The sequence below is a fragment of the Cynocephalus volans genome, chromosome 5 (genome assembly GCF_027409185.1).
Source record: "Cynocephalus volans isolate mCynVol1 chromosome 5, mCynVol1.pri, whole genome shotgun sequence".
In the NCBI taxonomy this organism is placed as follows: Eukaryota; Metazoa; Chordata; class Mammalia; order Dermoptera; family Cynocephalidae; genus Cynocephalus; species Cynocephalus volans.
This window is the reverse complement of record NC_084464.1, coordinates 102,507,808-102,579,896: the sequence shown is the minus strand read 5'-3', so window position 1 is coordinate 102,579,896 and position 72,089 is coordinate 102,507,808. Positions and strand designations below refer to the sequence as shown.

General features: G+C 36.4%; 2 protein-coding genes and 1 non-coding gene across 3 annotated transcripts in view; 1 reads left to right on the top strand and 2 right to left on the bottom strand.

The window, feature by feature from the left end:
• TSTD3 (thiosulfate sulfurtransferase like domain containing 3) overlaps positions 1-8,597 on the bottom strand; it is a 10,315-nt gene extending 1,718 nt beyond the window's left edge. Inside the window, exons 1-2 of the mRNA XM_063097405.1 lie at positions 8,486-8,597; positions 1-18 (exon numbers count right to left, since the gene is read on the bottom strand). The exon at positions 1-18 is cut by the window's left edge and continues 156 nt beyond it. Of these exons, the coding sequence (XP_062953475.1) occupies positions 1-18; positions 8,486-8,558 (91 nt within the window). The 5' untranslated portion in view covers positions 8,559-8,597. The remainder of the gene's footprint in view (positions 19-8,485) is intronic.
• On the bottom strand, positions 1,898-1,970 carry TRNAV-GAC (transfer RNA valine (anticodon GAC)). Its single transcript has one exon. It is a non-coding gene; the product is annotated as a tRNA-Val (tRNA).
• A 10,784-nt stretch (positions 8,598-19,381) lies between the features above and the next one.
• LOC134377884 (ubiquitin carboxyl-terminal hydrolase 45-like) lies at positions 19,382-58,519 on the top strand. The gene is made up of 7 exons (XM_063096675.1): positions 19,382-19,481; positions 24,078-24,250; positions 25,905-26,008; positions 30,412-30,512; positions 51,338-51,480; positions 51,877-51,969; positions 57,513-58,519. The coding sequence occupies exons 1-7, from the start codon at positions 19,382-19,384 to the stop codon at positions 57,663-57,665; spliced, it is 867 nt and encodes a 288-aa protein (XP_062952745.1). The 3' UTR covers positions 57,666-58,519.
• The last annotated feature ends 13,570 nt before the right edge of the window (positions 58,520-72,089 follow it).

Here is a 72,089-nt window from a genome sequence, read left to right as displayed (position 1 = left end):
CCTTTATCAACTTCAAACCTGGAAGAAATAAAATAATTTAGGAAACCTCAAAGTGACATTGCTATTAATAGCTGGGAAGAGTAGGTTAAAAGGATTTTCCCCTTGGTTCCAGTCAGCTAACTATAGTTGATTTTCTTACTTTAATAAAAAAAACCATGAATTTTGTGCTTATTTTTCACTGTGACATAATAAGAAATATATTTCTGATACACATCTCCTAAAACCCTTATAATTTCCTGAGTGATGGGGTGCTAGGAGCATCTTTGCTTTAATATTTGATCTTTCATCCCAGTTCCTGACAGAGAGCTCCTGAATCCCTTGGAATTTCCTAGTTGATAAGAGATTCTTTTGTCCTAATGAGGTAACTCTTGGTGGGCTCCTGGATAGCTTCAGGATGAGGGCTGGTCATCAGAAAGACCAAGCCATGATTAGAAGCTTGGAATTCTCAGACCCATCCCTCACCCTCCAGGGAGGTGAGAAGAGCTGGAGATTGAGTTAATAACTGATAATGCCTACATGATGAAGCCTCCATAAAAATCCCTAAACTGAGGGGTTGGGGGGATTTAGAGAGCTTCTGGGTTGGTGAACACATCCATGTGCTGGAAGGATGGCACACCCCAACTCCATTGGGACAGAAGCTCCTTCACTTGGAACCCTTCCAGACCTCACACTATGTACTTCTTCATCTGGCTGTTCATCTGTATCCTTTATTATGTCCTTTAAAATAAAATGATAAATGTGTTTATCTGAGTTCTGTGAGCCATTCTAGCAAATTATTAAACCCGAGGAGGGGTTTGTGGGAACCCCTGATTTACAGCCAGTCAGTCAGAAGTATGGGAGTTCTGGACCTGCAACTGGTGTCCGAAGTGGGGGCCGTCTTGCAGGACTGCGCCATTAGCCTATCAGGATGCAGCCTATCCTGCTCTGAACGTTTGAGGCCTAGCCTTGAGCCAGGTCCATATTCTTCTCTCTCTAAGCCCTTTAATTGGCAGGAGCTTGTAAATACACATTCAATATTTGGTAACTGAATTATGGAAATAATTTGTAAATCTTCTTACATATTAAAAAAATTTTAATTTCATTTTCTTATGCAAGTGAAAATATTAAGCCATATGTTAGATGTGTGCACCTTAAATTTTAAGCTACACTAGAAAGTACTTATGGCACTATTTCTATCTACCTCTGTTAAATAATTGGTAACATAATATGGTACTGGATAATAACCCATAAAATAAAATAAATCCACAGGTCCATACTGATGTAAGAATATAATTAAATAAAGAAATAGGAGAAGGGATTATCTTCCTTATATCGGAATTCCAACTGATAAATGTAGAAGGAATGATGGAAACGGAATATCATTAAGCAAACACCCCAGCAATAATTGTTGCAGGTAAGAACCACTGATAGATACTAGATTTAGTAGGTGAACATATGATGAGAAATGGGATATCTCCCCACGAAATACTAATTACAAAGGGAGAAACTGAAAGATAACCATTTTAACTAATTATTCAAAAGATAATTTCCCTAGTAATGAGACATTTTGACAACATGTATTTCCTGATATGATGCTCTGAAAAGAGCGCAGCATCATTCTTACCAAAAATGCACGCCCTGAATTTAAACAGAAGAAAACCTCAGACAAGGCCAGTCTACAAAATAACTAGTACAAAAGAGTTAATGTCATAAAAGACAAAGACTGTGGAACTATCAAAGACTGAAGGAGACCAAGGAGACATGAAAACTTACTGAAATATAGAATCCTGGATTGGATCTGGGACTATAAAAAGACTATTAGTGGGAAAACTGGTACAATTTAAATAAGGTCTGTGGATTAGTTAATAGTATTTTATCAATATTAATTTCTTTTCTTTTTTTTTCTTTTTTTAAAAGATGACCGGTAAGGGGATCTTAACCCTTGACTTGGTGTTGTCAGCACCACGCTCTCCCAACTAAGCCAACCAGCCATCCCTGTATAGGGATCCGAACCTGTGGCCTGGGTGTTATCAGCACCACACTCTCCCAAGTGAGCCACTGGGCCGGCCCTTATCAATATTAATTTCTAATTTCAATAATTGTACTACGTAAGACGTTTACATTGGGGGAAGTTGGGTAAGAATAAAGGGAACTTTTGCAATTTTTCTAAAGGTCTAAAATTATTTTTTTAAAAATCCATAAATAGTAATAAGTTGAACTATTAAAAGGAGAGAGATGGCCAGTCACCAAAATATTTTTTTAAAAATCCATAAATAGTAATAAGTTGAACTATTAAAAGGAGAGAGATGGCCAGTCACCAAATTAAAAAAAAAAAAAAAGAAGAAGAGAGAAACTGTGCTTACTAGTGACTAGAAAGTTCAAGAAAAGTGAGAGGCTGCTTAATGCATACAAAATTACAGCTAGAAAGGAAAAATCAGTCCTACTGGTGTACGGTCAACACAGGAATCTATAACTAACAATGATTTACTGCATGTTATCAAATGACTAGAAGAGAGGAGACCAAATGTTCATATCACAAAGAAATGATTAAGCTCTGCAATGAAGAATATGCTAATTACTCTGATTAGATCATCACACATTCTATACAAGTATTGAAATATAATTCTGTACCACATAAATATGCAGTCAATATGTCTCAATAAAAATTACTTTAAAAAGATTTTAAAAAGTAAAAAAATCCAAAAGATGGCAAATAGCAAAAAAAGATATTTTCATATATCGCAACAAAATGACCACTATAAGAAAGGTAAATAGTAATGCTTAAAATCTTGTTTAAAGTATTGAACATATCATAAAGTTAAATTGACTTAAGTAGTATAGAATTGGCATAGGAAAACGTTTAAAGGTCTAAGTCCACAAAGAGACCCACAATACACCTTGTATGAGAATTCATTATCTGTGAAATTTCAAATAGGGAAATGACATTTTATTCAATATATATGTAGGGCAACTAGCTAGGAGAAAACTTTAAGCAAGCTGTTACCTCATTTCTTTCTTTCTTTTTTTTTTCTGTCCACTTGCCAGTACAGGGATCTGAAACCTTGACCTTGGTGTTACCGACACTACGCTCTCCCAAGTGAGCTAACAGGCCACACCTGTTACCTCATTCCTTACACTTAAATAAATTCCAAACTTAAATCTAAAAGCTAATATCTTAAAAGTCTCACAGAAAATATGAGAGAATTTAAATCTTGGGACAGGAAGACCATATTAAATAACACAAATCAGAAGTCATAAAGGTTTGACCTCATAAAAATGCTAAATTTATAATATGGAAAAAGAACAATGAACAATTCAAAGTGGCAGACAGTAAGAAAATATTTCTAACATAGGCAAAAAAAAGACAAAAGATTAGTATTAATAAAATAGAATTTACACAAATAGAAAAAGACAAAAAACCCATAGAAAAATGGTCAAAATATATGAACTGAATGAGAGAAATGCAAATGGCCAATAAAATGTGAAAAGATGCCCAATCTCACTATTAATTAAGGAAATACAAGATTTAAACAAAAATTTGTAATTTTGTTAGGTTTGTAAAAATCAAAGGATTGATGCTATGGTTTTAATGTTTGTCCCCTCCAAAGCTCATGTTTAAACTTAATCCCCAATATGGTATTTGAAAGGTGGGGCCTTTAAGAGGTGATTGGACCATGAGGGCCATGCCCTCATAAGTGGATTAATCCATTCACAGATTAATGGGTTAATGGATTAATGGGTTATCATAGGAGCAGGCTGGTGGCTCTATGAGAAGAAGAGAGCACATTAGAATGCTCAGCCCCCACGCCATGGGATACCCTACGCCACCTCAGGCTCTGCTGAGAGTCTCCACCAGGAAAAAGGTGCTGGCCACATGTGCCCCTCAACCTTGGACTTCCCAGCCTCCAAAATTGTAAGAAATAAATTACACTTCTTTATAAATTACTCAGTTTCAGGTATCCTATTATAAGCAACAGGAAACAGACTAAGACAACTGATAATATAAAATATTGGTGAAGGAATGAGAAAATGGGTACTCTTATCTATCCACAGTTGGTAGTGTATAAACTTTTGAAAGGAAATTTAGCAGTAATAACATTTTAAGTATGCACATCCTTTTTACCTCACAAGTTTACTTCTAAGAATCTATCCTAGATGAATATTAGTAAGAATAAATACAGACTATGATGTATAAATACTCGTACATTATTGGCATCTGTAGTGGATTGAATTATGTCCCCCCAAAACTCACTGAAGCTTGAATTGTGTCCCCCAAGTTTTATGTATTAGAAATTTAGCCTCCACTGTGACTGTTAAGAGGGTGGGAAATCCTATCATGGTAATTGAAAGATGGAGCCTTGAAGAGGTGATTGGATTATAGGACCAGGCAGTAGTGAATGGATTAAAAATGGTGGTCAGGGGCATGGTTCCGAGGGCTTTAAAAGAGAGGTGTCTGTCTCTCTCTCTCTGTGTGTGCTCTCTCAGCTTTCACCATCTTACAATATGAGACCCTTAGGTCACTGTCACCACCACCAGATGGACTTTGGACTTCTCAGCTTAAGAACTGTAAGCAGTAAATTTTGTTTTCTTTCTAAATTACCTAGTTCCATGTATTTTGTTATAAGCAGCAGAAATGGACTAATACAGCATCACTCTGTAATACTGAAAAACTAGAAGCTGGAAGCCCATCAATAAGGGAATGGTTATATTACAAATGGTACATTTATACAATGGAATATTATTCAATGTAAGTTGTCCAAAATATAGTATTAAGTGAACAACAACAACAAAAAAAACTAGTTGGAGAACACTGTGTATAAACCTAAGGTTCCCAAACTTTCTCAGTTGATAATGCTGTTAATATCTTAGTAATTTTTTGCAGTGCCCACAGGCCAAAAGAAATGCCTAGAAGTTTTATTAAGTAGTTAAGAAAAGCCAAAAGGAAGTTGCAAAAATAGGCATATCTTCTAAAAACCAGATACTTTTCTGTTTTTTTGGTGGCTGGCCAGTATGGGGATGTTAACCCTTGACCTTGGTGTTACAACACCTCACTAACCAAATGAACTAAGGACCACCCCATTTTATTTTTCTCATTCATAGCAAAGTAACAGAAAAATGTGAAAAATACATGTTTCCAGCAGTTCCACTCCTAGGCATATACTCAAAAGAATTGAAAATAGGGCCTCAAATGGATACTTGTAACTAATGTTCATAGCAGCATTATTCAAAAAGTGGAAGCAACCCATTGTTCATCAACAAGTAATGGATAAGCAAAATGTGTTTGCATACAGTAATAAGGGGCCACAAAAAATTACATTGTGTAATGTTGAATATACTAATTATCCTGATTTGAGCATTTTGCACACAGGTATTGATATTCAATGCTGTACCCCACAGACATGTACAATCAATTATGTTTCAATAAAAAAAGAGAAAGAAATGATGTCCTGACACATGCTACAACAATACAACATGGATGAACGCTGAAGACATGCTGAGTGAAATAAGCAAGAAACAAAAGATCAAATATTGTATGACTCCATTTATATGAAATATCTAGAATAGGCATATTCATACAGACAGAAAGTAGGTTAGAGGTCACCAGGAGTTGGAGGGAGGAGGGATGGGGAGTTATTGCTTAATGGCTACAGAGTTTCTGTTTGGCGTGATGAAAATTTTGGAAATAAAAAATGGTGATGGTCGCAAAACATTTTGAACGTAACTAATGTCACTCAAAAATGGTTAAAATGGCAAATTTTATATTATAAATATTTTACCAAAATACATAAATTAAAAAAACAAAAATACAGGTTTCCCCATCCCCTTCAGATTTTGAATAGTTCATTTTTGTCTCCAAGATTAGGTCTTTTTTTTTTTTTCTTAAACAGTATATTTAATCAGTATGATTACATCTTAAAATACCTAGAATCAAACTATTTCTCATCCAACTAGCAGTTTTGTGAATTCCGAGAATACAAAGAGCCAGCAGGCTGAATTCACACTCATTACTATTTCTCAAATTATTAGGAACTGGAAAACTACGGTAATTTTATAAATTATATTAAACTCAAGATTCTGGCACTTAGCCCTTAGGAAACATGATCACAGCAAGTAACTTGTGTAACTGGATCAGATCAACGATAGTTATGTTGTTCTTGCAGAGTCAGCAAACTCACATTTAATTTTCTATAATTCAGTGATAATGCAGGGTTGAGGGGAAAGGGGGAAATAATCAGTGAAGACTGGATTTCTTGTGTTTCCACTTGGTGAGTAAAAGCCTGAAGCAAGCATGTTCACTTGATGAGTCTCAGTTCCCTCAAGCCTCTCATGGCATGAGCTTCCTTCTACTCCTTGCTAATTAATTACTTAAAGCTATAGCGTGTGTTTTTTGTAGTGTCCTCTACTTGTAAATCAACCACTTGATCTGGTGCTCAACCAAAGAAACACTAACCTGTTCCTACACTGAAGAAAAACTGGCTATTTGGGATTTCCTGAGTGAAGATATGTGGTTCTCCTGAGGGATTTTCAAAATTAATACAGACTATACCTGATTTTCACCTTTTGAGCCTAATCTTTGAATAACCTCCAATTTCACTTTCCGCACTGGTAAATCTAACCTCACTTGGATACTCCCTACAGTATGTATTACAGGATACAGTCCAAGCTCCTTAGTATGTTTTATAATATCCTTCAACCCACCGTACCAGCATAGTTTACCAAACCTTCTATTCTCCATTCCTCCTCTGCCCTAATTGCCCTACCTTCCAGCTACATCAAAAGCATTCATGTGCTCTAAATATATTTTTATAACGGTAAAAAGAGGGATTTTAGAATTAGATTAACCTAGGTTCAAATCCTGGCTTGCCCGCTTAGCTCTGTGACCCTAGACAAATTACTTAAATTCTCTGGGTTTATTTTCTTATTATATATTATTAATATTATTTAACCTCTTAGAGTTGCTGTAAGGCTTAAATAAAGTAAATACAGTGCAACCAATAAGTGTCTATTTCTGCTTTTCCTTCATGATATATACACACAGTTTCTTCTGAAGGAAATATCTTTCTCATCTCTACATGGAACACTCTTACTGTCCTTTAAAACCTAGTTAAATGTCACTTGTCACCTTCCCTTTAACCTAACAATTCCACTTTTAAGTATCTATTCTAGTAAAATATTTGTACAATTACACAAAGTGGAATGTACAATGATAATTATTGGAGAATTATTTACAATGGCAAAAAATTGGACACAAAATGTTCATCAGGCGATCCCCTTACTAGTCACCAAAAAAGACAAAAAAATGTTCATCAGTAGGTGACTGGTTAAATAAACTGTGGTACATCCACACTATGGAACAGGTGCAGTGGTTAAGAGAGTTATATGTGCTGCCATAGAAAGCTTCTGAATACCTAAGTGAGAAAAAATTACAGAAGAGTATGCACAGATCACATATATAGATATATAGATATACATTATTTTTACATACTTTTACTTATGTATACTCACAGAAAAGTGTTTAGAAGGATGTGTACCAAACCATATCTAGAGAGAATGGGATGGGGGAGATGTATAAAGGGAGACTTATGCTGTGCTTTATTCTTAGTTTAGAATCACGTAATACTAGCATAATTTTTGAAATGAAAACGGCACCTTTCTCTAACACTTTCTCCAACTCAAGAGTCTGTTGTTCTTTGCACTGCAGTCTCAACTCGACTCGGTTGTATGTGAGGATTGTTTACTTGTGTCTGTCTGCCCCAGAAATGAACTGCGCTGCAGAGATTGTAGCCCCAGTAGAAGGCCCGGCGGATTAGGTGCTCCATAAATGATTGTTGAATAATAGTTAAAGGAACGAAAATTTGCATAGAAAAGAGTATCTTAAACTACAGAGGACGTACCAACAGTTAAGACGCAATGAGCGGAGAGAGAAGTGTTACGCTGGCCGCTGTAGCTGCACCCACGAGACAAGTTTATGCTAAAGTTGAGGCAGCATGTAAAGCAAAAAGCAGGGACTGGAGGCCTGCTCTGAGTTCTAGACCCAACGCCTCCACTTCTGCGTCCCTGTGTGTAAAATCAGGGGTGGTACTTTTATAGCACTAACACGATGTAATTCCAGGGGGCTGTTTCATCAAGCGACGAGCGCTGCTCTCCAGTGGGTCACGAGAGTCATTCTCAAGGCTGGATTCGTCATTACGCCTCTCCTGGGCAGGGACTGGCCATGTTGCCCGCTCCTCTGAGTCACGAACTGACCTCTATTTTCAATCAAGCACCACTACCATTATAAATGCCCTCCCACTCGAGCTCCCTGGAGCAATGTTTATCCCTCTCCCTGTGTCTGTCAGAGCAATCCCAGGCCTCGGTAGCCCGGGATCTGAGGGAACAAAGACTGCAAGCGGGAGCTACATCTCCTGGTACCAGAGAGTAATGGATCTGCACCCCACCAACGTCATCCCTTCCCTGAGGTCCGTGTTTAGGCTCCTTCCCTTTTCCCGGGGTCCACCAAGCTCACCTGAGAGCGCAGCCTCCACGGATCCGAGGACCGCCCTGCGCGCAGTCGGAAGTAGCGGCCGAGGCAGCACCATGGCCGGCTCGCGCCGCCGCGCTGCTGACCACTTCCTCCTCCTCCGGCCGCAGGCGCGCTGAGCCGGGCTCTCGAGCGCCCTCCAGCCCAGCGCCGGCAGAACCGGGTAGTGCCGCAAGGCGTAATCGCCGGCCGAAAGGTGCCAAGCTCTAAAACTTAAAATTGTTTGCAAAGCTAATATTTAAAGATTTAAAGTAAACTCCAATTTATAACATGGCTTTTGTACATTGGATTAAAGCAGACTACAATGGACGCTTTTCTAAGAATTGTTCTTAACCTCAATAGCTGGTGCAATTGATGTCAGTATTAAAATAATCTCGTACTGTCGTCTTTTCTCCACGAACCGATGATATGTGACTATATTGGAGCATAGCTTTGTTAGGGTTAGGTCCAACTATTTTGTAAAGTGTGTTAGTTTTCTATATTGCTACTTGTATTAGTCTTCACTGATTATTTCCCCTTTTCCCCTCAACCCTGAATTATCGCTAAATTATAGAAAATTAAATGTGAGTTTGCTGACTCTGCAAGAAAAACATAACTATCGTTGATCTGATCCAGTTACACAAGTTACTTGCTGTGAGATACAGAAGGAAATGTAACCATCAGGGAACACTTGTGAAAAGAGAAATATGCGGATGATATCTGTATTAGTCAGGGTTCTCCAGAGAGAATCAATAGGATATGTTATAATTATATGAGAGCGATTTATTAGGGGAATTAGCTCACGCGACTATGAAGAAAAGTCCCACGATAGGCCGTCTATAACTGGATGGCGGTAGCGTGGCTCAGTCCAAGTCCAAAGGCCTCAAAACCAGGGAAGCTGATGGTGTCCTGGGTGTAAATCCTTGTTGGGAAAATATAAGAAAATGATCAGGGCCCCTCAGATGTTCAGAATCTTGCAGGAGCATTTGCTGTGAATAGGTTGTGTGTGGGCGGAGTTAGTGCCTCTGCTCAGCGCTGCCAACTCGGCTGGAGTTTACTGCCTCCCCCTCCGCTGCTGCTCCGCGTAGCCCCGCTTTCCAACCTAAGGCTGCCAAGGACGTGTTTGCCGGTTACCTAGCTCAGAGACCTGCGTGTAAGGGGTCTGGGGGCCCAGCCTGGCGTGTGAAGTGTTTGTGACCCAGTCTGTGAATGGGCTTGAGAGGTCTGTGAGCTCCAGACCCAGCCTTAGCTGGACGATTGGCCCAGTCGGCAGGATTACGGGCAGGTAGAAGTAGCCAGACAGTCCCAGAATCCAAAAGCTGAAGAGTCTGGAGCTCTGATGTCCACAGACAAGAGAGAAGAGTGTATCCCAGCGCCAGCGGATGAGAGAGAGCTTCACCTCTTTCCTCTCTGTCTTTTGTTCTCTCCAGATCCCCAGCGGATTGGATGGTTCTCACCGGTATTAAGGGCGAGTCTTTCCCACGCAGTCCTCTCAGACTCATACTAATCTCTGCTGGAAATACTTTCACGAACACACCTAAAAAGATAGCTTTACCAGGTTTCTCAGCATTCCTTCATCTAACCAAGTTGATACCTAGAATTAACCTTCACACTACTGTTTAAAAAACTCCACAAATTTACTTGCTTAAAACAACATAAATTTGTTATCTACAATTCTGTAAGTCAGAAGTCTCACTTAGCTAAAATGGAGGTGTCAACAAGGCTATGTTCCTTCTGAAGACTCCAGGGGAGAATTTTTTTTTAATTTATTTTTTGAATTGAAACATAATTGATCAAACATATTTATGGGGTACAGAGTTGACTATCAATATTTGTGTACAGTATGTGATGATCAAATCAATATTATTAGTATGTTCATCATTACAAATCATAATTCTTTGTGTCTCTTACCCAATACACCCTAACCCCCGTCCGCTTCTGCGTTTCCCACCTCTGGTAAACTATAGGTCTGTTCTCTCCTTCTGAAAGTTCCACGTTTTACTGTTGTCGGTCTGTCTTCCTTCCTGCCTGCCTTCATTCCTGTCTTTCTTAGCTGCCACTTATCAGTGAGGACATGTGATTCTCTTTCTGTGCCTGTCTTATTTCACTTAACGTAATTTTCTCCAAGCTCATCCATGTTGCTGCAAATGGCAGAATTTCATCCTTTTTTGTGGCTGAGTAGTATTCCATTGTGTATACATAACAAATTTTTCCAGGAAAGAATTTTACTTGCCTTTTCTGTCTTCTAGTGGCTGCGTGCATTCCCCATCTTCAAAGCTAGTAGCTTAGCATCTTCAAATCTCTCTCTGGCTCTGACCCCTGCTTCTGTTGTCATATCACCCTACCTCTCTTTTATAAGGATGTTTACACTTAGACCACTGAGATAATCCAGGATAATCTCCCCATCTCAAGGCACTTAATTCAATGACATCCGCAAAGTTCCTTTTGCCAGGTAAGGTAACACATTCACAGGTTCTAGGGATTAGAACACTGACATCTTTGGGGTGGGGGAGGGCATTATTCAGCTTACCACACAAAGTTTCTCATTACCTTATTTTTAATTTATTCTCAACTTGGTTGCCAAACATAATGAAACCTATATTTAACTGCAAATTGATTCACAATTAAAAATTAAAATATTAATTTTTAAATGGCATTATTAAAGTGTATGTCCAACAAATTTCATTAAGCATAAACATAAATTATTCAGATTTCAATAATTTAATATTTAATAAACCTCTTCAGATTTCTATGCCAATGACATCATTTATAATTATGTTTTTCCAAATCATTTGGAGTTAAACCATAGTCTCTGTGTAATTCATTTTGCAGATTAACTTTGAACTCAGATGTCATCATATACTGTAGATTCATGTATTCTTTATGGCATCCCCAATCTGAATATGCATCATAAACTGCAGATAGTATGAATACAATATATGGAAACAATGTACATACCTGGCCTCAAGGATCACATTTAATCTGATTTATGCTTTTTGGAGAGAAATATTACTAAACAACTCTTTTTGCCAGGGTTCAAGACTCATTATTATTTGAGCAATATTTTTCTGTAGGACTTTTTTTTTCCTGAAAAGAGGAATATGTCCTGCCATATCTAGCACATTGCCAAACTTGGTTTAAGAGTCCTTAGAGCAAAAAGATCTTGTCAAAAGAGAGTCCTGATCATTGCTCCTAGGATACTAGCATCCAATTATTCCTTCAGGAGAGTTAGCAAGGCTTCAAGTGGAATGAAAAGGGAAGAAAACATTGAATTCTTCTGGAAAAGCACTGCTGAGTTGATATGAATTATTAATTCTCAAACACTTCATTTCCTTTTTTGTCATAACTTGTACAAGTGAAATGCTGTTGCAAAAAAGGGGATTTTTAAGAGACTTGGGACTTTCCCTATTTCTTTCTAAATCCACTTCAAGCCTGTATGTGATAGACAAATGAAATGATGAATTAAAAAATGTATGGCCTTTCATGTGACTCTTTTTTTCAAGATAATTTCGATCAAAATTTAAAATCAAAATATGTTGATAGCATTTTCACTTGAGAAATATTTTTCTGTAGGATTTTTTTCCTGAAAAGATGATTATGTCTTCCTAATAGTCCTTGCTAATAGTTTATCTACTGAAGATATTTGCGCAGGTAGGCGAAGAAAAATGTACACTAAAGGACTGATTAAAAACAAATAATACATCCATTACTTGGGAGAGTGTGTTGCTGATAACACCAGGGGCAAGGGTTCAGATCCCTGTATCGGCCAGATGTCAGAAGAGAAGAGAGAGAGAAGAGAAGAGAAAAGGAAAAAAAAGAAAGAAAGAGAAAGAATACATCCATCACTAGAATACTAAGCAATTAGTCAAAAGAATGAGGTTAATGTGGAAATATGTCCAACATATACTTTCCAGTGAAAAAAAATCAAGTTGAACAGAACGTAAACTATAATCTAGACTGTTTTTCTTTTAACAAAAGATAGTCATATAAAAATATGGTACAAATACATATTGTATGCACAAAGACAATTCCTGAAATGATACATAAGAAACAGTGAACAGAGAGGAATGGGAATGTGGGAAAGAGGAGAGATGAGGAACTTTATGCTGGGTTAAATTAGCATGAATTATAATAGTGTATCTTTAAAAAATACACTTGATAGAAATCTAAGAGATATACGTATTCCCTGTAGCTTATAAAAGTATTCCACACATTTCCAGACAGAACTGATGGTAAAATTAAGATGTTAAGCATTACTTGAAAAGTAATTAGCTGATTTTAGCTGATCTTAGTTGAATTTATATTTTTATTTGATGTTTTGTCCTGATGTCATTGTAATTGCACTGAACATATGCTTACTGGGTAGCATTTAAAAATGATTTCCTTTCTTTGAAGAATTTGTCAAATAGTAAATTTTACTTTCGATTAAGTACAAAAATAAATAATTTGAAAAACATTAGAAATAAAAACTTACTGTTAGATAATGTTCCCTAACTCATGCCAAGTTTTGCAATGGAGATTGCAATCTCTGCAGATTTTGGTTATGCTAAGAGTACAACTGCTGGAAATCAAGAGAGCTTTAGAATTTTGTCATTTTCAAGAAAAATTTAAGTATTGTATGGTGGTTTACATAATTCCTAAATTTCTTTTTTGAGGAAGAGAAACTAAATTTCCATATTCCAATTCAGCACACATACACACAACACACTTTTTTTTTTTTTTTTACCATAAACTGGGTTCCAATATATGATATATTTTTTTAAAAAACCCTTTTACCGAAACGCAATTTAGAATGCAGATTAGATTTGCTCAAGTTTGCATGCCTTTTTTTCTCTGTTCTATGTCAAATCCAATGTTAAGATCTATGAAAACTTTTGATTTATAAAGTAGACAATTTTGACTTCAAAATTACACCACAACAAGACCTATCCTTTTGGGGGGAATACTTTCTTTTTCTCTAGGGAAAAAAATTCCCCTACCCCAAAAGATGATTGTGTACCTCCATACCCAGTACAGGTGACTGGCATATTTGTACCCAATTATACTTTTTAAATGAATGGTTCGTAAATGTAAAATATAAAGGAATAGCAACCTCCTTTCCTCTGCTAAATTCTCCAGACGGAAATAATGTGAGAAATGAATTAGTTTTTAAGGTAAAATCTGTTATTGTTTTTTAAAATTTAACTCTGGTATCTTTCGATTTATAATCCAACGTTCTTATCCATAAAACCACATTGGTCCCTTGGGTGAAAAATTAGGAGACTTCTAGGGCCTGTTCATAACCAGTGTTGACGTTTGCAGTATCTATAATACAAACAAAATATTTTCAAAACAATTACTTTTACTAAACACACAATGTGCAGACCACTTTATTAGATAATCGGGCTTTGATTAGGTATAGGTGTTAGATCAAGAAATATACCGTCTAGTCAGGAAGCGAGAACGACAGGTTGGACAACAGTGATGAAAAAAAGCAAGATGATATATGATGTCAGAAAATATATGATGTCAGAGTTCAGATGAGGGTGACAGAGGGAAGTCGGATACTGTTCCAGAAGGCACCCAGCAACAAGTAGGACTTAAGCTTGCACCAGGAAGACTGGAGCTGCACACTCCGGGTCTGACCCCAATCCAATGTGGGAGACGATGGCTGCTATTCTAAGATTAGCAGGGGCCTTCCCGCTCTGCGGACGTGCGGACGTACAGACGCAGGCTCGTCGTGAGCCGCCCCGACGTGAGCCGCCTCCGCCCTTTCCACCCCGCCTCACGCCTCCCCCGCCACCCAGCGCCCGCGGCCCGACCCTGTCGGGCCTGAAGGAGAACCCAGCGCTCCGCCTCTGCCGGCTGGCTGGTCGGTCGCGCAGGCGCAGTGTCTTCTGGTTGTAGACGCGGCGGCCTGGCCGGGCGGGGTGAGTCCCGGACGCGGCGGTGGGTTCGCCGTAGTTTCTTGGTGTTGGCTTCTGCGACGCACGTTCCCTTGTGGGTGGGCGGTGCTGGGAGAGAGGCTCCCTGCACCCCATCTCCTCCCCTATCCCTGGGGGCGCCAGGCGGTCACCGAGGGCCGTGTGAGCCCAGCCTCGCCGGCTCAGTGTGCGGGCGGCGGCGGCGGGAGGAGCCGGGGGAGTCGCGGCGGGAGAGGGGCCGCCAGGGAAGGGTCCGAGTCCCAGCCTCGCGGTGGCCCGACACCCTTTGGTCTTTCCTTCCGCGCGCTCTGCTCAGCGCGCGTTCGCTCTTCGCAAACTAGGGGTGTGCTTGTCAGTGATGGGCGGAAGCGTGTCCGGCCACGGTTTCTGGCAGCGTCGTGCGTTTGGAGCTCTGGGGTCGGACTAGCTGGGTCCACGTTCCCATCCAACACTTACTTACTGGCTCCGGGACTTCTGCAAGTCACTTAACCTCTCTGTGTCTGTGTCAAGAGTAAAATGAGGGAAATAACAGTAACCTATTTCATAAGGTGGTTGTGAGGATTAAGTAGGTTAATTATCTGTGAAGCGCCTAGAACTGAACGTGATACAGAGTAAAACTACGAGTCTAACTTCTTGTCATCTTTTTAAGCCTGTTATCTAAGTATCTAAAAAGAGATTGTGTCCCTTTCCTTTTCTCTCCACACCCGAAAATACCTGCCCAAGAGTAGAAAAAAAGGGTTTGGTTTTTTTTTTTTTTTTTTTTTTTTGAGAATATGGCTTTCGTTTGCATAGCCTGTTTAAAAACAAATCTTTCTAACCCATTTAGTGGCATATCCTGCATTAGAGAAAAGATTGGTGTTAGGGGATGCCGAAGTTGAAAATTGTTAAGTTTGATGTTTGGGAAACCACATAAGAAAAGTGACCAGAATATATTTCTCCTGATAAGAGTTAACATTGCAAGCTTGAGGCTGTTCTCCTTAGGAAGGCCTGCTTGCAAAGTTGGCCCTTGTTTGGCATCTGGGAACTTGGATTTGGGGAATGTTCCCACATGAGAACAATATGGTTTATGCTGAACGATATATTTTAAGCTGAAATTACTATCTTCTATTGAAATCGTGGGCCCCACGTCTCTAATGGGCTTCTCTGGGCAGAAGCATTGCATACCTATTGTTGGGTAAGAGTGTTGTGCTCTGTTTAACCCTTTCTGGGAGGGAGAGAGCGTGAGAAAGTCTACACATGATTCCTCCAGACTTCACCTGTTTCTTTTTCTATTAAGATCAGGCTGTATATCCATACTACATTGCTGTAATAAATGTTAGCCATGAGTACAACTGTATGTTGAGTCCTGTGAATCCTTCTATAGAATCTCCAAATGTGGGAGGATGTCTTGGAGATCCCAGACACAATTTTGATAAAAGAAAGTATTTGAAACTCTAATAATTGGGCTTTAGGTTTGCCTTTTCTTGCCTTAAATGCAAATTGGAAAAGAAAACTGTACAGATATGTGATTGCTAAGTTGTAGGTTACTGTACCAAATGATTCTGTATGTTTAGATATATTACATACGAAGGCATTTCAAAAAGTTCACGAGTGCTGATAACACCAAGGTCCAGGGTTTGATCCCTGTACTGGCCAGCAGCCAAAAAAAAAAGTTCACAGAAAAATAAAATTAAAAGACAACACAAATCTTTCCATGAACTATTGAAGTACTTTTGTACATTAGAAAAACCATCAGAAATTGCCTTTACATCACTAAGTTTGTCACTGTTGAAAAAAGGCAGGTTGTATACAGATTCTAGGTCAAATACCTGGTTTTGTTTATTATTTTGCCAGTATTACTTGTGTGTTAGTGTTCATCTTTCAAGAGTTTATCTGTACCATAGGGGAAAAAATACAATCAGTTTCTCATGGGTCATTTTTCCTGGACTCTATTAATTATGCCTATCTCTTTTCAGGACATCAAATTAAAATTGATAGAGTTACATTTGTAAATTTGGGGGTAGAAAGATCAGATTTGCTATCTGATTGTGTATCTTTTCCCTCAGTAAAGTAGAAGACTGGATCATTTTTTGACAAGTGAGTGGGAAGGTGGAGGAGTTGGGGGTTTAAGGAGAGTGAAAAAGGTTTGAATGGCTGTGTGAAGAGTAGGTAAGTTCACCAGAAAATAAAGTGGATGGTGGCAGACCCAGTCTGCTTTCTTATGAGACTTTGTCCAGACATGGAGACAATGGTTAATTGTGTTCATCTAAGATTGGGTTCTGCCAGAGGGACCCTGTGACTTGCTTTGGCCAGTAAAATATGAGCAGATGTGACATGTGTTGCTTCCAGGTGAAGCTTTTTTTTTTTGACCGGTAAGGGGATCACAACCTTTGGCACGGTGTGGTCTGCACCACGCTCAGCCAGTGAGCTAACCGGCCATCCCTATATAGGATCTGAACCCGCGGCCTTGGCGCTACCAGCACTGCACTCTCCTGAGTGAGCCACGGGGCCAGCCCCCAGGTGAAGCTTTTTTTTTTTTTTTTTTTTTTTTTTTAAATTTTTAGGACAGTGCCATTTTATTTATTTTTTTTATTATTATTTTTTTTTTTTTGTGACCGGCCGCACCGAGTGCACCGGCTATCCCTACATAGGATCCGAACCCGTGGCGGGAGCGCTGCAGTGCTCCCAGCGCCGCACTCTCCCGAGTGTGCCACAGGGTCGGCCCCCAGGTGAAGCTTTAAGAAACAGCTTTCCATTTGCCACTTCCCTTTCTCCCTGCCCTGCTGTAGCGATCATGGAAACCTGTGTTGAGATGCAGCCTCTTGTCAGCCTGGGCACTAAAGGAGAATAGAAGTGGCTGACTAAGCAAGCTGGAAGAACTGAGAAGGCGTGATCAGAGAAGGAAATACTTGAATTAGTGGTTTTGTAAGGTGGAACTGAAGGGGTAAGTGAATGAGGTTTGGAGGGAGAAGGTAGTTAGAGATGAAGTGATCAAGGAACTCAGAGGCTTTGTACATCTCTGTAATCCTGAAGGCCTTAATTTGTTGTAACTCAGTTTGATAGTGATGACCTTTGGCTTTTAAAATGGATTGGCTAAATCAAGATTCAGAAATTAGTATTGAACTGAAAGGTTCATTACCTTGATCGTTAAAAAGTAAACCAACCATGAAAGTTGCAATGTAGCTTATCCACAGAGCAGGACAGTATTAGGTAAGGATTTAGGCTAAGCTATTCTAATAGAGACTCCAAAATACAGTGGTTTTTAAAAAGTGCTTAGTAGTTTATATCTAGAATCTTTAAAATTAAATGAGTTTTTAAGAAATAAAGAGGTAAATAACACCATGGAGAGAGATAAATTCAGTGTGAAATATTATACAACTTTGCTTGCAAGTATATTCTGTGGAATATACTTCCTCATAAGTGGCTTCAGTTAGGAGGATGTTAGACAGAATCTCAGGTTTTGTGCTAGACTTTTTGAATCAGATTCCACATTTTGACATGACACCCAAGGTAAACTCATATGCACTGGCCTGATCTCTTTAAAAAGCAAGTAAAAGATTGCAGTTCTGGCAGTAAAAGGTCAGAAGAACTGTTTTAGATTAAAAGATACTAAAGAGACATAACCAATATAAAGTACAAACCTTGAATGAATCCTTATAAAAAAAAATCAGCTAAAAAAGACACTTTTGGGTCAGCTAAGGAAATTAGAATATGATGGGTATAAGATGATATTAGGGAATTATTGTTAATTTTCTTAGATGTGATAATGATGTTATGTAGTTATATAGGAGAATCTCCTTAAGAGAACATGGTCAGGTATGTAGGGGTGAAGAGTCATAATCTCTACAATTTACTTTCAAGTAGTTAAGAACACACACACACACACACACCCACACACACACACACGCACACACACGAGGGTACTTCAAAAAGTTCATGGAAAGATTTATATTATCTTTCAATTCTATTTTTCCACAACTTTTTGAGGTGCTGTTGTGTGTATGTATATATATATATATATATATATATATATATATATATTCACATACATCTCATATATCTCTATACATACCTTTTGATATTTAGATAAAGCAGTTGGAGCAAAATGTTAATAAATGTGGAATCTAGATAGTACATGGGTCTTCAGTATATTGTTCTTTTAATTTTTGTAGATGTTTAAAATTTTTCATAATAAAAAGTTGAGAGGAAAAAAAATCAGTAACTTAAAAATACAGTCCAGTGCTAGGTAGTATGGCACAGGTAAGGTAACTTTACTCTGAATGACTTACAGCTTCCATCCCTCATCCAATTTGGCTCTTCTAGCTCTACTAGCTAGCGTCATGGGAGAAAGGACAAGGAGAATGCATTATCAAGAAGCAGCACCTATTCCATTTACCAAAACTTTAGATTTTTTATTCACCTGGATATCATATATTTGAGGGTATGTCTTATTTAGTTCAGGCCTCTGTAACAAATTACCATAGACTGGGTGGCTTAAACACCAGACATGTATTTCTCACAGTATTGGAGGATGGGAAGTCCAAGATCAAGGTGCTAGCAGATCTGTTGTCTAGTGAGGGTCCTGTTCCTGGTTTGCAGATGGCCATTTTCTTGTATCTTCACATGGATATAAAGATAGTCTCTGGCCTCTTCCTTAAGGGCACTAATCCCATTCACGTGGGCTCTACTCTCATGACCTAATTACTTCCCCAAAACTCTACCTCTAAGTACCATCACATTGGGAATTAGATTTCACCATAGGAATTTTGGGAGGACATAAACATTTAGTCCATAACAGGGTAGTTGGTAAAGTCAAATGGAATGTACCATTTGTATATTGATTATTTAATAAAGATTTGATTTCAACTGATGTTCCCCTCTTTTTCCTCTGTTGATTTACTAGACCAATGAAAGTTGAAGTCATTTCAATTTCAATATGCATTAAATAAAGTATGTAGAATTTTGACTTTGAAGATTAAAGTGTATTTATTTTTTTCCCTCCAACTTTCCAGTTAATAACATGCGGGTGAAAGATCCATCCAAAGCTTTATCTGAGAAAGCCAAAAGGAGTAAAAGGCCTACTATACCTCATGATGAAGATTCTTCAGATGACATTGCTGGTAAATTGTGATATCTGGCATCCCAAATACCGTTGAGGAAAAGAAATAACAATATATGTTTCTAATTAATAAATCCATTACTCTTTATTTTCACTGCCTTCTGCATAAACTTTAGAATCAGCTTATCTAGTTCCAAAAAATCCTGTTGGTGTTTTTATTGGGATTTTATACAGTAACTTAGAATTGGCATCTTTTTTTGTCATTGTTCCTTTCTCATGACCTATTAAAACCAGTCTCCAAGCCACCAGAGGTTGGAGATGACCTTTGGGAGCTGCTGGCTTCAGAGCTTGCTTTTCTCTTCAGCCTCATGCCTTAGGTGTTGGCTTCTGAGGATTTTCCTTACTTTCTTGCCAGTTCAACTCTCCATTTAAAAAAATGTATTTAATTTCCATTTTTATATGTTTTTAACTTGGGCAGTGTTTCAGTATAGCGAGTTTGCTGTATTGAAAGAAGTCTAAATTATATCTTTAAATATTTGTTCTATTCTGTTCATATAGTTTTCTTCAAGGATTTTAATTATTCTTATGTTAACTCTTCTTTGCCTTCCACAGTTATTTTTTTCTCAAATCCTCTGAAACTGTTATTTCCTTTTTCATTCTGCTTGCTGTTGTCTGTTTTATCCTTTACTGTGCTTGCAACAGTGTCCATTTCATGTTATGCTCTTTTTAGTTTGGCCTTCATTTTTGTGGTTTTATTTATTTATTTTTGTTCCACTTCTTTCTTAATTCTGCCAGTCACTTCCTGTTGTTTTGCCATCTTATCCAAGAGTGCTTGCTTCTGTTTTGTGTGTGTATTTTATGGCAGCAATTGTTCTGCCATTTGTTTTTCCTTTTCCTTCCTTTTTCTTATATTATCTTAGTGTAGAAATTTGTGGCTTTGATTTCTCTTTGATAACTCATTCTCTGATGTAGGGTTAGTTTTTCTTGGACCAGCAACTTTTGGAATATTTGTGGAAGAAGGAGGGCTAGAGCCTTGTTGAGACCTAGCTGGAGTTTTGAGTTTGAGTTGATTTAATTTAGCCTTTACTTTTTTCCAGCAAATAGGGTTATGCAGCCCTGTGTTTTTTTCAGAATCCAAAGTACCTCTTCTCCCCAACTGACATAGAGACAAGACTGCTTCCTGAAAACCTGGCTTGCTTTATTTCTCACTTAGTGAATGAGAAATTCCCTTCTTTTTGTTTCTTCTCAATACAAAATTGGATATAGGGGGAATCTCCTGCCACTGTTAGTGCAGCACAGTGATTTAGATTTTGTTCTATGTCTGGGAAGCGTATCTTGTTCTTTATGAAATCTATATTTGCAGTATTCTCTCTGCTTTCTTCTGTATGTACCTCTATTTGATCCCCGCTGCTTTGAGGTGGAAGCCCTGCCTCTTGATCTGTGACTTGGGGCTTCAGCTATCTCCTGGTTTCACTGACAATAAACTTTGTGTCTTTGTTTCCTGTTTGTATTGCCTTTAGATAATTTCTGGAAGGAGAAGGAAGAAGTGTTCACTTTAAGTTACCATTCGCAAATTGGAAGACCTCCTTGTAAAATTTTTATTAATATTTAAGGTGGAAAACATGGAGATTCTGATTATTGTTTTTGATTTGTTTAATGTGAAACAACTATAGACTTTACTACATTTTTATATTTTATTCGGGAATCTCTAGAGGACCTATTTGTCAGGTGAAATTTAGACAATTATACAGTTAAACAAATTATAGAAAACTGAAGAAATTTACTTAACACAGAAGGAAATTTTTTACATTCCCCTGCCCCCACAAAGATAGTGAATACTGTTTAAACACTGGTGTATTAGTCCGTTTCTGTTCTTATAACAAAATACGTGGAACTGGGTGACTTATAAAGAAAACAAAATTTATTGCTTACAGTTCCTGAGGTTGGGAAGTCCAAAGTCCAAGGAATACATCTGGTGAGGGTCTTGGGGTGGCAACCAGGACCCAGGGGTCTCACATGGCAGAAAATGGTGGAGCAGAGAGAGACTAACCTTTCATGTGCTCTCGTTTTAAAGCCCTCAGAACCACACCCTGACCACCATTATTAATCCATTCACTATGGCATGGTCCTACAATCTAATCACCTCTTCAAGGCCAAGCCTTTCAATTACCATGATAGGATTTCCCACCCTCAACACTTATAGTGCGGATTTGAGCTTCAATGAGGTTGGGGGTGGGGAGCATCCAATCTATAGCATTCTGTCGCCGAGCCCCCAAACTCATGTCCTTTTCATGCACAAATACATTAATTTCATCCCTAAAGTCTTAACTTGTTTCAGCTCAAAAGTCCAAAATCTCAAAAGTCCCACCTATGAAATCAAAACAAGTTATCTACTTCCGAGATACAATTGTGGAACAAGCATAGGGTACATAGTCCCTTTCAAAAAAGGAGAAATAGGCCAGAAGAAAACTGTAATATGTCCTAAACAAGACCTAAACAAGTCCGAAACCCAGCAGGGCAGGCATTAAATATCAAAGCTGGCTAATCGTGTAATTTGATTCCATGTTCAATGTCCTCTGAACGCTGGTGTGGGGGTTGGGTCCCTAAGTCCTTAGCCAGCTCTGCTCCTATGGCTTTCATGGTCATAGGCCACACTTTAGCTCTCCCAGGCTGGTGTTCCACTCTGGTAGCTCCGCAGGTCTGGGGTCTCCATAGAGGTCCCACTGTCATGGCTCCACTAGGTATAGCACTGTTGGGGTTTTTCTGCTGTGACTCTGACCGCATGTTTCCACTTGGCATTGCTCTAGTGAAGACTCTATATGATGAATCTGCCCCTGTGACAGATCTCTTCCTGGGCCCCTAGGCTTTTCCATACATCTTTTGATGTATGGGATGGAAGCTCCCATGCCTTCAGAGCTCTGGCACTATGCCAGCCTACAGACCTAACACCATACTACATGGACGCCGCCAAGGCTTCTGGCTTGTAGCTTACAAAGCTGTGGGTCCAGCCACACCTGGGCCCAATTTAGCCATGGCTGGAGCAGCCAAAGCCGCTGGGGTGCTGGTATGGGAAGCAGCTTCCCAGGTGGTGCTGGGCAGTGAGCCCGTGTAAGGTGCCTCGGGCCGCTCCCTAAGACTATCTGTCTCCCTAGACATCTGGGCCTGTAATGGAAGACTCAGCCTCCAGGAACTCTGAAATGCCTTCAGTGCCTTTCTTCCATTGTCTTGGCTATTAGCACCTGCCTGCTCATAGCCATGATAATGTCTTTAGCAACCAGTCCCTTTGCTGCACCATTGGATTTTTCTAGGAAAATGATCTCTGCTTCTCTACCACATGGCCAGGCTGCAAATTTTCCAAGTCTTTACACTGTGCTTCCCTTTTAAATTCCTGCTTTATGTCAAGCCTTTGCCACCATAACTCAGTGTAGGCTGTTACAAGTAGCTATGCAGCTTCATGAGTGTTTTGCTGCTTAGAAATTTCTTCCACCAAATAACCTGGGTCAGCACCTTTAAGTTCTACATTCCATAATACTTTTGGGCATGAAGAGTATGCAGCCAAATTCCTTGCCAGTTCATAGCAAGGGTGATCTTTGCCCCAGTTTCCAATAAGTCCCTTCTCATTTACATGTGAGATTTCCTCAGTATAGCCTTTAGTGTTCATATTGTATCAGCATTCTGCTCACCACCATTTAACTAGTCACTAAAACATTCCAAACTTTCCCTGGTTTTCTTGTCTTCTAAACTTTCACCAGCCTCTATGCTTTTTCTGACCTGTTCCTCCAGATTCCTTCAGCCTTTCCTCAACACTCAGTTCCAAAGCCACTTCTGCATTTTCAAGTATTTGTTACAAGCAACACCCCTCCTCTCTGGTACCAATTTTCTGTATGGGTCTGTTTCTGTTGCTTATAGCAAAATACCTGGAACTTGTATTTTTTAAAGAAAATGGAATTTATTGCTTATAGTTTCTGAGGCTGGGAAGTCCAAAGTCCAGGGAACACATCTGGTGAGGTGTTTCTACAGCAATGTAGAGTGTCACGTGGTGGATGGTGTAGCAGAGAGACTAACTTCTCACATGCTCTCCTTTTAAAGCCCTTAGAACCACGTCCCAGACCACCGTTATTAATCCATTCACTATGGCATGGTCCTGCAATCTAATCACCTCTTCAAGGCCCCACCTTTCAATTACCATAGTAGGATTTCACACCCTCAACAGACATAAAAAGAGTAATTCTGAAGTCACATGTTTGAAAAGTAAGGACCCATGTCATTAAAGAGCACAACATATACATGCATGTGTGTGTGTGTGCACGTGTGTGTAGCTCTATGAAATTTTAGTACATATATAGCTTTGTATAACTACCATAATCAGGATACTTGACTGTACCATCACCATCCTGAGTGCTACCCATTTATAGTCACATCTTCTGTCCCCCATCCACACCCCCTGGCAACCACTAATCTGTTCCCCCACAGTACAAGTATGTTATTTCACAAATATTGTAAAAATGGAATCACATAGCATGTTCCTTTTGAGTTATTTTGCTTTTTTTCTATGCTTTTTAGTTAAGAGCATTTTGATGCTATTGACTCTTGCTTCCTGATGGTAACACTTTGGTTTAGTAAGAGATATGTTCAAATTTTATTTTATCTTATTCAGTAGAATTAACTTGCCAACATGTAAGTCATGCTGTCAGTATGAATCATGTAAAGAGAGCAATAGCTGAGAATCTGTGGTCAGTTTGCTCAGAATGTTTAAAAGAAAGAAGATTTTGTGATGGACAGACAGTACTTCCTTCTGATATATGTCTGTGCCTCAAGTGTGGTTTTCAGGTAAGAAAAATGTTATTTATGTATGAATTTGTGTTAAATATTTTCCTTATATGCTTACTGTGAGTTGAATTGTTGGTCACACATAGGACTTAAGATAAATTTATTCCATATTTAGATAGGAACTCTCCAAGAATGAACTTACAAGTTTGTTAAGTAAAGTAAAAGGTATGCTGTTGTATTAAACTGTTTCTGTTGCTAATAACAAAATACCTGGAACTGGCTGATTTATACAAAAATGAAATTTATTGCTTACAGTTTCAATGACTGGGGAGTCCAAAGTCCAGGGAGCACGTCTGGTGAGAGTCTTCTTTGGTGGTGGCTTTACAGCAATGCAGGGGTCTCACATGGCAGGAAATGGTGGAGCAGAGAGAGAGAGAATCTCATGTGCTCTCCTTTTAAAGCCTTCAGAACCACGTCCCTGACCACCATTATTAATCCATTCACTATGGCATGGTCCTGCAATTTAATCACCTCTTCAAGGCCCCACATTTCAATTACCATAATAGAATTTCCCACCCTCAGCAGCTACCGTGGGAATTAAGCTTCTAATATGTGGACTTTGGGGGACATAGTTCAATCAATCCACAGCAGCTGTGTTCAGAAAGTAATCAAGTGTGATTTATAAATACTGTACCATTAGTATTTCCCATATCTGGACCTGTCTTTGCCCTTTTGTATTTACTTAGGAAATGTATCCAACTTTTTAGATTCATTTTTTCTCTCAAAAAGGAGTATTCTGCTCTTTTTTTGTCAAATTTATCTGAAAATGTAGAATTTACTGATATCTATAATGGAATTTTTTAATGAAATTAAAAGTATATGCATTTTATTAAAAAATAAGAGGGATCTTTATTATCTCACATAAAAAGTCTTGAAGTAAGGACACTTTGGGGTTATTTAATTCAATGGAAAGAACAGTAAGAACTGAGGTTTCTTCTATTTTTTTCCTGTGCCATTCTCAATTTCATGGTTTTAGGATGGCCAAAGATTCTTCAGGTGTTATGTATCACACTCTAAATTTCAAAGGCCATGAAGAGGGCTGTGTTCCTTTTAAAAATATGTAAAACATTGGGCTGGCTGGTTAGTTCAGTTGGATAGAGCACAGCCTTACTAACGCCAAGGTTATGGGTTCTGGTCCCCCTCCCAGCCAGCTCCCCCCCAAAAAAAAGATGTAAAACTTTTCCAGAAATATCCAGCAGACTTGACTTCCCCTCATGTCACATTAATGAAAATTGTATCTCATTTCTTTATTTATCTAGTGAGGCAAATTACTATGATGGTTTGTGCCTCATCAGTCTCAGTGAGGTTGGGGTGGAGATTATACAGGATTGGGAAAGGTATGTTTTGGGGGTGGGGCATTAATGGCCTACCAGGAGGCTCAGTGTCCCACAGTGTGCAAGACAGACAGTGTATACATTTTTAAATGTTAAGGAAATTACCTTTGCTCATGATTGTTTTAGGTAAATACTATCTAATGAAAAGCAAGTTAGCCTTTTTGCAAGGAATTAATGAATCTATACTGCTTTCTGAAACTTTCTCTTGCTTGAAATTAAAAACAAAAGAAAAAATTTCAGTGTAAGTTTGATTTAAGTTTTGGTGAATTTGAAACAAACTTATATGTAAGTCATTCAAATAGCATTCTGTTCATCTTCAGGGATGTAGTACGAACTCAGAAAGCCAGCATTCTCTGAAGCACTTCAAGAGTTCCAGAACAGAGCCCCATTGTATTATAATTAGTCTGAGTACTTGGATTATATGGTAAGTTTAATTTTGTTAGTACTTGTATCCACTACCCCCCAAAAAGCCTTCTTTTTTCTTTTTTCTTTTTTTTTTTTTAGCTTTACAAGGTAAAATATTTGAAGATGTTATACAAGCTTATGCTTATTTTTAGCCGAAACACAATCTATGGGATAATTTTTAAGAAAATTGAAATTAAGGCCGAACCCGTGGCTCACTCGGGAGAGTGCAGCGCTGGGAGCGCCAAGGCCGCAGGTTCGGATCCTATATAGGGATGGCCGGTGCGCTCACTGGCTGAAGGACACCAGGCCAAGGGTTCCGATCCCCTTACTGGTTACAAAAAAAAAAAAAAAAAGAAAGAAAATTGAAATTACCCATAAATATACAATTTAACCCCTTACTGGTCACAAAAAAAAAAAAAAAAGAAAGAAAAAAGAAAATTGAAATTACCCATAAATATACAATTTAAATTAGAAAAAATTTAGTTATCCCCCTACTTTTTTCATGTACATAAAGCAAAATTCTTTCTGTTGTATCACCAAGGTCAAGGGTTCAGATTCCCATACCAGCCAGCTGCCAAAAAAAGAAACAAAAAGAAAGAAAAATTCTTTTTACTTGAATTTTTAAAAATGAACTTACTAATACAGAATTCCAGAGTTCTAGAGGAGGAAGGTATTTCCATCTGTCACATGGTTTGATGATTTTCTTCAGGGGAAAGGGAAAGCCTGGGCGAAGGTATTTTGTGAAGACTTCTCAGGTGCTTCTGTTACTTAACCCTGGTTGAGAACCTAGTCCATTTCCCTCATTTTATAGGTAAGGAAACTGAGTATCATATACTTTTTTCATCCAGCTGCCCACCACCCCCCAAAAAAATCCACAAACATATACTTTTTTTGATGACAAAGTAAAAATCCAGGCACTAAATCAAGTTTTTTTTATTCCCTGGTTTCTTACCATCATACTACACTGTTTCAGTGGTATAAGTGGACTTTGTATTGAAATGCCTTCTCTATATTTTACAATGATAATTTTCTAACTGTAGAGTCCTAGGGTTCCTTGAATGAATTTTCAGGAGTCCTCAAGTTTTCTTTAAAACAAAAATATTTTAACTTTGCATTTTCATTTCAGGGTTCTGAAATTAATATAAGGATATTTTGGCTCATAGGAGAGGTCATCATCTTATAATTTAATGCAGCCACAGGATTTGGGTGTTTGCTGCGTTTGTGTTTTTTGTTGTCATTGTTGGCTCCAAGTATTAGTATTGGGGAGAATGAGGAAAGAACAGAGCGAACTTAATAAGTAAATGATGCACTGGAGTCAAGAGAGAAGGGGATGATATTATAGTGTGGCAGCTCAATAAAGATTTCACTGTAGTGATCTCAGATTATGGGGTGCATCAGAATCACTGGGAAGGCTTGTTAAGACGGATTGCTGGGTCCCTGACCTAGAGATCTCGATTTAGTAGTTCTGGGGTGGGGCTGGAGAATTTGCGTGTCTAACAAGTTCCCAGGTGTTGCCAGTGCTGCTGGTCTGGGGACCACAGTTTGAGAACCACTGAAATAGAAAAGGGTGGCAGGAGAATTGAGTGGCACCTGGTAATAATATAGGCTCATCTCAAGTGAGTCTGGCAGAATCTCTGTTGTAGCTCTTAGGACTATAATTGTGGTGTGAATGATTTAATTTTCAGCAGAAAACCCTTACCCATAGTAATAAACTAGTGTTGTTAGTTTTAACTTAATTGGTTTTGTAATTTTGTTTTTGTGTTTAATTGTATAATTTATTTTGCTTTTATAGTTCTATATAGAGTTATAAATGTGATGAGTTTATTGAGTTTTGTGAGTGTATGTGTTAGACTTATATTGTAAATAATTAAAGTTACATGGGGGTTTGTAGAATTATTTTTCTTTAAAAGAAAAACAATTCAAGTTTGTCAGTTGCATTTATGGAAATTTAAAGGTTGTGCCATTTTCTTTTTTCTTCTAATTCTTAAACAATAAAAAAATTAACAATTTCAGTAGAAAACTTCACTAATTTGATTAAAGAAATGCCAGCCTGAATTAGAAAACAATCTGAATTGTATAAAAAAGAAAGGAATATTATAGATTTGATAATCATGGCCAACTAAGGGTTGCTGGATAGTGGATTTAATACTGCTTTAATGGATAATGATTATTATTACAGTGGTTCTTACCTCTGACTTCACATCAGAATCACACAGGAGGATTTTGGAAAATCATAGGTGCCAGTGGTCCTATATTAAATCAGACCTACTGAACCAGAGTTTCCATATTTTTCAGTTTCAGTGGCAATTCTGATACCTAAACAAAGTTGAGGCACTGATGTACCCTTAAAGTTAACCTATAAATGAGTGCTTTTAAAGTACACAAAATTTTGTTGAAAGAAAATTCTACATTTCCCCTGTACTCATTACACTACTGATTTGTGTACACTCTTATCACACTATTCTTATTACACTACTCCTTTTCAACTTTCTCATCTGTAAAAAGAAAATATTATACTTCTGTAAAGATATTTATCTAAAAATAATACTTTTATGATTTTTGTGAGGAATTAAACCAAGTAATGCATGTAAAGCACTTGGAATAGTTCCTGGAACACAGTAAATGCTCAATTAAAAAAAAATTTTTTTTTGTTATTTGTAATGGAAACAACTAGAATTAAATTATCTTGAACTGTCCTCTTTTCTCCATATTCACTGCCATCATGCTGGTTTTTATTTACTTGCTTTTTTTTGTTTGTTTTTTGTTTTGTTTTGGTGGCTGTCTGATAAGGCGACCCCGAGTCTTTGACCTTCATGTTATAATACGGGCCTCTAACCAACTGAGCTAACTGGCCAGCCTGCTTTTTTTCTTTTTGTACTCTCAAAGTTAAAATAATATGTTCTAAAATAAATAAAAATTAAGTTGTAATATCAGTAAAAATTTCTTGACATTTCAATATTTTTCAAATGAGTGTTATTTTTTTATTTTTGACAATCATAACACGAGTAAATATTGAACACCTATTATAATGTAAGCGTGGTAAGTCTAATTAAATTGTTTGAATTCCATCATGGTCTATTGGAAAAGTTGTTTTGGGGAATGTTCTCTGTGACTTGTCTTCTTCACAGATTGATTATCTATCTATTTTATCTGTCTATCCTATTTTCTTTCTTTTAACAAGCAATAGAGTGGTTACTCAGTAAATATTTAACTGAATTTTGAGTGCTGTTTAGAAAAGGAACCCAAATCTAGTTCAGGGCTATTCATGATCTTAGGACCTCTCAGAGTTATGGAATTTATAAAACACTTTCAAACACATATTCTTATATGATCATTGGATCTCATGAAGACAAAGATAAGAAATAGATAGAAGAAACATCTTAGTAATATAGTCACTAATGAGTAAACTTAATTGAGAGTAGTATTCTGAAGTGGAATGTGCTTTTGAAAATCTCTTCTCTAATCCCCTACCTCAAAATAAGCCCCAAACAAAATAAAACAGCCATCTCATTCAGTCTTTCCTATCTCTATAAGTGGCACCTCCATCACTTAGTAATCAAGCGTTCTACAATCCTGGCAGTTATTGTCTCTCCCTTTTTATCTTATTTTATTTTTTAACCTTTTAACAGAAGTAGATAAATGGTATAATGAATTCCTCTGTACCCATCACATGGCTTTAAACATTATCAACTCACTGCAAGTCTTGTTTCATCTAGACCAGGATTTCTCAATCTTAGTACTGTTGTCATTTGAACTGATAATTCTTTGTTGTGATAAATTCTTTGTTGTGCTGTTCTCTGCGTTGTAGGATGTTTAGCATCATCCCTGGCTTCTACCCACTAGATGCCCGTAGCAGCCAGGAGACAACCAAAAATGTCTCCAAACATTGCCAGATGTCACCTGGAAGGCAAAATTGCTCCTGGTTGAGAATCGCTGACATACCCTTACTGCTTCTCCCTTCCCATGGCAGTTATTTGACATTTCCATCTCCCTCATCTTTTATATCTAATTCACTATTGTTTCTACCTGAAAATATGTGTAGGAATGTCTTCACTTCTCTCCAGATCTGATGCTGTTATACCAATTTGTTTCTATTCCTGATGCCCTTCAATCTAGTTTATCATGTTAGTCAGAGTGATATTTTTAAAATATAAATTGGGTCATATCACTGCCCTGCTTAAAACCCCCTTCATGGCATTTCATTATACCTAAGATAAATTGCCAAAGTTTTCATTTGGCTTTAAAGCTCTGTATGAACTGTTCTCTGCTTATTCCTCTAGACTCACCTGGTGCCTTCCCCTTTGTACTTTCTCTCATGTAATTTAAAGACAAAGGGGTTAAATACCAACTTCGTTACCTAGTGTGCGAAATCTCTGAAGGTGCTTTCATAATATTTGCTTAAATTTTATATATTTTTTTCAGGTGTTACGAGTGTGATGAAAAATTATCAACACATTGTAATAAGAAGGTTTTGGCTCAGATAGTTGATTTTCTCCAGAAACATGTTTCTAAAACACAAACAAGTAAGTTAAGCAATTGCTAAAGGAATTTATATTAAAATATGATATTTCATACTTTATATAGAGTTCATAAATTCATAAAGAGTACCTTAGATTTTACTATGACATGTCAGTCTATAATTTGAGTAAAAATATTATGAACATCATGCATTCTTAGGTGGCAATCTTATGATGTGTTTACATAACCAATATGAGAAGCTGAAGTATATATGTAGTGACTAGATCATGGGCTTCTAAGTCAGACAGTCCTGAGTTCGAATTTAGACTCCCCAAGTTATTGGCCATGCAGCTTTTACTCCTTAGTTTCCTTATTTACAAAATTAGGATAATTCTATCTTGTGGGGTTATCGTGAAGCTTAGAGATAATGTTTTTTAAAGATTTAGAAATATGTATGTAAAATAACTTGCATAGTGCCTGACACATATTTATGAAATGTCATCTGTTATCATTTATTAAATAATTGCAATGTAGTTCTGACACTAACTACCTGGAGTTAGGTCAGACTTCACAGGTTAAGAATTGTCCACAAGACTGCCCTCGCTTCAGACACTAGGCACAAGCTCAAGGGTTTCCAGGACACTGTATTTCCGGCCAAACAGCTATAACTTTGAGGGTTCCCACTACCACTGCATGTTCTGTAATTGGACAGAATGAGTCAGAACTCAGGAAAGTGCTATACTTACAAATAAAGTTTTACTTTATTATTAGTTTTTTTTTGAGCCACCTTTTACAACCACCACACTCACCAAATGTACATTATTGCTCCCAGTCTTAGAGATTATACCTAAGAGCTGCAAGTGGGCTATATATGAGCTGGTCTCTGACCTCGGTGGGAGAAGAGGAGGTAGTGGGTGGCCCTAGAAAACCCCTTAGGGTTGTCTTTCAAGAGTATATCCAGGGCCGAGCCTGTGGCGCACTTGGTAAGAGTGCTGCGCTGGCAGCGCGGCGACGCTCCCGCCGCGGGTTCGGATCCTATATAGGAATGGCCGGTGCACACACTGGCTGAGTGCTGGTCACGAAAAAACGACAAAAAAAAAAAAAAAAAAAAAGAGTATATCCACTCTGCTGTAAGAGCAGTGCACCAGAGTCATCTCAGCTGACAAAGCTTCACAGATGAAAAGAACCTCACATTGCTGTTACCACCCCACCTTTTTATTTTTTATTTATTTTTAAATATAAGAATATACACATTTATTTGTTCAAATAACAAATGCTAAACTGAATAACAGATGAATAACAAAATACTCTGTAGAAAGTAGGGTTTCTAATTTTCACGAAAACTGGAGGTGTTTAACTTATTAAAATTTACATATTTCATTTTATAATCGCTATAATTATTTGAAATAACTCTAAAGTCTTCTAAAAACATATAAATATCAAATTAATTTCAACAGAAGAAGATGAATAAACTTTCCAAAGGCAAATTAATTTCTGAGCAAATCAACAAGTCCTCTTAATAAAAAGAAATCAAGAACAGGAATTAAATATCTAAGTTTAGCAACATAAATTGCATAAAAAATCAATAAAACTATATAAACATAAAAACACTTCAAAAAGTTTGTGGAAGAATAGAATTGAAAGATAATGGGGGCCGACCCCGTGGCGCACTCGGGAGAGTGCAGCACTGGGAGTACAGCAACGCTCCCACTGCGGGTTCGGATCCTATATAGGGATGGCCGGTGCGCTCGCTGGCTGAGCGCGGTGCGGACTACGCCAAGCCAAGGGTTGTGATCCCCTTACCGGTCACGAAAAAGACAAAAAAAAAAAAAAAGATAATGGGAATCATTCCATGAACATTTTTGTTTAAATGTTCTCTGACCACAATAACAGAAGGAAATTTAGAAAACTCACAAATGTGTGGAAATTAAACAGTGCTCTCCTAAATAAACAATGGATAAAAAAAAAATCACAGAGAAATTAGAGAATACTTTGACAGCAGACTTCTCAACAGAAACTCTTCAGGCCAGAAAAAAATGGGATGATATATTCAAAATACTAAAAGAAAAAACATGCCATCCAAGAATACTATATCCAGCAAGGCTATCCTTTAGAAATGAGGGGAAAGTAATATATTTTCCAGACAAACAAAAATTGTGGGAGTTCACCACCACACGACCAGCCCTACAAAAAAGCCTCAAGGGAGTCCTGCATCTGGAATCTGGAAAATGTTAATCACTGTCAATAATACACAAGAACAAAACCCACTAGTAGAACAAAAATGCAAATGAGAAAGAGAAAGAAACTAAATCTTAGCACCACAAAAAGCCATAGTGAGTGTAATAATGCCCCTACTTTATTTCTGTTTTTAGTAATTTGGGTCTTCTCTCTTTATTTCTTGGTCAGTCTAGATAAAGGTTTGCAAATTTTCTTGATCTTTTTAAAGAATCAACTTTTGATTTTGTTGATTTTCTCAATTGTTTAATTCCCTATTTCATATATTTCTGTTGTAATCTTTGTCATTTCCTACTTATATTTGCTTTTGGCTTAGTTTGCTCTACTTTTTCTATTTTCTTAAGAAGTTTACTGATTTGAGGTTTTTCTGATTTTTAATATAGGTGTTTACAATTATAAATTTTCCTCTAAGCACTGCATGAGCCCTGCATCCTATAAATTTTGATATGTTATAGTTTTATTATAGCAGAAAAGGATACAAATCAGGACCAGCAAAAGAAGAGACATGTAGGGGGAGGTCTGGGAGGGTCCCAAACATGAAGCTTCTTTGTCCACAGGGAGTGAAGACTTGCCCTCTCTCCCCTCATCTATTTTAACAATACACACAGAGTATTGTTAATCAGGGCAGCTCATTGGAACTTTGGTGTTGAGAGTTTTTATTGGAGTTTTATTATTTAGGCATGATTGACTGAATCATTGGCCCCATTGATTTAACTCAATCTTCATTTCCCCAACCCCCTAATCATATGGTTTGTTTTTCTGGCAAGGCCAGCCCCCATCCTGATTCACCTTTTTAGTATAAACTGTCTCAGGGCCCACAATGAGACACTTTGTTAATGTAAACAAACATGGTGGTCTGAAGGGCCCACCCTTGATAACAGACACTCCTGTCACTCTGGAAATTCCACGGATTTAGAGGGTATTTCCCAGGAACCTGGGACAAAGACTGGCCAAATCCTTTATTATACAACAGTTATGTATTATATATATTATATACTCTACTTTTTAAACTGTATACTTTGTTACCTAATATGTAATATATATGTTAATATAAATTGAGTGTATAGGTGTTGGGAAAATAGAATAGTTTGGTCAGGGCCCTCACCTCGAGTCAGGTTGGGTGTGGTTCAGCATCCTTTGTAAGGAAATTGTGTGTGTGTGTGTGTGTGTGTCTGTGTGTGTGTGTGGAATTAGAGCATGACATGCGCACCAATGTATCTTAGTTTTATTGCTATTCTTGTGTTCTGTAGAGAGAGAGAGCAGAGTTTTAGTGAAGCAGGTGGGCAGGTGTTGGCCTCAGGCGTCCGCCCAGCACGGCAACCTATGGCTCCAGTTACCTTTTGGCTGGTTACCTAGCTCATAGACCTGTGTGAAGGGGTCTGGTGACCCAGCCTGGCGTGCGTGGGGTCTGGTGACCCAGCCTGGCATATGAAGGGTTTGTGAGACCCAGTCTGTGAATAGGCTTGAGTGGTCTGGGAGCTCCAGACCCAGCCTTAGCTTGACAGTCGGCCCAGTCAATGCAGTATTACTGGCAGGTAAAAGAGCCCAACAACTGGCTTGGTCACCTAGCTTTATAATTGGTGTCACGAACAGGATTAATAGCTAGACAGTTGGTGCAGTGTGAGATTCCAGGCCTTAGCCTAGCCATTGCTTTGCCGTGGCATGGCAAATTGGCGTAGTCGGGCAGGATTACACCACAATAAGGAAGCAGTTTCTTCATCCAAAAATAATTAATGCCTCCCATATGCCTGGTATTATACTTTATTCAGTATGCAGTAGTAAAACAAAAATAGTTTATCTTGCCTTCTTGGAGTTTGGAGAATAGTGGGGGAGAGACAAACAAAAAATAAGCAAACATATAATACCTTCTGGCAAATGCAACAAAGGAAAGGAACAGATTGCGGTGAATAATCTAGCAGTCACAGTGATCAAGAAAGGCCACTATGGCTGAAGTGTGGTTTGTTGGGAGAGAGTTATGAAGATGAAGAGAGTTATGAGATGAAGTTGTGAGGTAGGTGGGCAGGTCATGAAGGGTAACATAAGGAATTCCATGGTGAAAAATTTTTATTTTATTGGAAGCATTAATGGAAGTTATTGAAGTGTTTTAAGCAGGAGATTAACACAATCATTTCATGTTTGTTTTCTTAAACAAAGATAACTGATTGCTCTATGGAGAATGGACTATATGGGGTTAAGAGTGAGGGTGGGGAGATCATTAAGAAGGTTAATAGAGGTTATTTGTTGTAGGGCAGGCGAGGGACTAGTAGAAACTCTGGTGGAAAGTGGGTAGATTAGATGTAGTGAGTGAGAGAGTGGGAGGAATCAAGGAGAAACCTCAGTATTTTGATTGCACAACTAACTGAATGGGAGTAAATGGACATGATAGTTTTGAGATGCCTTTGAAGCAGAATTGAACTGCTTAGTAAATGGTATCAGAAACTGAAAAGTTATGTAAAAGTATGGTTGCCAGCTGTATTTCCTATAGCCCAAAATACAGTTGTTTTTGTCAGCTATCTCTCACTCTAGTGAGATAGTAATGCTGAAGAGATTGGAGGAGGAACTAGAGGAGGTAAACTTAGGCTTCTCAACAGCAAAAGAAGTGGCTAATTTTGTCATTTGTTCATTTATTTTTTCAACAAACGTTTATTAAATTCTTACTCTGTCCAGTCATACTGGTCAAAGCTCCCATTTGGCTCTGATAGAGAATCAGAAAAAGGTGGTGGTAAAAGATATTTAATATTTCAGGAGCTGAAGTTGGTCTTAATACTGTCTCTTGAAAACTGCACATTAAATTTGTTTTTTTGTTTTTTGGCTGTAATAAGAAGATATGCAGAGATATGATGACAAATTATTTTCTCTGGATTTTTTTTACCTTAAAATTTCCCGTAAGAACAAAGCCATCTGATTTTCATTTACTTTTACAGATTTCCTGAATATTTATTGCAAGAAGGATGCTAAGCAGGGAGCATGGAATGGTATGATAGAAAGGACATGCATGGGCTTTGAGTCAGGGGATGTGGCATTTACGACTCTCAGTCACTAGCTGTGTGACCTCAGGCAGATGACAGTTTATCTGAGCCTCAGTTTTCCTTAGTGCTTTCTTGTCTTTCCTGTGGTGCTTTAGGGAATAGAGATTGATAAGCCTGATAAGATTGATATCCTTAAGAGGTTTAAGATCTGAAAGAAAGTGAGAGATAAAAAGGTAATGATAATGCAAACAATAAAATTTCTATTTTAAGTGACATTTTCAAAGTTCTTCAGATATTCAAAGAGAGATAAAATGTTCATTTGAAAGGGGCTGAAAAGGGATCATGGATAAGCTTGTTTTCAAGCTGACCCTTACAGGATGAAGTGGGCAAGTGGAGATGAGAGAAGAAATCATTTCAGGTGGTGGGAAGCACTAATATAAGCCTTAGTTGTGTTTATGGAACCATGAGTAACACCTGGGAGGTGGGACATGGGCTTTTGAGGTAGTGAGCTTGAGTAAAGCCTTCAAAATTGGGGAGATACGTAGTTCTGAGTTCATGGTTTTCCAGAAGTTCTAGGGCAAAATGTCATCTTTGTGAGTCAAGCTACAGGATCTCTCAGGCAAGTTTTATTTTTAAATAAGATCCCTGGGGCTGAGCCCGTGGCGCACTCGGGAGAGTGCGGCGCTGGGAGCGCGGCGACGCTCCCGCAGCGGGTTCGGATCCTATATAGGAATGGCCAGTGCACTCACTGGCTGAGTGCCGGTCACGAAAAAAGACAAAAAATAAAAAAATAAAATAAGATCCCTTGGCATTCTAGAAGTAAGTTTTGGGGGCAGTAATCTGCCACACTCATTCTTGTGTGAGCCTTTAGTATACAACAGTACTTCAAAAAAAGCTCGTGGAATCTTTTTTTGGGGGGTGGCTGACAAGTAAAAGTATCAAACCCTGGACCTTGGTGTTATCAGCACCACATTCTAACCAGCTGAGCTAACCAGCCAACCTTGAATCTGTCCATGAACTTTTTGAAGAGCCCTCGTATTTTTAGAAAATACTTTGAAAACCAAATATGAAAGTTGCTATTGAGATTTGTAAGAATGCTGAATATGATTTTGCAGTTGTTTTAAATAATTGAGAAGACTATGGAAATATAAGAATGCCTGTATATGACAAATCAAAAGGAATATGAAACTGTATATTGTCTTTGGGTGGAAGAATAAGAATGATTTTAAAAGGTTCTTTTTATATTTTTATTCTAAGTAAAAATAAGAAGAAAGCTTGTACCTGTACTTTAAACACATTTTTAAGTTATGCAGACTAGTCTAATTTCATTTCTTATCTACACCGAACCTAGGCTAGTGCTCTATCTATGTCTAAAAACAACTGCTCAACAAATCTTAACTTTTTGGGCCTCTGTACTTCTTTACCCTTTTAAAAAATTATTTAGGACTCACAGAGGTTTGGTTATGTAGGTTATATCTATCAAGATTTATCAGTATAAATTAAAACTAAAGTAAATTTTCACTGAAAAATAATTCGATGATGTTAACAAAAATACCATATTTTTAGGAAAGGTAACTGTTTTTCAAAACAAAACTTACCAAATGACATTGTTTTACATTTTTACAAATCTCTTTAATATCTGGCTTACAAAGAGCTAGATTCTCATATTTGCTTCTGTATTCAGTCTCCTGTGATATCACATGTCTTGTTGCCCCTGGAATATGGCATTGTAGAATTGAGTGAATGAAACATTTTTTTAAAAAAAGCAACATCTTAGGGTTATTGTCAAAAGTATTTTCATATTAAGGACCCTTGAAAGGAGGAGGGTGTGTCAGACCCATTGTGAGAACTGCTGAAGTAGCACATTTTTGTCTATTTTGTCTTCAAAACAGCCTTACCTGTCCATTAAGGCTCAGCTCAAATTCTTCTTGTAGGATGCTTTCCCAATCCTTAGCTCTTCTTTGACACTCAGTGTCTATGCAGCACACTTTAGAATCTAATAACAGTTTTGTGTTGTTTAGTTTTCATGTGCATGTCTTATTTTCTCTATTAAAACTGTATGTTCCACACTTAAGATATCTAAAGAAAAATTGGTAAAATGCTAGGAGTAAATCAACACCTTTCAATAATAACTCTAAATGTACAGGGACTAAGTTCCCCATTCAAAAGACACAGACCGACTGGATTAAAAAGAAGGACCCAACAATATGCTGTCTTCAGGAGAATCACTTGACCTGTAAAGACACACAAAGACTAAGAGTGAAAGAATGGAAAAAGATATATCATGCAAATAGATATGAAAAACGAGCTGGAGTAGCTGTTCTTATATCAGATAAAATAGACTTTAAAGTAAAAACCATAAAAAGTGATAAAGAAGGCCACTATACAATGATAAAAGGATCTATCTATCATGAAGACATAACAATCATAAATATATATGCACCTAATGTCAAAGCAGCCAGATTTACAAAGCTAACACTATTAGATCTAAAGAAAGAGATAGACACTAACACCATAATAGCAGGGGACCCAAACACCCCACTCTCATCACTGGACAGATCATCTAGGCAAAAAATCAACAGAGAAACACAAGATCTAAACAATACTTTAGACCAATTGGATTTGGCAGATATCTACAGAATATTCCATCCAACATCTTCAGAATATTCATTCTTCTCATCAGCACATGGAACATTCTCCAGGATAGACCACATGTTAGGTCACAAAGCAAGTCCTAAATTCAAAAAAATTGGAATGATTCCATGTATTTTTTCCAATCACAATGGATTAAAATTAGAAAACAATAATAAATGAAACTCTGAAAACTGTACAAACACATGGAAATTAAACAACGTTCTACTTAATGACATGTGGGTCCAAGAAGAAATTAAACAGGAAATCAAAAAATTTCTTGAAACTTATGAAAGTAATGACATATCATACCAAAACCTGTGGGATACTGCAAAAGCAGTATTAAGGGGGAAATTTATTGCATTAAATGCTTACTTCAGAAGAATGGAAAGATGGCAAATAAATAACCTAATACTTCACCTTAAAGATCTAGAAAAAGAAGAACAATCCAAACCTAAAGTTAGTAGACAGAAAGAAATAATTAAGATCAGAGCAGAACTAAATGAAATAGAAATAGAAACACGAAAACAATACAAAAGTTCAATGAAACAAAAAGTTGGTTTTTTGAAAAGATAAATAAAATCAACAAACCTTTAGCAAGATTAACTAAGAAAAGGAGAGAAGACCCAAATAACAAAAATTAGAAATGAAAAAGGTCATATTACAACTGACACCTCAGAAATACAAGGAATCATTAGAGACTACTATAAACATCTGTATGCCAACAAATTTGAAAATCTGGAGGAAATGGATACATTTCTGGATGCATACATATTACCAAAACTGAGCCAAGAAGAAATAGAATATCTGAACAGATCAATAACAATAAAAGAGATTGAAAATAGTATCGAGAAGGCTCCCAATAAAGAAAAGCCAAAGAACGGATGGGTTCACTGCAGAGTTCTACTAAATCTTCAGAGAGGAACTGATACAAATTCTCTACAAACTGTTCCAAAAGACTGAAACAGAGGCCATTTTCCCAAACTCATTCTATGAGGCAAACATGCCCTGATACCAAAACCAGACAAAGATACATCAAAAATAGAAAACTACAGGCCAATATCCTTGATGATTATAGATGCAAAAATCTTCAATAAAATACTAGCAGAAAATACCTACAGAAAATTATGCACCACAATCAATCGGGATTCATCCCAGGGATGCAAGGTTGGTTCAACATACGCAAATCAATAAATGTGATACACCACATGAATAAAAGCAAAGACAAAAGCCACATGATTATTTCTATTGATGCTGAAAAAGCATTTGACAAAATTCAACATCCTTTCATGATAAAGACTCTCTACAAGTTAGGCATAGATGGAAAGTATCTTAACATAATTAAAGCCATATATGATAAGCCCACTGCCAATATCATCCTGAATGGGGAAAAACTGAAAGCTTTTCCCTTAAAAACAGGAACTAGACAAGGATGCCCACTCTCACCACTCCTATTCAACATAGTGTTGGAAGTACTAGCCAGTACAATCAGAGAAGAGAAATAAAGGGCATCCATATTGGAAAGGATGAAGTCAAGCTGTCCCTTTTTGTGGATGATATGATCCTATATATTGAACAGCTTAAAGCTTCTATAAAAGAAACTCCTGGAGTTGATAAATGATTTCAGCAAAGTTGCAGCATACAAAATCAACACACAAACATCAGTAGCATTTCTATACTCCACCAGTGAACATGCAGAAAAAGAAATTAAGAAAGCTAGCCCATTTACAATAGCCACCAAAAAAATAAAAGACTTAGGAATTAAGCTGAGCAAGGATGTGAAAAATCTCTATGAAGAGAACTACAAACCACTGTTGAGAGAAATTAAAGAGGACACAAGAAGATGGAAAGATATCCCATGCTTTTGGATTGGAAGAATTAGCATTGTGAAAATGTCCATATACCCAAAGTGATCTACAGATTCAATGCAATCCCCATCAAAATTCCAATGACATTTTTCTCTGAGATGGAAAAAGCTGTTCAGACATTTATATGGAACAACAAAAGACCATGCATAGCCAAAGCAATCCTGAGCAAAAACAAAATAAAGCTGGAGGCATAACACTACCTGACTTTAAACTATATTACAAAGTTATAATAACCAAAACAGCATGATACTGGCATAAAAATAGACACATGGATCAATGGAATAGAATAGAGAACCCAGAAATCAATCCGTATGCCTACAGCCATCTGATCTTTGACAAAGACAGCAAATCGACATTCTGGGGAAGAGACTGCCTTTTCAACAAATGGTGCTGGGAAAACAGGATACTCATATGTAGGAAAATGAAACTAGACCCATATCTTTCACCATATACCAAAATCAACTCAAAGTGGCTTAAAGAATTAAAGATACATCCTGAAACAATAAAACTCCTTAAAGAAAACATAGGGGAAACACTCCATGAAATAGGGGTGGGTACAGAATTCATGAATAGGACCCAAAAAGCACAGGCAACTAAAGGTAAAATAAACAAATGGGATTATATTAAACTAAAAATCTTCTGCATAGCAAAAGAAACAATCAACAGATTAAAAAAAAAAAAAAAAAAAAACCAACAGAGTGGGAGAAAATATTTGCAAAATATACATCTGACAAATGATTAATATCCAGAATATACAAGGAACTCAAACAACTCTACAGCAGAAGAACAAATAACCTAATTTAAAAATGGGCAAAGGAGCTGAATAGACATTTCTCAAAGAAAGATATACGAATGGCCAACAGACACATGAAAAAATGCTCAACATCACTCAGCATTTGGGAAATGCAAATCAAAACCGCACTGAGATACCATCTCACTCCATTTAGGATGGTTAACATCCAAAAGACTGAGAATGATAAGTGCTGGAGAGGTTGCAGAGAAAAAGGAACTCATTCACTGTAGGTGGGGCTGCAAAATGGTGCAGCCTTTATGAGAAATGATATGGAGGTTTCTCAAACAATTACAGATAGATCTACCATATGACCCAGCGATTCCACTGCTGGGAATATACCCAGAGGAATGGAAATCATCATGCTGAATGGACACCTGTACTCCAATGTTTATTGCAGCTCTATTTACAATAGCCAAGAGCTGGAACCAGCCCAGATGTCCATCATCTGAGAAGTGGATAAGGAAATTGATACATCTACACAATGGAATACTACTTTGCTGTAAAAAAGAAGGAAATACTACCATTCGCAACAACATGGGTGGACTTAGAGAAAACTATATTAAGTGAAACAAGTCAGGCACAGAAAGAGAAGTACCACATGTTCTAACTTATTTGTGGGAGCTAAAAATAAATAAACACACAAACAAAGGGTGGGGTGGGGGGAGAAGACAGAATAACCACAAAAATTCTTTGAACTATTTAAGTCAAGTGAACAGATATGGGGTGGGGTAGGGTAGGGGGTGGAGAGGAACAGGTAAAGGGGCATGAAAAACAACTACAACGTATTTTGAGAAGTAAAATAAAAAAATAAAATAAGTTTTTTTAAAAAACAGCTGTATGTTCCTTGAGGACTGGACTCTGGCTTATATTTTTGATTCTCATGTGGGTAGGCAGGAAATCCTTGCTGAACTGAACCCAACTAGAATGTGACCAGATTTTACTGAGGGAATAGATAGATAAGCTTTACACTTTCATCCCCCAAAACACTGAATATTAATATCAAAAATATTTTATTCATTAATTCAATCTTCTAATATATTTGAGTTTTTACCTTGTGCAAGATGCTGTACTAGATGTTGGAGATGCAGTAGCGAATGAGACAGATCTACTTCCCAGTTCCTGTCACTACTGATCTTTTGGTCTATTCAGGAATATAGACAAATCATACTTAGTTGTTGCTTGTTTGAATAGTGTTGTGATGGAGCAAGTACCAGGGACCTTGAGAACACTTTGCAATAGTGTCTAACCTAGACTGAAGGAGGCAGAAAAATTTTATTTAGAGGAATAGGCTTCTGAGCCGATAGCTGAAGGATATCCAGAAATTATCTAGGCAGAAAGGGAAGGGATGTGTGTGTTCCAGGCGGATGAAATAGCTCATTGATGAGTGAGCGCAGTAGGTTCAGTGAATTTAATACAGCTGGAAGGTTGAGTATTGTGGTGTTGGGGGATGGTGAGAGGCAAGAGGCGAGCTAAGTAGGAACAGATATTTTAGGGCCTTGTAAGTTTAGAGTTTGTTCTTTTTTTTTTTTTTTTTATACTTTTTTATTGTAAAAAAATATATAACATAAGATTCACCTTCCTAACCATTTTTAAGCATACAATTCTGTGGAATTAATTACATTCACAGTGCTGTGTGACCATCACCTCTATACATTTTCAAAGCATTTTTATTATCCTAAACCTAAACTCTGTACCCATTATACAATAATAGAGTTTGTTCTGATGGCAGTGAGGAACCACTGTTAGGATTTTTTGTTTGTTTGTTTGTTTGTTTGTTTGTTTGTTTGGGGTGGCTGATACCTTGGTGTTATCAGCACTGCATTCTCCCAAGTGAGCGAACTGGTCAGTCCTACCACTGTTAGATTTTAAGCAGAGAAGAGAATGGTCAGTTTTGTATTTTAGATAGATCATTTGGCTTGTAAGTAGTATGGAGACAAATAGTATATGTGCCTGTACATTCATTACGTTAATTTCAATTTATCATATGACTAAAAAGGTTTCTAAGGCTAATGGTTAACTGGGAGTTAGTAGATTTTGCGAATAAACAGGTGAGCTAATTATTACTTGGTTCCAAGGTAGGGGAATTGTGGGGCAGCAAGTTTTTCCTTTTTATTCACTCTTTAAAGATTAAATTTCTTTTCGGCTACAGAAATGGGCAAATTACATTAATACTACATGACTGGTTTAGGTAATTGCATTAAGCAGTTGAGATGAACCCCAGTGCAGGTTCCCAGAAGAATGCTTACAGCTGTGTATATTTTACATCTGATGTTAGGATTTGCTTAAAAAACAAAACAAAAACCCAAAACTTTGTACACATTCCCCTTTCCCTCTTCCCCATGCACATAATGAAGAGGTCGTATGTAACACAAGGTTTAAAAAGGGCAAATAAACATTCTTGTGAGACCCACCTGGAAATATGTATTATTAAAATAATAGACCAAAAAACTTTGGAGATGGTAAAAAGATCAGTGGTTGCCAGGGGTTGTGGGAGGGAGGAATGAATAGGCAAAGCACAGAAGATTTTTAGGGCAGTGGAACTATTCTTTATGATACTGTAATAGTGGATACATGTCATTATGCATTTGTCCAAATCCATAGACTTTATACCACCAAGAGTGAACCCTAACGTAAACTATGGACTTTGGATGATGATGTGTCAATGTAGGTTCATCAGTTACAACAATTGAACCATTCTGGTGGAGGACGTTGATAATGGGGAGACTATGCATGTGTGGAAGCAGGGGATATGTGGTAAATCTACGTAACTTCTCAATTTTGCTGTGAACATAAAAACTGCACTGAAAAAACTTTTTTTAAAAAAGTGGGCCAGTGTTCTCTGAAAGCTTCATGAGGTTTGTCACTTTGATAGTTTTGTAAATGTCACTGAAATATTTTACAAATACTTGTAAAATAGAGTAACTTTTGGTTTGCTTTTTGTGAACTAGATAGATGACTGACAATCCCATATATTTTTTTTACAAACCAGTAAATTTGACCCATATTTTTAGTGCTGGTGGGATGCCATTTTTAACAAGGTTAAAGAGGACATAAAAATTATATTCCGTTAAATTCAATCAACTTCTGCTCCTGGTATACAAAAGGTATGAATTATGTTGGTTCTTTTGTGTTGGTAAAGTATATATATATATATATATATATGTTTTTTTTTTTTTTTTTAAATAAAGTAAATGGTCTTTTTGGGATCTGAAACTTTATCTGAAGATAAATAATATTGTGACCTTTTACAGTCACAATTTGAATGTGATTTAATACTTTTTAAAAAAAAGTTAATACAGTTCTGCTAGAAAGTGACAGTCGTGCTCCTAAGAAATTTGTATTTTTAAAAATGAGTACTATAAAGTTACTTCCGTGTATACAAGGGTTAGGGGCAAAAAAGACATTGGATGTTTAAAAAAAACTTATTTTTACCTATAGGGAAAAGAACCAGTGTTCTCCTTCTGGTTTAACCAAGGCAATTCACAAGTAGTTATTATACCTTTGAGAAAAAAGAGACATCAATTTAATATTGCTTGGCAACACACCCACTATTGGTTGTTTTCAATTTTCTCCCATGATAAATAAAGTTGCATCTTTATGTACTTGCTCTTTTATTATGTAGGTTAAATTTTTAGAATCTTTTGGCCACATTAAGCACGTGTTAAAGTTTGATTACTGTTGTTAAACTGCCCTCCAGAAAGATTATACAAAGGGTATAGTTGACAACAGTGCCCATTTTTCTGTGTTTAACTTTGTTTATAGTTTAGTCATAATGAAGTTTTTAATGTCATTGTTGCTAGGTCCATCGGTCTTTTCTGTGATAGTTTCTAGCCTTTGGAGTCATGCCTTGAAAGTCTTTTTGTGGGCCAGCCCGTGGCTCACTCGGGAGAGTGTGATGCTGTTAACACCAAGGTCATGGGTTCGGATCCCATATAGGGGTGGCTGGTTCGCTCACTTCAGAGAGCGTGGTGCTGACAACACCAAGTCAAGGGTTAAGATCCCCTTACTGGTCATCTTTTTTTAAAAAAATTTTTTTAAAGTCTTTTTGCTGTCTAAGATTATAAAGATATTCACCTAAAGTTTTCTAGTACTTAAAACTTTTAAAAATATTTATGATTTAATGTCCTTAAACTTGGTTTTTAAAAAAGATAGTTATAGGATCTTTAAGTGAAGTCATTTCTATCGTACAAAAATTTGAGGTACTTAAGATTACTTTTTAAATTGTCTTAGCTAAAAATGTTTTTGATTTTGCTTTGCTGGCACTTGAGCCAGTTTTCTGTCTTGCAAGACCTGAGGTATGTATAAAACCTATCAGGCCTTCTTAATTAACCAGTTATTCTTTGAATACTCTCGTTATAGGCTTAAAGGTAAGCAACAGAGATGTAAAAGAGCTTTAAAAAATTGAGCTAAAATGCCTGAAGTTTTCTCTCAATGTTCTTTGCATGCTGGCTCTATATTATTTTATTATGTAAAGGTTTATCTAATGACAATGTTGGTAATGTAGAGGTAATAAGTAAGGTGGAGTAGATTAAATCCCTTTTGACAAAATAATCCTGAAATTCTGTGATTACTCTAATGATGGGCACCACTTTTTTATAGGTATGGATAAAACTTGAGAACAAAACGAATGATAATCAAAACTTCATATAGTTTGTCTTTTTTCTTATTGCTGTAGCAGCTTTGTCCTTTTAATTATACTATAATTGAAAACATGTTGAAGTTCAGTCTTTGGTATATTTGGTTCTGTGTTTATAGAGGAAGAAGGGAGTTCTGAAAGTGAATATGATCTAAAATATACTGTTAGATTGAGAAAGCTTTGTTGTCTCTAAAAACCAAGGGTCCACTAATCATTCTTCATTAGAAGTTATAAATTGCTTTTTATTAACACGCACGGCTGAGTGTATGTCAAATAATTGAGAGACTGATTAAGACACCCCTGTTTTAAACTAGAATCTTAAGCTCTCAGCTGACAGTTTCTTACTGAACAAATGTACAACATGTATACTTAGTTTCTAAGTTTTACTGAGATTATCATAAGTTATAATCTTTTTTGTGTGTATAGATTCAGTTTATAATCTTAAATTATCATAAATTTAAGGCTTAACATGTCTGTGCTGTGTATTATGTATCGATTCCTTATCTAGTCATAAATCATAAGCAATTAAGTATAAATAAATGTAAATAGTTCATGCAGTACCTGGCACACAATAGATATTTGATAAATCAATTCTATTTAAATTGTTACATTTTATAAATGTGCTAATTAGTAAAATAAACTTGAACTTTTACTTTAAATAAAAACTTAGCTCTTAGAAAATATTATTCTATTTTCTAGTTAAATTATCTGATCTGTTTAATATTCAAGTCTAATAGCATAGTTAATTTTGAACATTTTCTCACCAACTTACATGTAAAAATCAACAGACCCTTTCCACTTGTGTGAAGTGGCTATTTAACCATGAAATAAACTATTTTTATTGCCTTTGCCCTGTGGATATGTTCTTTCTGGCAGTGCTGTCCATATTTGGTGGCTGTGCATGGAGAGCCAGGTGGTGCTGAAAAGCATCGCACAGTGAAGCGTGGATATATCTAGGTTTGACATTTGTCATCCCTTACTGCTGAAGGGAAGGGGAAAATCTGTTTTTCCATATGTTTATGCTTTTTTTTTTGCCCGCAGTTTTGTCCAGATGGTCTTATGAACATTGTTTACTTTGGGATGCTATCCCAGATGTTTTGAAAACTGATGGATAAATGTGGTACACAGATACGTAAATCATTTGCATATTATGGTTTTCAAAATGCTATTTGTTTTTGCAAGATTAAAATATTTATTTCTTGGAATATTTTTCCAAGTGAATAATGTATATATATTTTATATAGTTATATATAGTTATAATTTGTAGTTTATTTCCCTCAACCATTCTGGTTTCATGTTAATAAACTAAAAAATGTATGGTAACATTTATTAAGAATGTTAAGTAAAGGAAATACTTATAAAAGTCATATCTGTTCAGTGTTGCATGTACCCAAATCTGTAAGAATGTTGCTCTGCTGTCTTTTATAATTCTCATTGTACATAATCACTGAAGAGAATTTAAGTGGTAAAATGACAATGGATTTATAATTAGAAGATAATCATCGTGACCTTGGACAAATCGCTTAACCTGTCAGAGACTGAGTTTTGTAAGCATAAAATCAGAGTTAACAGCCTTGCCTAAAAAGATGTAGTAATGCTTGGATTTAATTACTCTTTCATCTTAAGTCTCTTAAATCACTGTGAAACCATGTATTGGCAACAGCTATAATAAGACTCGGAAACCTGCCTATTCTAGCCTCTTATTGGGGTCTTGGATATAAAGAGGCAGACTGTTCTGTCTGCAAACCCAGCCAGTATCCATAATGGGCTTCCTCTTGTTTGTGTAGTACTTCCTAGGTACTGTACTGATGGCTTTTTTGTTGTTGTTGTTTGCTTTTATGTACATTTGCAGGTTTGAATACTGTCTAGCCTCTTCCCCCTTTTCCTTTTCTCCATCCTGGCCTCTAAGCTTCAGTAGCCTGCTTCTTTGATTCTGCTGGTCTTTGCCCCCAAGCGCTAGTGTGGGGTTTATTTCTTATCACTTATTTTAATATCTGGAAGACAGGAGAAGAGACCGACCAGTCTTGCTAATTCTTTTCTACATTAACTTAGGATTCTGGGGTTGGGAATTAAAAATAACTCCTTAATATCTGAACAACAGATATCCTATAACAACCAATAACATTTCAAGAGTAAGCAAACAGGAATAAAGGAGGGAAAAAAACAGGTGATAAGGCTTAAGAAAAATAATGCAGCATAGGATAAGAGAAAAGTTGTTAAAACTTGGAAGAAAAATCTCTCCCATGAAATAGATTTGCTTAATGAAGGAAACAGCTTAGAAATCCTCAGTTTACTTTTCTCAATGAGATGTTTCCACATGTTAAAAAAAAAAAAAGCCAAGAAATTATGAAAACCACAAAACAAATATAAGGCAAAACACATTAGCAGTCCAGAAAATCCGATTAGAAATAAGAACTAAACCTGAGAAAAAAATACCTAGAATATACAGAAAATGAAAGAAGAAAAAAATGAGAGCAGATAAATAATGGACATTAAGGATGGCTCATGAAGATATGGATTTTGGCACAAATAACATTTTTGGTGTGGGGTCTCGGTCTGTTTTTCAGACACACAGTGCTTACATGCCAAGTGCTTTGCAATAATTAGCTCATTTAATCCTTATGAAAACTCTGAGAAAATATGTTAACCCCAGTTTGATGGATACAAAGCCCCATATCTAGGTGCTTTTTTCTTTGGCAAAAGTCACAGGTGACCATTCAGGCCATATTTGAACCATGAGGATATGCATGCCATTAGTCCATCCCTACCTGAGACTAAAGTTTCTCTTTGTGGTGTTTGCTCTCTGCTCCTGTCCCTGAGAAAAGGACTGCCTCCACCCCAGTTCATCCCCCTTAATGCTGTTTACAGAAGTCGGGGGAGGTTTCTAATTTCCTCTTAAGAACTCACAGAGATGTAAGAAGGCTAAAATTCTACTGGATCTGCTGCTTAATCTTTTAGATTTTCACTTATGTTGAATTTTTATTGGGTATGTTCTCCCCAATGCTGTACCCCTATGGAAGAAAGAGCAGTAGTAAGAGACATTCGCCATCTCCATCAATCAGCCAGACATTTAAATGCTTATTAGTAACGCAAGGCAGCATGTCAGTATTAGATGAATAAAGCGTATAGCAGTAAAGCACTATAAAATCTGAGGGTTGAAAGGAATTTAAAAGAACATCCAGTTAAAACCAAAACATTTGAGAACTTGGGAATTCCCTGTCAAACTTCAAATTATTACGATTTTGATTCAGAGAGTAATCTGCTGCTAAATAGATACAGTCAACCATGTCAGTTCATAAATGTTAGGAATTATTCTGTGTTTTCATATTATTAAAAACGTACTGACAATACAATTTTCAAATCTGCATTAATTATACAAATAGGTAAGTCTAAAACATACACATATGTATCATACACTTAGTTATTTTGCTTTTGGTATTATTATACGGCTTTATTTTTTAAGCTTTTAATTTTGACAATTTTAAACTAACAGAACGTCACAGGCTCGGATCCTCTTACCAGCCAGCCACCCAAAAAATAAATAAGTAAACAAAATAAACTCACAGAAAAGTTATAAGAATAACACACAGAATTGTCACTATCAGACGGTGGTTTTCCTAATTCTGTCATTTCTTTTGTGGTTTTTAGTTGGCATTCTGTTTTAAAATTTTTTTATTGAAACATAATAGATTGTACATATTTATGGAGTGCAGTTATGTTTCAATATATGTATACAGTGTGTGATCTAATCAGGGGAATTAGCATATTACTCATTGCAAAACTCAATCATTTTTTCATGGTGTGAGCATTTGATCTCTCTCCTACTCCTTTGATAACACACAGTAAATCATTGTCAGTTATAGATTTCTGAGTTGACTACACCAGTAGAACTTATTTTTTCTATCTAGCTGTAATTTTGAATCCATTAACCAGTCTCTCACTTTCTCCTCCCTGCTCTCCTTTCCTACCTCTAGTAACCAGTTTTTTGTTTATTTATTTATTGAAACATACTTGATTGTATGTAACTGTGGAGTACAGAATTAAGTATCAATACCTGTGTGCATTATGTCATGCTCAAATCAGGGTAATTAGTATATTCAACATTATACAATATAGTCATTTTTCATGGTCCTTTACCAATTTCTCTTACCCCATCCCCTTTACCACCTCTGGTAACCTCAGTTCTCTTCTCTCCTTTTGAAAGTTCAGCATATTATTGTAATTGTTGTATCTTTCTTTCTTTCTTTCTTTCTTTTTTTAGCTCTCACTTATGAGTGGGGACATGCAGTATTTCTCTTCCTGTGCCTGGCTTATTTCACTTAACATAATTTTCTCCAAACTCATCCATCCTGTGATGAATGGCAGATTTTCATTCTTTTTTATGGCTGAGTAGTATTCCATTGTGCATGTATACCACATTGTCTTTATCCAGTCATCTGTCCATGGACATTTAGGTTGGTTCTGTATCTTAGCTATTCTGAATAGAGCTGCGATAAACATGGGAGCACAGGTATCCCTCAGATGTGATGCTTTCCACTCCTTTGGGTATATACCCAATAGTGGGATTGCTGGATCCTATGGTAGTTCTATCTATAGTTTGAGAAACTCGGCCGGCCCCGTGGCGCACTCGGGAGAGTGCAGCGCTGGGGGCGCAGCGGCGCTCCTGCCGCGGGTTCAGATCCTATATAGGAATGGCGGGTGCGCTCACTGGCCGAGCGTGGTGCCGGCAACACCAAGCCAAGGGTTGCGACCCACATACCGGTCACAAAAAAAAAAGACAAAAAAAAAAAAAAAAAGAAAAAGAAACTCCATACTGTTTTCCATAATGGCTGTACTAATTTACAGTCCCACCAACAGTATAGAAGGGTTCCCCTTTCTGCATATCCTCCAGTTGGCATTCTCATATAAGAAAGTTTCCTCCCTTTTTTCCTCATTTTAAAAATCTATTATCTGGATTGTCACACATTATATATATATGTATTGAGATATAACTCTATGCCCCATAAATATGTACAATCAATATGTTTCAATGGAAAAAAATTTTTAAGTAATAAAACAAAAATCTATTGTCAATTCAGACCCACTCTGTGAGTAATAATCTATTACACTACCTTTATTTCAATGGTCAAATTGTCCCACATTGGACCAGTGGGAGATTATTCAATATAGTGCCTATGTATTTTGACCTCCTTCACTTTTTTTGATCACTTCTCCTATTATCTGGCACAACAAAAATGTTATGGGATTATTTTGCATCTTTGCTGCCTGAGGCTTATAATCAGTTTTTTCTTCACGGAGTCCTCATTCCTTTTAGTGGGGTATGGTATTTGGAAACTACATCTTTTCTACATGTTTTTTGACTATATTTTTTTATATTTAGTTTTTTATAATTTTTTTTTTTTTTTTTTTTTTTTTTTTGTGGCAGCTGGCCAGTGCTGGGAACCAAACCCTTGACCTTGGTGGTTACAAGGCTGCGTTCCAATCAACTGAGCTATCCGGCCAGCCCCTACATTTGATTTTTAAAATTAATCTGGAATTTATTCTGTAATGTGGTGTGAGGTATAGATCTATATATTAAAGTGAATTTAAATTGTTCCAGCAGTAAAATATAAAACCAAAGACATTTGTTTTTGTATTCTTATTCTTCAAGAACACTGATGCAGGGAGACAATCTTAATTAATTTTAAATAATTAATTTGTGTCAAGTGACATATTTAATTTTAAATCTCATGTCAGTTATGTTTTCTCTAACTTGTAGGTGTATTTTCTAGATTCATAAAACTTTGTGAAGAAAAATGTGAAACAAGTGAAATAAAGAAGGAAAGAAAAGGCAGCAGTGTACCATCTGTAAAAGGAATTATGAACTTAGGAAATACTTGCTTTTTTAATGCAGTCGTGCAGGTAAGTGTCAGAAAGCTTTGTAAAATGTAAGACTATTATAATTTATATGGTCACTGGCACACCTGTACATTGTCAGATGACTGCTAAATGTTTCTCTAGCAATTTCTCTGTTTTCTTTTTGTTTGTTTTAGGCAGTCTTTGGCTATCATCACACACATACATGCACGTTCTTTTCACACAGTGCTTCTGAAAGGTCTTCTGTGTATTACACCATGGCTCTAGCAGTAGTAGTGACCTTTATTAAATGTAAAATGTATTCAATTCAACTAAAAAAAAAATTTTTTTTTAAATAGACATTTTTGCTATGGTAGATGAAATTTAACTTTGAGAGAGTATTTATTCCATCAAGTCAGAGTCATGTTATAACTGAATCAGAGGATTTTTGCTTTCTTTTAGAACTTGGCACAGACTTACATTCTTACTGAACTGATGAATGAGATCAAAGAAAATGGTACAAAACTCAAGATTTTTGCTTCAGACTCTCAGCTGGTAAGAAGTGTAACTATCTGGATAATAGCTATTTTCAGATGAGCCACTGTTGTTGCCAAAATCTGTCTTTCCTCTTTCTCAGAGCTATCAACTGGAATGGTATTTAGAGGACTTGATAATATAATTTAGAAGCATTTTGTGAAGGTAATCATTTAAAATTTCTAAAATCATGACTTTAAGATATGTTGTGGTTCATGGGCTGGCCCTGTGGCTCACTCAGGAGTGTGTGGCGCTGGCAGCGCCAAGGCCGTGGGTTTGGATCCTATATAGGGATGGCCAGTGTGCTCACTGGCTGAGCATGGTGCATACGACGCCGAGCCGAGGGTTGCAATCCCATTACCGGTCAAAAAAATGAATAAATAAATAAATAATAATAATAATAATAAGATATGTTGTGGTTCAAACATATCATGGATCAAATAGTACAAAGATATCAAGGCAGCTCTTATTTTATTTTTATTTTTATTTTAATTAATCAATATACTATGTAGTTGATTTTCATGTCCCTTTACCAATTCCTTTCCCCCCAACCCCCCCATCAACATATCTGTTCACTTACCTTAACAAGTTCAAGGAATTGTTGTGATTGTTGTGTCTTCTTCCCTGCCCCCCCATTTGTTTTTATATTTATTTATTTATGTATTTATTTATTTATTTATTTTTAGCTCCCACAAATAAGTGAGAACATGTGGTATTTCTCTTTCTGTGCCTGACTTGTTTCACTTAATATAATTTTCTCTAAGTCCCTCCATGTGGTATTCTCTTTCTGTGCCTGACTTGTGGTATTTCTCTTTCTGTGCCTGACTTGTTTCACTTAATATAATTTTCTCTAAGTCTATCCATGTTGTTGGAAATGGTAGTATTTCATTCTTTTTTATAGCAGAGTAGAATTCCATTGTGTAGATGTACCACATTCTCTGTATCCACTCATCTGATGATGGACATTTGGGCTGGTTCCAACTCTTGGCTATTGTAAATAGTGTTGCAGTAAACACTGGAGTACAGGTATCCATTCAACATGATGATTTCCATTCCTCTGGGTATATTCCTAGCAGTGGAATAGCTGGGTCCTATGGTAGATCTATCTGTAATTGTTTGAGGAACCTCCAAACCATTTTCCATAATGGCTGTACCATTTTGCAGTCCCACCAACAGTGTATGAGAGTTCCTTTTTCTCTGCAACCTCTCCAGCACTTATCATTCTCAGTCTTTTGGATGTTAACCATCCTAAATGGAGTGAGATGGTTTCTCAGTGTGGTTTTGGTTTGCATTTCCTGAATGCTGAGCGATGTTGAGCATTTTTTCATGTGTCTGTTGGCCATTCGAATATATTCCTTTGAGAAATGCCTATTCAGCTCGTTTGCCCATTTTTTAATTGGGTTACTTGTTTTTTTGCTGTAAAGTTCTTTGAGTTCCTTGTATATTTTGGATATTAATCCTTTGTCATATGTATATTTTGCAGATATTTTCTCCCACTCTGTTGGTTGTCTTTTAACTCTGTTAATTGTTTCTTTTGCTATGCAGAAGCTTTTTAGTTTGATATAATCCCATTTGTTTATTTTTCCTTTGGTTGCCTGTGCTTTTGGGGTTGTATTCAGGAAGTCTGTACCCAATCCTACTTCCTGGAATGTTTCTCATGTTTTCTTTAAGGATTTTTATTGTTTCAAGGTGTATATTTTAATTCTTTAATCCATTTTGAGTTGATTTTGGTATATGGTGAGAGGTACTGGTCTAGTTTCATTCTCCTACATATAGATATCCAGTATTCCCAGCACCATTTCCTAAAGAGGGAGTCTCTTCCCCAGTGTATAGGCTTGGTGCCTTTGTCAAAGATCAGATGGCTGTAGGTGTGTGGGTTGATTTCTGGGTTCTCTATTCTATTCCATTGATCCGTGTGTCTGTTTTTATGCCAGTATCATGCTCTTTTGGTTATTCAAGGCAGCTTTTAAACAAACATACCGGAAAAAACAAAAGGGGTTTGAATTTTGGGCCAAAGGTCTAGACTCCTGTTTTGTAATGGTGATATTTGTTTAAATTTAGCATTTTTGTTTTTTAAAGGCAGATATAATTTTTTTTAATTAATTTATTTTTTGCTGCTGGCCAGTACGGGGATCTGAACCCTTAACCTTGGTGTTGTAACACCACACTCTAACTAACTGAGCTAACTGGCTAGCCCAGGAAGATTTAATTTTAACAGTGAGTATCTAAAGAATTTTTGAAGCTTAGTCTGATGGATTTTTAAGCTAGTCAGTGGGGGAGGAGAAAGAGCAGCCTCTGACATTCAGAAGCCGGCCTGGCAGCCACAGTTAGGCCATGTTATTCAAGTAATCTCAAAGAAAACCAACTTCAGGCTAGGTTTCTCTGTGATAAAATGAGACAATGTAATTTTGTCTGAATACAAAAACAAGGTCAGTCTGCTATTTAGAAAATTCCAAAAGCCCTCTCTTTTGGCCAAAATGAAAAATGAATGACTGCTCCTTCTGTACCATTTATAGTTTTATCTTCATTCTAGTACCGCCCCCCCCCACCCCTCATAGATAAGATTTATTGAGCTACCCAGTCATAGAATTACCCCTGCTTACTGATGGCATTCTATTTGGGGTAAAGCTTTAGTTCTTTAGACCTCCCCTCAAATTACCCAACCAAAGACTAAATCCTATATTGGTTCTTTATAACATCCTCCTCTTACTGAGACACCCCAGTTGTCCTCCATGGTGTGTGTTCTCCATCACTGCAACAAGTAATGAACCTACCTTGTTTAACTATAGGTCTGTTTCTGCTGGACTTTGGCTGGAGGGCATTGACAGTAATAATAATGATTTCAGTTAGAAATTGATGGGGGGGGGGTGTAGCTCATTATCTGTCTTTTGAAAACAATTAAAGAAGAGTTCTAAAAATGCTTAGTTTAGGGCCAGCAGTTTAGCTCAGTTGATTAGAACACAGCCGTATAACTCCAAGGTCATGAATTTGGATTCCAACACAGGGCAGCTGCCAAAAAAAAGCGTAGTCTAGTAATCATAGATTGTTCTTCCCAAGAAAGAGCTTTGAAAGACAGTATTGTTATTTTGTTGTTGTTGTTGAAAAGGCAGCCTGTAGACACACTGCCTGTTCATCCCTTAAAATTTTCATGGTACATTCCAATACCCTATGCTAAGGTGTAGTGAGATAGTTAAGACTACTTTACTAAATAGAAGTTATTGAAAAGATTTCCTGTTAAATGTGATTGGATGTTGACATAAATATTTCATTCGTGGAGATGTGTCTCAAGATTACTATATGGCAGTTAGGTACTATAATTGATCACTTTAGGATTGCATCATTTGCAGCAGGCCGGTACAGGGATCAGAGGGAAATTTTCAATCTTAAGTCTTAGGATTTTAGGACATAAAATTGACCTGAGCCATGGGACTGTAAGGGTAGGTCAATATCCTTTGAATCACCAATTTTATGTTGTCCTTTGTTTGTCTTTTGTTTCTTTTTCTTACCTTATTGTGCTGGCTGGAACCTCCAGTAACATGTTTTTTTTGTTTTGTTTTGTTTTTGTCCTTTTCGTGACCGGCACTCAGCCAGTGAATGCACCGGCCAGTCCTATATAGGATCCGAACCCGCGGCGGGAGCGTTGCAGCGCTCCCAGCGCCGCACTCTACCAAGTGCGCCACGGGCTCGGCCCTCCAGTAACATGTTGAATGATGAGAGCAAGCATCCTAGCCTTAATCCCAAAATTATGGGGAAAAACATTCAGACTTTCTCTATTATTAAGTATGAAGGTAACTATAGATTTTTCTTAGGTATTCTTTATAAGGTTGAGGACATTCCCTATTCCTAGTTTTGAGAGTTTTATCATGTATGGGTGCTGAATTTTATCAAATGCTTTTCCTGCATCTATTGAGATGATCGTATGGGTTTTTTTCTTTATTCTGTTAATGTGGTGAATTACATTGATTTTTTTTTTTTCAAATGTTAAACCTATATCGTATTCCTGGGACAAACCCCAGTTAGTTATGACATACATTCTTCTTATATGTTGAGGGATTCAATTTGTTAGTATTTATATGCATATCAACTGTGTTTTTTAGGAAACTAAATTAAAATATTCATATAGAGAAGTATTCATCATGAGTGTATAGCTTGATGAATTTTTGCAAGCTGAAAAAACCTGTGTAACCAATATCTTGCTTAAGAAATGGAACATTACCAGTAGCTGAAAGGCCCTACAAGTGGCCCTTCATTCACTACCTCCCTACCCAATAAGGATAGCCATTAACCTAATTTCTAATGGGATAGATTAGTTTGTCCTGTTTTAATGCTATATGAGGGTACTTCAAGAAGTTTGTGGAAATATTTGCTTTATCTTTTAATTCTGTTTATCCACAAAGTTTTTGAAATACCTTTTATATAAATGGAATCATACAGTATGCATTCTTTGGCATTGCTTCTTTCTGTCAACATGTTTATGTTTGTGAGATTTATTCATGTTGCATTTTCATCAGCAAATTTATTTTCAAAGTTTCTGTACTTTTTAAAACTAAGGTTGTTTCCTCATTTAATTCTAAAGGCTTTTTACTTTGCTTAAAATGCTTTATTTGGGAATAAGGGAACTGCTACTTGGTACTTGGGCTTTAAAACTGCCTTAGAGTTTTCTTCTGATCCTTGAGATAACTTTCAATTTACTTAACATGGCAGAAAGCACATTAAAAAAATAGACTTTATTTTTTAGAGCAGTTTTAGATTTACAGCAAAATAGAAAGCACTTTTGACATTCAATATCCATGGAAAATTATGGCCTGTCCTTTTGAGGTTGTAGCCAGATGGTAGATTTTTAAGGATAGTTGGTATGAAGTATTATGTAACAAGTATTTCATGAATACCTGAATAAGACAACATATTTAATAGTTGTCTTAGAAGATAACATTATGTAATGTCCCAGAATTATATTTGGGATATGCTTTTTATTCATTGTCCTTTTAAGAGGGGTGTTATTGCTGGAGATAACATATTTTAGACAATAAAACTTGGGGGAAAAAATTCCAGAATTAAGTGGGTTAATCCTTCACACAATTTCAGCTGCTTTTGTCAAGCTTTATGTCTCTCTGCTTTAAAAGAGGGAGCTGGTATACCCATTTTGTCACATAATTCATCATTTGTTTTATTAGTAAAATATTTGGAAAATGAAGGTGTGGAGTTTTGCTGGTAAATATAATTTGATTATTTGTGAAGATGTACAAAAATCAAATAGATTAGTAATTTTACTTGTGGGAGAGCTTGTTAACTGACACTTGCAAACAACTAAAGATTGGTGATTTTATTTAAGCTAATAGTTTTATTACAGTTTAGAGAATATGAAAACATCTGTGTTTTTCAAGCCAAGGCATTTAATTCTGTTTTCTATTTTTATATATTAATTTCATGCATGGCGGAATAAAGTTTATTAATACACTTGAGGCAATTTAGTTGCTGTCATTAAACAAAGTATAACTTGTAGACTTTTAAGAATTTATTTTAAAATTGTACATTTTGACATACAATTGATCATGTTTTTAAAGGACCCATTAGTGGTGGAACTTTCAAGCCCTGGACCACTGACCTCAGCCTTGTTCCTGTTTCTTCACAGCATGGAGGAGACTGAAAAAGGACCCCTATCTCCTAAAGTTCTTTTTAATCAGCTTTGTCAGAAGTGGGTGCATCTACGTTTTTAATATAAGTAATCATGAGTTACAAAATAGTAGGGTATCCATCACTTAATATGAGTAGTTTCACTCTTATTGTGATATTGGTGTTATTGCCCAGACTATCAACCAAAAGAACTAATATTTGTTTATTGCAGTTCTGTGCTTTATGTAAATTATATCTCATAATCCTCTGAAGGAGTGATCATTTATCCCCATTTTATATATAAAGAAATGGAGACTCACAGAAATTAAGTAGCTCACCTAGTCTCAGAGTGACAAAGCTGGGAATCAAGTAGAGATCTGTCCTCACTCAGAAGCCCATGATGTAATACCATAAAGTAAGAAAATCATAAAATTATAAAATGTAGAAAGTACAATAAGAGATGATCTAATCTAGCTTTCTTATTCTTAAGGATGAGCTTTGAGGCAAATAGAATTTAAGTGAATTTCTCAAGGTATTATAGTACGTTTGAAAGCAAAATCCTTATGTACCATGAAGGACCTGATTGAACTTTAATGCATTCATTTACTTTTTAACTAAAATTTTGAGAGCTTACTTTGTGTCAGTTACTTGCTAGAATCCAGAAGTACACAATGTATAATATATTAAAAACAGACCGTGTCCTCATGGAGCTCACAAGCTAGTCCAGTCCATGTCGGGTCTGCTGCCGGCCGACCTGAACAGCTCTTGCCTCACTATCAGTCTCCCTTGGTGTTTCTTCTGGTGGGCGAGCGAATTGCCCAGATTCCTCTTTCTCTCTGGTCCCCGTTGGAAGGAGACGGGGAAGAGAGTCATGAACAGGGGTGAGCATAGCCGCTGGCCCCAACCAGCCCGTTAAAGGACACTCAGATGTGGTGGGGGTTCTGTCCAGCAGTTCCGTTTATTATCACACAAGCACTTGCTTTTAAAGGCAAATGGGGAAGGGAGGTTTTTTACATCCTCCAATCAGCTTAAAGGTTATGAGAGCATGCATCCTGTCTCAATGCCTAGCTATTGCAATCACGCAGTGTTCACGAGCGCGGAAGTGCGTATTTGGCCAATAAGGGCTAAGGCAAGGTTCCCACAGACACTCCCACCCTACTTCCTCCTGGTGCCATCTTAGGCTGCCACGTTAATACGCCCTTGTGGGCCCATAATGGCTCCGCTTGTAATGTCACTTAAGGTGGCATTAGTTTTTAAGGCCCGACAAGTCCACAATTACTGAAACATGTAGAAAGGAAATTCTTTAAACATGAACTTGCATTTTTTGCATATCTACAGACTTAAAAACCTCACTTTAATTTAAACTTGTTATCTGTGCCATGCTATTTTAAGTGTATTACAAAATATATAGGGTTTAGTATATATTTCATTTAGTTGGCAAATGCTTTTTCTTCAAAGCCTGAAGACCAAAAATACCTGTAAAGGTCTCACAGACATGAGTGCTTCATAGAGTTAAGTTTTGGGGCATTGTATGCTTTAGAAATTTGTTTCTGACTCTATAAATAACTTTGTTTCATATTATTTTCATCGTGGTTTTGTAAAGATTTATAAAAATTGAAGATTAAGATAATAGGCACTCATAGATAAAAATTCAAACTCCTCTCTATCCTCACTCCTCAGGAGTAACTACTATTATCTGTTTCTTATTTATTCCTTTCAAAAATGATTATGTATACACAGACATACACAGTTGTCCCTTCATATCAGTGGGTTCTTCATCCGAGAATTCAACAAACTGCAAATAGAAAATATTCAGGAAAAAAATGGATGGTTGTGTCTGCACTGGATATTCACAGACATTTTTCTTGTTATCATTCCCTAGGCAATACAGTGTAACAACTATTTACATAGCAATTACATTATATTAGATATTACAAGTAATCTAGAGATGACTTGAAGTATACTGGAGGATGTGCATAGTTTATATGCAAATACTATGCCATTTTATATCAGGGACTTGAGTCTCCACGGATTTTGGTATCTGCAGGGGGATACCAATCCCCTATGGAAATTGAAGGATGACTGTATATGCAAATTGTCTGCATATTCATTTTGTACAACTTTTCATATTAGTACATGTGTATATAACTTACTTGGTTGTGTGTGTGTGTGTATTACACTTGTGGAAGTACATCTGTAGGATAAGTTCTTATAAGTAGAATAATGGAATTAAATGTGATTTTTGAAAAGTTTTAAAATTGCATTTTATTTTGCTTTATTGTGTTTACTTTTAAAAGAGGTATAGATTAAGAAAAGTAATTTTTTAAAAATTCATAAGTTATATATATTTAGATTTATTTCTGAGCTCTATTTTGTTGCCCTGATCTACATGTCTATCTTTACCCCAATTACTATACTGTCTTAATTACTGTAGCTTCATAACAAGTTTTGCATTTGGATAATGTGAGTCCTCAAACTTTGGTTTTCTTTTCTCAAACTATTCTATGTCCTTTGCTTTTTTATATGAGATTTAGGATCAGGTTGTCAGTTGGGGTTGTACTGAATGTGTACATCAATTTGGAGAGAATTGACATCTTAACAATATTGAATCTTCCAACACATGATGATTCTTTTCAGTTATATAGGTCTTTAATTTTTCTCAAGGTTTTGCAGTTTTCAGCATACAAATCCTACACATATTTTGTTAGACTGTCTAAAGAATTTCATGTTTTTATGCTATTTATTATAAATGTTGCTTTTATAAAAATTTGTTTTCATTTGTTCTTTGTTAGTATATAGAAATATGTACAATTGAATTTTGTAAATTGACCTTGTTTCTTACTACCTTGCCCAATTCACTAGTTCTAGTTACTTTATGTAAATTCTTTGGGATTTCCTATGTAGACAGTAATGTCATTGGCAAATAAAGATTGTTTATTCCTTTTCAATCTGTATCCTTTTATATCTTTTTCTTACCTTATGTCACTCACAAGGACCTCCAGAATAATGTTAGAGTGGCAAAGTGGGCATTCTTGCCTTATTCCTGATATTAGGGGGAGAGCTTTAGTCTTTCGCACATAAGTATGATAGTAACTGCCTATTTTTTGTAAGTGCCTTTTATGGGGTTGAAGAAATTCCCATTTATTGCTAACTTTTTCTGACAGTTCTTATCAAGAATGGGTATTAAAATTTTTCAAATACTTTTTCTGCATCTATTGAAATCATAGTTTGGCTTTTTTGTTTGTTAGAATAGTGAGTTGTATTGATGGATGTTCTGAATAGCTTTACTGAGGTATATTTGACATACAATGAAGTGCACATATTTAAAGTATACTGTTGGATAAGTTTGGCACCTATATACTTGTGACATATGTGTACACATTGCCACAGTGTAATGAATGTATCCATCACCTACAAAAGTTTCCTTGAGCCGCTTTGTAATCTTTTTCTCTGGACCCTATCCTCTAAACTCCATCTCTGGGCTACCACTTACCTGTTTTTTTGTTACTATAGATGAATTAGCATATTTTAAAATTCTATATAAATGGAATCATACAATATTTTTAAAAATCTGGCTTTTTCTTTTTTTATTGAAACATAATTGATTATACATATTTTTGGGTGCAGAGTTGAATAAACAGTACCTGTGTGTAATATGTGATGATCAAATGAGGATAATTAGCATACTCCTCTTTACAAAACTCAATCATTCTTTGTGACTCTTAACCAATTTCTCTCTAATCATCCCCCATTCTTAATAACCACAGTTCTGTTCTCTCATTTTGAAAGTTCAATGTATTATTGTGATTGTCGTTTCTTTCTTATTTATTTTTTAGCTCCCACTTATGAGTGAGGACATGTGGTATTTCTCTTTTTATGCCTGGCTTATTTCACTTAAAGTAATTTTCTCCAAGTTCATCCATGTTGCTGCTAATGGCAGAATTTCACTCTTTTTTATGGCTGAGTAGTATTTCATTGTGTATGCATACCACATTTTCCTTATCCAGTCATCCATTGATGGACATTTAGGTTGGATCCATATCTTGGTTCTTGTAAATAAAGCTGTGATAAACATGGGAGTTCAGATATCCCTTCAATATGATGCTTTGCATTCCTTTGGGTATATACTCAGTAGTAGGATTAATGAATCCTTTGGTAGTTGTATCTGTAGTTTGAGAAACCTCCTTACTGTGCTCTAACCAACTGAGCTAACTGTCCAACCCTTGTTTCTAGTATTTTTAATTGGCTATCTTATCAATATCCACATGTTCTTATTTAACTTTTTCAACTTTTTCCTACTTTTCTTAATATCTAGGTTGTTTTTGGCAGTTATGCCTTTATTTTATGTCTTTGGATATTTTTGATATATTTATTGTAACATCTTTTGGAGTTCTATAAAATTTATTTGGAGTGAAATAAAAAACATTCTAATTGATTTTTTTAACATTAGATTTCTTTATGTGTTTTATTATATTGGTTTATATACTCATTTGGAGTAGATTTTTGTTTGTTCATCCTCTCTCTGCTTTTTTACCCTCTCATTTTTACCCTCTCTGCTTTCCCTCATTTCTTCCACCCTTCCTTGCTACCTCTTCTACTCTCATCACCTCCCCTTTTTCCCATGCCTTTTTTCCACATACCCCCTTCGCTGCTGCCTAATAATTTTGCATTTAAGGTAGCCTCACCCGAGCCTTTCAGGCTGGCTGTGGAGATCCACATCTCTTGATGGTTCACAGTTATTGTGCTGCTATGGTTTGGAGGATGTGATATAACATAGTCTGTAGAAGGCTTGTCTCAGCTTCATGTTCCTAGGCTGTATCTGTGTTCTCGTATAGGGTAAAGCTCAGATAAGGTCAGTCATCCTTAAGCAATGATACCTGGCTCTCTGGTCCTCAGGGATAAGCTCTTTCATGCTCGATAAGTGTTTTTTTTCCTCTGCCTATTTTGTGTTTGCATTTCATTTTTGCCCTGTGTGATTTATTTTATATTGAATCCCACTTATGCTTCTTTTTGTTTTCCTTTTTTACATTTTGTCAATATATTTGGAATTGGGAATTTTTGGATGATGAAATGACTCATTTATCATTACCCAGAAGACATCTCCACAAGTTCTTTTGTTTTAAATTTCTTTTTTTGGGGGGGGGATGGTCTCCTGTTAATGCTTCTGCATACAACTTCCTCTTATACCTTGAAGTTTTTAAAAGTCCTCTCCTCTTTCTCATTAACACTTTTTTTTTCTTTTAAAATTTATTTGTACATATTTGTGGGGTACAGTGTTCTTTCAATACATGTATATACTGTACATTGATTCACTTAGGATAGATAGCATAGCTTTGTACCCATTAATCCACCACTTCCCCTTCCCCATTGGGCCCTCTCCTGGACTCTCAGAACACTGATTCTACTCTATTTCTGTGAGAACCATTTTTTTTTTTTAAGCTTCCACATATCAGTGAGATCATGTGGTATTTATCTTTCTTTGCCTGGCTTATTTCACTTAACATGATGATCTCTAATTCCATCAATGTTGTTGCAAATGGCAGTATTTCATTTTTGTTTTGTAGTTGAATAGTATTCCATTGTGTATATATACCAGAGTTTTTAAAATCTGTTCATCCATCCATGGGCATTTAGGTTAAATCCATCTGTTGACTGTTGTAAATTGTGTTGCAACAAATGTGGAAGTACAGGTGTCTCTTTGGTATATTGATTTCATTTCCTTTGGGTATATACCCAGTAGGAAGATTGCTGGGTCATAGAGTAGTTCAATATTTAGTTCTCTGAGCAATCTCCATACTGTTTTCCACAATAGTTGTACCCATTTACATTTCCACCAACAATTTAGGAGAGTTCCCTTTTCTCTACATTCTCACCTGCATTTGTTATTTTGTCTTTTTGATAATAGCCATTCAAACTGGAGTAAGGTAATAACTCATTGTGATTTTAATATGCATTTCCCTGATGCTGAGTGATTTTGAGCAATTTTTCATATAGCTGTTGGCCATTTGTATGTCTTCTTTTGAGAAATGTCTGTTCAAGTCCTTTGCCCATTTTTTTTTTTTTAGACCAGTAAGGGGATCGCAACCCTCAGCACGGTGTGGTCAGCACCATGCTCAGCCAGTGAGCGCACCAGCCATCCCTATATAGGATCCAAACCCGTGGCCTCAGCGCTACCAGCACCACACTCTCCCGAGTGAGCCACAGGGCTGGCCCATCCTTTGCCCATTTTTTAACAGGGTTGTTTTTTTGCTGTTGAGTTGTTTGATTTCTTTAAATATTCTTGAAATTAGCCCCTTAGTCTGATGTGTGGTTTGCAAACACTTTCTCCCATTCTGTAGGTTATCTCTTCACTTTCTTGATTGTGTCATTTTCTATGCAGAATCTTTTTAGTTTGATATAGTCCCATTTATCTATTTTTGCCTTAGTTGCTTGTGCCTTTGTAGTCTTATTCAAAAAAGCACTTCACACTGTCATTTTGTGTAGCTTTTTCCGTGTGTTTTCTCCTAGTGGTTTCATAGTTTTTGGTCTTGAATTTAGGTCTTTAATACATTTTGAGTTGATTTTTGTGTGTGGTGAGAGATAGGGGTCTAGTTTCAATCTTTTGCATGTGGATATCCAGTTTCCCAAGCACCATTTGTTGAGGAGACTGTTCTTTCCCATTGAGTACTCTTGGTGCGTTTATCAAAAATCAGTTAGCTGTAAACACATGGCTTTATTTCGGGGTTCTCTGTTCTGTTCCATTGGTCTGTGTGTTTGTTTTTATGCCCGTATCATGCTGTTTTGGTTACTATAGCTTTGTAGTATATTTTGAAATCAAATAGTGTGATGCCTCCAGCTTTGTCCTTTTTGCTCAGTACTGCTTTGACTATTTGGAGTCTTTTGTGGTTCCATATGAATTTTAGGATTTTTTTTCTATTTCTGTGAGTAAAGTCATTGGTATTTTGATTGGGATTGGATTGAATCTGTAGGTTGCTTTTGGTATTATGGTCATTTTCACAATATTAATTATTCCAGCTTACAAACATGAAATGTCTTCATATGCTCTTCAGTTTCTTTCATCAGTGTTTTATGGTTTTGATTGTAGGGATCTTTTACCTCCTTTGTATTCCTCAGTATTTTATTTTTTGGTAGGTATTGTAAATAGGGTTGCTTTCTTGATTTCTTTTTCATCTTGCTCATCATTGGTGTGTAAATATGCTACTGATTTTTGCATGTTGATTCTGTAACCTACAACTTTACTGAATTTGTTTATTAGTTCTAAGAGTTTTTTGGTGGCGCTTTTAGGTTTTTCTGTATATAAGACTATGTCATCTGCAAATAGGGACATTTTGACTTCCTCATTTCCAATTTGGATGCCCTTTATTTCATTATCTTGCCTAATTGTTCTGGCTAGGACTTACAGTACTATGTTGAATAAGAATGGAGAGAGTGGGACCCCTTGTCTTGTTCCGGTTCTTACAGGAAGAGCTTTCAGTTTTTCCCCATTCATTATATTTGCTGTTGGTTTGTCATATGTGGCTTTTATTATGTTGAGGTACGTTTCTTCTATGCCTAATTTGTCATGAAGTTATGTTGAATATTATCACATGTTTTTTCTGTGTCAATTGAGATGATCACATGGTTTTTGTCCTTCATTCTGTTGATGTGATTTATCACATTTATTGATTTGCATGTTTAATCAACCCTGCATCCCTGGGATAAAGCCCTCTTGATCATAGTGAATGATCTTTTTAATATGATGCTGGATTTGGTTTGCTAGTGTTTTGCTGAGAATTTTTATCTGAGGATATTGGCCTATAATTTTCTTTGTTATGTCCTTGACCAGTTTTGGTATCAGGGTAATGCCAGCCTTATAGAATGAATTTGGAAGAGTTCCCTCCTCTTCAATTTTTTTGGAAGAGTTTGAGAATAATTGACATTCTTTTTAATATGTTTGGTAGGATATATATGGCAGTCATGAAGCCATCTGGTACTGGGGTTGTCTTTGTTAGATGACTTTTTATTACTGATTCAGTCTTGTCACTTATAATTGGTCTATTCAGGTTTTCTATTTCTTCTTAGTTTAGTCTTGATAGACAGTATGTGTCCAGGAATCCGTTTCTTCTAGGTTTTCCACTTTGTTGGCATATAGTTGTTTATAATAATCTCCAATAATCCTTTGTATTTCTGTAGTATCATTTTTTTGTCTCCTTTTTTACTTCTGATTTGGAGTCTTTTTTTTTTTTTTCTTGGTTAGTCTAGCAAATGGCTTGTCAATTCTGTCTTTTCAAAAAACTAATGTTTTGTCAATCTTTTTTTTGTCTCAATTTTGTTTTCTGCTGTGATGTTTGTTATTTCTTGCCTCCTGTAGTCTTGGGTTTGGTTTGTTCTTTTCTAGTTCCTTAAGATGCATTATTAGTTTATTTATTTGAAATATTTGTACTTTTTGATGTAAGTTTTTATTGTTATAAACTTCCCTCATAACACTGCTTTGACTGTATCCCATAGGTTTTGGTATGCTGTGTTTCTGTCTTAATTTGTTTCAAGAAGTGTTTTAATCTTCTGAATTTCTTCTTTGACCCAGTGGTCATTCTGGAACATGTTGTTTAATCCCTGTATTTGTACAGTTTTGAGGGTTTCTCTTGCTATTGATTTCTGGTTTTATTCCATTGTGATCAGAGAAGATACTTGATATGATTTCAGTTTTTTATAATTTGTTGAGATTGTTTTTTGCTCTTACATATGTCGATTCTGGGGAATGTTCAATGTGCTGATGAGAATAATGTGTATTCTATAGTAGCTGGATGAAATGTTCTGTAGATGTCTGTAAGTCCCATTCAGTCTGTAGTGTAGTTTAAATCCAATGTTTCTTTGCTGATTTTCTGTCTAGATGATCTAATGCTGAAAGTGGGGTGTTGAAGTTCCCAACTGTTATTGTATTGGGGTCTATTTCTCCCACTAAATCTAATGTTTGCTTTGTATATCTGGGTGCTACAATGTTGGATGCATATATATTTATAATTGTTATATCTTCTTGCTGAATTGACCCCTTTAATGTTATATAATAACTTTGTCTCTTTTTACAGTTTTTGACTTAAAGTCTGTTCTATATTAATATAACTTCTACTTGCTTTTGGTTTCTGTTTGCATGGAATGTTTTTCCATCCTTTCACTTTGAGCCTGTGTATGTCTTTTCAGGTGAAATGAGTTTCCTGAAGGCAGCATATAGTTGGATCTTGTTTTTTTAATCTATTCAGCCTGTCTGTATCTTTTAACTGGAGAATTAGTCTACTTACATTCAAGGTTATTGTTGATAGGTGGGGACTTAACTCCTGCCATTTGGTTGACAGTTTTCTATATCTTTTGTTCCTTCCTTTCTCACTTATTGTTTATCATTGCAATTAGATGTGTTTTTTGTAGTGATAAAGATTGATTTTTTTTTCTTTCACATTTGTGTACCTGCTTTACCAGTGGTGATGAATTCTCTCAATTATTGCTTGTCTGCGAAGGACTTTATTTCTCCTTCATTCCTGAATGATAACTTTGCTGGATATGGTATTTTGGGCTGGTAGTATTTTTCTTTTAGCACCTTGTATGTATCATACCATTGTCTTCTGGCCTGTAAGGTTTTTGCTGAGAAATTGGCTGTTAGTCTAATGGGGATTCCTTTATATGTGACCTGATGCTTTTCTCTTGCTATTTTTAGAATTCTCTCTTTGTCTTTGACTTTCAACATTTTGACTATATAATGTGCCTTGGAGGGGACCTTTTGGGATTGAATCTATTTGGGGACCTTTGAGCTTCCTGGATCTATGTCCATCTCTCTCCTAAGTCTTGAAATGTTGTCAGCAATTATTTCATTAAATAAGCTTTTGATGCCTCCTTCTTGTCTTTGGGAATGCCCATAATTCAAATATTTGTTCACTTAATGGTGTCCTATAGTTCCTGTAGGTTTTCTCCACTTTTAAAATTCTTTTTTCCACTGTGATTGTGTAATTTCAAATGACCCATCTTCAAGTTCAGAGATTCTTTCTTCTGCTTGCTCTAGTCTGCTATTAAAGCTCTCCATTGTACTTTTTTATTTCATTCATTGAATTCTTCAGCTGTAGGATTCCTCTTTGGTTCTTTTTTATAGTATCTATCTCTTTGTTAAATTTCTCATTCACATCATGAATTGTTTTTTGTGATTTGTTGAATTGTCTGTTTTCTCTTGTATCTCATCAAGTTTTCTTAAGACTGTTATTTTGAATTTCTTTTCTGGTAGTTTGCCAATTTCCTTTTCTTTGGAGTCTGTCCCTGGCATGTCATTGTATTCCTTTGGTGTCATATTTCCTTGCTTTTTCATGTTTTTTGTGTGTCTACATTTATATCTGTGTGTCTGGTGAAGCAATCACTTCTTCCAGACTTTACAGAGTGGCTTTTAAAAACAGAGTTTTATCCACAGTTGGGTCTTAGTGTGGTTAAAAAGGGTGTGATTCTCACAGTAATACTTTTACTAAGGTACATTTCCTGTGAATAGTTAGTGTTCCCCTTATTTTGAATAGACTGAATGTTTTCATATGTTTGGTGTTTTTTGTTTGTTAATCCTTTAAGTTTGAAGGTCTCTTTTGATATTGGTAGGTCAGATAGGCCCCATTAGAGATTCCGTAAGTCATTGTATGATTTTTTTTTTCTGGTCCTGGTAAAAGAAGAAAAGAATATCTAGGTTTATTAAATTTTCTTCAGTGGTTTAGAAAGCAGTAAGTAGTTTGTGCATTAGTTGAGATGGAGTTATAGGCAGAGATGTTGGGGCACTTTCTCTTTTTTTCAGGAATGATTTTCTTCTGTGTGTCTGCTCTGAAAGCCATAAACTGCCCCCTTCTTTACTTGCCACCTGGCTAGAGAAGATCTATGATCTTTGTTTTCCTTCCATATCTTCTTCCACCTCACTGACATTCTTTGATATCTGCAGCGTAAGTGTAGTGCCATGTGTGTTGCCAGCTATGGAGGCTCAAATAGGGTTGGGATTTGTGTCCATTTTGGTTTCTGTCCTTGCCTCTGATGTAGGAAGTGGGTGCTGTCTGCTACATGCAGAAAGGGATGCCCACCATGGTAGTAAGTGAAAGTATTTTCAACGTGTTATTTGCTGCTACTTAATAAAACAGTAACTGAAATGGTGTTTCCTCTTACAGGCTAGATTCGCTACCAGTTCAGTTAGCTTTTTAGCAGTCAGGGATCCACATTAGTGTATTAGGGTGAATGTTTATCATGAGATAATAAGGGATAATGCCTAAAATACTGGACTCAAAAGGCCTTGTTTTATGTCAGTGGCACTGAGCTTATTCTTCAGTTTTCTCAAGTATAACATGGAGTGCATTTTAATTATTAATTACTTAAGTGCTATTATGTATATCAAATGAGATATGTTGTAAATATCATAATGAAATTATTGTAAATTTGTCTTATGCTACCACAAGACATTCTTATTGTTTTGGCAGAATTCTTTCTCCATCTTAGGTCAGAACACTTTCTAGGCTTTTTACTAGTTTTCATTTAAGACAAAAATTTTCGTTTTAGCATTGGAGTTTGTTGCTGATTACTTTTTAAAGTTACTGACATCAACAAAATATTTGCTGTGTTGGTATCTCCATGACTAGCACCTGATTTTCTTAATTAATACACAGGAAATGTAATCGTCATATCCTTAAAAGAAATATTTTCACAGAAATATCGATTTATAGTCCTATGTTAATATAAACACTCTCTTCCTTTTCTTTTGGTTATTTAAGGTAGGAAGATAAATCACAGTGGCTTGGGTTTGAATACTGTGTTTTTGCTAGCTGTATGACCTTGCAAATTATTTAAATAAATCCCTCTGAGCCCTAATATGTAAGCTAGAGAAAATCATACTTCCCAACAAGGTTGTCTGAGGATTATGTGACTTAACATCTGTAAAGCTACTAGTACTGTGCTTGCATATAGTAGTTGTTTAGTGAATGATAGCCATACTGTTCTCAGTGTAGACTGAAGATTTCATCCTAATTGGAACAATTAATCACATTTTGTTTTTCAATGTAGTTGAAATAGTAGTAAATTAAATCTTTGACTGTTATTTTAAAGTGATTTTTAAATAAAACTAACATTGTTTATGAGCCATGAAATGATCATTTTTTCTTGTTTTGTCTTTAAAACATAGAGCACCTCGATTTAAAGGTTTCCAACAACAGGACAGTCAGGAGCTTCTTCATTATCTGCTGGATGCAGTGAGGACAGAGGAAACAAAGGTCAAGTTTCTTTGTATTTATCCCATATCCTCTTTAAGAAGAGAACACAAAACTGAAGGGATTTGTACAATAATTTTACAGTGTGGTTGAAAAGTAATTTGGGGTTCTTTGTTTGTTTTTGGTAAATGTTCTATATATTCTTTTTTCTCTCTCTTCTACAAGATTACTTTGTATCCTTTTACATCCATATTATCCTTTATTAGTTAATGCCCTTTGGCTGTAAATAAAATAATCCAAGCTAGTTTAAGTAAACAAAAGGGAATCTTAAAAATCAAGGCACAGGAATATATGCCTGGAGGATATAGGGACAGGGAGACTGTCAGGAGAAAGTATTCTCCTTATTTCCCTAGTTTCTCTGGCTTTGTAGATTTTCTTCATTTATTTCTCTGAAGACTGAGTAGTTTCTCTGCTCTTCTGTCTGAATGGAAGCACATGACTACCACAATTTGCATGTTACATTTCCACTTATATAAAAACTAAACTGGCTGTTTGTGATTCCCCAATTCTAAATTCCCAACAGAAAGAAACTTTATTATCCCATGTTGGTTTAAGTTCCAATCAGGAATTAGTCACTTGTAGGTAGGATAGTGGAGTTTTAGCCTAGTCAGTCAGGGAACTTTTTTCAGAAAAGAAGGAATAGCTCAGGGACTGGACAGATTCCCCAAACAATGTTTATTGCAATCCTATCCCTTAGTTGATTGGCTGTTTAGTGACTTTAATATGTATGTGTGTGTGTTTTTGTGGTAAAATATATATAACATAAGGATTGCCATTTGAAGCATTTTTAAACATACAATTACATGGAATTAATTGCATTCACAGTGCTGTGTAACCATAGCCTCTATTTCCAAAACTTTTTTGTCATCCTAAACATAAACTCTGTACCCATTAAGATACAACTTCTCATCATTCCTTCCCCCCCAGTTTCAGGTAACCTCTAACCTATTTCTGTCTCTGAAATTTAGTTTCTTTTTATTTTTTCTTAATTGACCCATGATAATTATATATATTTATGGAGTAAAATGTGATTTTTGGGTATTTATAAAGTGTGCAATGATCATATCAAGGCATTTAGCATATCCATCACCTTGAACAATTTTCACCTCTTTGTGTTGGGAACATTCAAAATCCTCTCAATTAGCTCCTTTTGAAGTTACATGGCAATTTGTTGTTGACTCTGGTCTCCCTATATTGTTATGGAACACTAGATCTTATTCTTTCTCTCAAATTTTGTAACCATTGACCACCTATCCCATTCTTTCTCCCCCTCCCTTCTTCCCCTTTTCTCTCAGTCTCTAGTAACCACCATTCTACTCTCTACTTCTATGAGATCAACTTTTTTAGCTTCCACATATAAGTGAAAACAATGTGGTATTTCTCTTTCTGTTCCTGGCTTATTTCATTTAAAATAATTTTCTCCATGCTCATACATGTTGCTATGAATGGCAGAATCTCATTTTTTTAAATGGCCGAGTGGTATCCCATTGTGTTTATATACCACATATTCTTTATCCAGTTATTCATTGATGGACATTTAGGTTGGTTCCAGATCTTGGATATTGTGAATAGAGGTTTAGTAAACATGGGAGTATGGGTATCTCTGCCGTATACTGATTTTCTTTCCCTTGAATATATACCCAGTAGTGGGATTGCTGGATCATATAGTAGTTCTATCTGTAGTTTTTTGAGAAATCTCCACACTGTTTTTCATAATGGTTGTACTAATTTACATTCCCACCAACAATGTATAAGGCTTCCCCTTCCTCCACATCCTTGCCAGCATTTGTTATTTTCTTTTTTGATAATGGCCATTCTAACTGGGGTGAGGTGATCTCATTGTGGTTTTGAGTTGTGTTTCTCTGATTAGTGATGTTGAACATTTTTCCATATACCTGTTGGCCATTTGTATGTCCTCTTTTGAGAAATGTCTATTTAGCTCTTTTGCCCATTTTCTAATTGGATTATTTAGTTTTTTACTATTGTTTCATTTAAGTTCCTTGTATGTTGTGGATATGAATGCCTTTTCAGATACGTAGTTTGCATATATTTTCTCCCATTCTGCAGGTTGTCTGTTCACCCTGTTGATTGTTTCCTTTGCTGTGCAGAAGCTTTTTAGTTTGATTACAATCCCATTTGTTTATTTTTAATTCCATTGTCTGTACTTTTGAGGTCTTATTCATAATGTCTTTGCCTAGTCCTATGTCCTGAAGCATTTCTCTGTGTTTTCTCCTAGCAGTTTTATAGTTTTGGGTTTTACTTTAAGTCTTCAATCCATTTTGAATTGAC

Coding starts and splice junctions, on each gene's coding strand:
- LOC134377884 (XM_063096675.1), top strand. CDS start 19,382: ATGCGGGTGAAAGATCCATCCAAAGCTTTATCTGAGAAAGCCAAAAGG. Junction 24,251..25,904: donor GCCTCAAGTGTGGTTTTCAG/GTAAGAAAAATG, acceptor GTTCATCTTCAG/GGATGTAGTACGAACTCAGA. Junction 51,970..57,512: donor TTGCTTCAGACTCTCAGCTG/GTAAGAAGTGTA, acceptor ATGTTTTTAAAG/GACCCATTAGTGGTGGAACT.